The sequence below is a fragment of the Muscardinus avellanarius genome, assembly GCF_963383645.1.
Source record: "Muscardinus avellanarius genome assembly, chromosome: X".
In the NCBI taxonomy this organism is placed as follows: Eukaryota; Metazoa; Chordata; class Mammalia; order Rodentia; family Gliridae; genus Muscardinus; species Muscardinus avellanarius.
Window position 1 is genome coordinate 59,019,558 of NC_137792.1, and position 72,089 is coordinate 59,091,646.

Below are 72,089 nucleotides of genomic sequence, written 5' to 3' on the forward strand. Positions count from 1 at the left end.
AAGTTAAACTAAATGATATTGAACTGGTAAGGCTATCTGCAATCCTAATTCTAAACTTATGTGAAATTCTTGCAATACATTGAATTTAAACATGTAAAACACTTTTCCGAGCTTTTTTGCCTAGGTTAAACTAACACATCTAAGAAGTTAAACTAAAAGTATAGAAGTGCTAATGCTATCTGCAATCCTAATTCTAAACTTATGTGAAACTCTTGCAATACACTGAAATTGAACAACGTTCACATGTAAAACACTTTTCCGAGCATTTGCGCCTAGGTTAAACTAACGCATCTAAGAAGTTAAACTAAATGATATTGAACTGGTAACGCTATCTGCAATCCTAATTCTAAACTTATGTGAAACTCTTGCAATACACTGAAATTGAACAACTTTCACATATATATGACATGTAAAACACTTTTCGGAGCTTTTGCGGCTAGGTTAAACTAACGCATCTAAGAAGTTAAACTAAATGATATTAAACTGGTAACGCTATCTGCAATCCTAATTCTAAACTTATGTGAAACTCCTGCAATCCACTGAAATTGAACAACGTTCACATATATATGACATGTAAAACACTTTTCCGAGCTTTTTTGCCTAGGTGAAACTAACACATCAAGGAAGTTAAACTAAATTGTATAGAAGTTCTAATGCTATCAGCAATCCTAATTCTTAACTTATGTGAAACTCTTGCAATACACTGAAATTGAACAACGTTCACATATATATATCATGTAAAACACTTTTTCGAGCTTCTGCTCTAGGTTGAACTAACGCATCTAAGAAGTTAAACTAAATGATATTGAACTGCTTACGCTATCTGCAATCCTTATTCTAAACTTATGTGAAACTCTTGCAATACACTGAAATTGAACATCGTTCACATATATATGACATGTAAAACACTTTTCCGAGCTTTTGCACCTAGGTCAAACTAATGCATCTAGAAGTTAAACTAAATGATATTGAACTGGTAACGCTATCTGCAATCCTAATTCTAAACTTATGTAATACTCTTGCAATACACTGAAATTGAACTACGTTCACATATATATGACATGTAAATCACTTTTCTGAGCTTTTGTGCCTAGGTTAAACTAGCACATCTAAGAAATTAAACTAAATGATATAGAAGTGCTAACGCTATCTGCAATCCTAATTCTAAACTTATGTGAAACTCTTGCAATACACTGAAATTGAACAACGTTCACATATATATGACATGTAAATCACTTTTCCGAGCTTTTGCGCCTAGGTTAAACTAACACATCTAAGAAGTTAAACTAAATGATATTGAACTGGTAACGCTATCTGCAATCCTAATTCTAAACTTATGTGAAACTCTTGCAATACACTGAATTTAAACAACGTTCACATATATATGACATGTAAAACACTTTTCCGAGCTTTTTCGCCTAGGTTAAACTAACGCATCAAGAAGTTACTGAATTATGTAGAAGTGCTTACGCTATCTGCAATCCTAATTCTAAACTTATGTGAAATTCTTGCAATACACTGAATTTAAACAACGTTCACATATATATGACATGTAAATCACTTTTCCGAGCTTTTGCACCTAGGTTAAACTAACACATCTAAGAAGTTAAACTAAATGTTATTGAACGGGTAAGACTATCTGCAATCCTAATTCTAAACTTATGTGAAACTCTTGCAATACACTGAAATTGAACAACTTTCACATATATATGACATGTAAAACACTTTTACGAGCTTCTGCCCCTGGGTTAAAATAACGCATCTAAGAAGTTAAGCTAAATGATATTGAACTTGTAATGCTATCTGTAATCCTAATTCTAAACTTATGTGAAACTCTTGCAATACACGGAAATTGAACAACGTTCACATATATATGACATGTAAAACATTTTCCGAGCTTTTGCGCCTAGGTTAAACTAACGCATCTAAGAAGTTAAACTAAATGATATAGAACTGCTAATGCTATCAGCAATCCTAATTCTAAACTTATGTGAAACTCTTGCAATACACTGAAATTGAACTACGATCACATATATAAGACATGTAAATCACTTTTCCGAGCTTTTGTGCCTAGGTTAAACTAACACATCTAAGAAGTTAAACTAAATGATATTGAACTGGTAAGGCTACCTGCAATACTAATTTTAAATTCATGTGAAACTCTTGCAATACACTGAAATTGAACAACGTTCACATATATAGGACAGGTAAAACACTTTTATGAGCTTCTGCACCTGGGTTAAACTAACGCATCTAAGAAGTTAAACTAAATGTATAGAAGTGCTAATGCTATCGGAAATCCTAATTCTAAACTTATGTAAAAATCTTGCAATACACTGAAATTGAACAACATTCACATATATATGACATGTAAAACACTATTCGGAGCTTTTGCGGCTAGGTTAAACTAACGCATCTAAGAAGTTAAACTAAATGATATTAAAACTGGTAACGCTATCTGCAATCCTAATTTTAAACTTATGTGAAATTCTTGCAATACACTGAATTTAAACATGTAAAACACTTTTCCGAGCTTTTTTGCCTAGGTTAAACTAACACATCTAAGAAGTTAAAATAAATGTATAGAAGTGCTAATGCTATCAGCAATCCTAATTTTAAACTTATGTGAAACTCTTGCAATACACTGAAATTGAACAACGTTCACATGTAAAACACTTTTCCGAGCATTTGCGCCTAGGTTAAACTAACGCATCTAAGAAGTTCAACTAAATGATATTGAACTGGTAACGCTATCTGCAATCCTAATTCTAAACTTATGTGAAACTCTTGCAATACACTGAAATTGAACCAATTTGCACATATATATGACATGTAAAACACTTTTCCGAGCTTTTGCACCTAGGTTAAACTAACACATCTAAGAAGTTAAACTAAATGTATAGAACTTCTAATGCTATCAGCAATCCTAATTTTTAACTTATGTGAAACTCTTGAAATACACTGAAATTGAACAACGTTCACATATATATATCATGTAAAACACTTTTTCGAGCTTCTGCTCTAGGTTGAACTAACGCATCTAAGAAGTTAAACTAAATGATATTGAACTGCTTACGCTATCTGCAATCCTTATTCTAAACTTATGTGAAACTCTTGCAATACACTGAAATTGAACATCGTTCACATATATATGACATGTAAAACACTTTTCCGAGCTTTTGCACCTAGGTTAAACTAACGCATCTAAGAAGTTAAACTTAATGATATTGAACTGGTTAGGCTATTTGCAATCCTAATTCTAAACTTATGTGAAATTCTTGCAATACCCTGAATTTAAACATGTAAAACACTTTTCCGAGCTTTTTTCCTAGGTTAAACTAACACATCTAAGAAGTTAAACTAAATGTATAGAAGTGCTAATGCTATCAGCAATCCTAATTTTAAACTTATGTGAAACTCTTGCAATACACTGAAATTGAACAACGTTCATTGTAAAACACTTTTCCGAGCATTTGCGCCTAGGTTAAACTAACGCATCTAAGAAGTTAAACTAAATGATATTGAACTGGTAACGCTATCTGCAATCCTAATTCTAAACTAATGTGAAACTCTTGCAATACACTGAAATTGAACAACTGTCACATATATATGGCATGTAAAACACTTTTCGGGGCTTTTGCGGATAGGTTAAACTAACGCATCTAAGAAGTTAAATTAATGATATTAAACTGGTAACGCTATCTGCAATCCTAATTCTAAACTTATGTGAAACTCCTGCAATAGACTGAAATTGAACAACGTTCACATATATATGACATGTAAAACACTTTTCCGAGCTTTTTTGCCTAGGTGAAACTAACACATCTAAGAACTTAAACTAAATGTATAGAAGTGCTAATGCTATCAGCAATCCTAATTCTAAACTTATGTGAAACTCTTGCAATACACTGAAATTGAACAACGTTCACATGTAAAACACTTTTCCGAGCATTTGCGCCTAGGTTAAACTAACGCATCTAAGAAGTTAAACTAAATGATATTGAACTGCTTACGCTATCTGCAATCCTTATTCTAAACTTATGTGAAACTCTTGCAATACACTGAAATTGAACATGGTTCACATATATATGACATGTAAAACACTTTTCCGAGCTTTTGCACCTAGGTTAAACTAACGCATCTAAGAAGTTAAACTAAATGATATTGAACTGCTTACGCTATCTTCAATCCTTATTCTAAACTTATGTGAAACTCTTGCAATACACTGAAATTGAACAACGTTCACATATATATGACATGTAAAACACTTTTCCGAGCTTTTGCACCTAGGTCAAACTAACGCATCTAGAAATTAAACTAAATGATATTGAACTGGTAAGGCTATCTGCAATCCTAATTCTAAACTTATGTGAAATTCTTGCAATACACTGAATTTAAACATGTAAAACACTTTTCCGAGCTTTTTTGCCTAGGTTAAACTAACACATCTAAGAAGTTAAACTAAATGTATAGAAGTGCTAATGCTGTCTGCAATCCTAATTCTAAACTTATGTGAAACTCTTGCAATACACTGAAATTGAACAACGTACACATATATATGACATTTAAAACACTTTCCCGAGCTTCTGCGCCAAGGTTAAACTAAGGCATGTAAGAAGTTAAACTAAATGATACTTACCTGGTAACGCTAGCTGCAATCCTAATTCTAAACTTATGTGAGACTCTTGCAATACACTGAAATTGAACAACGTTCACATATATATGACATGTAAAACACTTTTCTGAGATTTTACGCAAAGGCAAAACTAACACATCTAAGAAGTTAAACTAAATGATAAAGAAGTGCTAACGCTATCGGAAATCCTAATTCTAAACTTATGTGAAACTCTTGCAATACACTGAAATTAAACATGTAAAACACTTTTCCGAGCTTTTGCGGCTAGGTTAAACTTACGCATCTAAGAGTTAAACTAAATGATATTGAACTGGTAACGCTATCTGCAATCCTAATTCTAAACTTATGTGAAACTCTTGCATTACAGTGAAATTGAACAACTTTCACATATATATGACATGTAAAACACTTTTCAGAGCTTTTGCGGCTAGGTTAAACTAACGCATCTAAGAAGTTAAACTAAATGATATTGAACTGGTAAGGCTATCTGCAATCCTAATTCTAAACTTATGTGAAATTCTTGCAATACACTGAATTTAAACATGTAAAACACTTTTCCGAGCTTTTTTGCCTAGGTTAAACTAACACATCTAAGAAGTTAAACTAAATGTATAGAAGTGCTAATGCTATCTGCAATCCTAATTCTAAACTTATGTGAAACTCTTGCAGTACACTGAAATTGAACAACTTTGACATATATATGACATGTAAAACACTTTTCCGAGATTTTACGCAAAGGGAAAACTAACGCATCTAAGAAGTTAAACTAAATGATATAGAAGTGCTAACGCTATCGGAAATCCTAATTCTAAACTTATGTGAAACTCTAGCAATACACTGAAATTGAACAACGTTCACATATATATGACATGTAAATCTTTTCTGAGCTTTTGCGCCTAGTTTAAACTAACACATCTAAGAAGTTAAACTAAATGATATTGAACTGGTAACGCTATCTGCAATCCTAATTCTAAACTAATGTGAAACTCTTGCAATACACTGAAATTGAACAACTGTCACATATATATGACATGTAAAACACTTTTCGGAGCTTTTGCGGATAGGTTAAACTAAAGCATCTAAGAATTTAAACTAAATGATATAGAAGTGCTAATGCTATCTGCAATCCTAATTCTAAACTTACGTGAAACTCTTGCAATACACTGAAATTGAACATCGTTTACATATATAGGACATGTAAAACAATTTTCGATCTTTTGCGCCGAGGTTAAACTAACGCATCTAAGAAGTTAAACTAAATGATTTTGATCTGGTAACGTTATCAGCAATCCTAATTCTAAACTTATGTGAAATTCTTGCAATACACTGAATTTAAACAACGTTCACATATATATGACATGTAAAACACTTCTCTGAGCTGTCTTGCCTAGGTTAAACTAACACATCTAAGAAGTTAAACTAAATGAAATAGAAGTGCTAACGCTATCGGAAATCCTAATTCTAAATTTATGTGAAATTCTTGCAATACACTGAAATTGAACAACGTTCACATATATATGACATGTAAATCACTTTTCCGAGCTTTTGTGCCTAGGTTAAACTAACACATCTAAGAAATTAAACTAAATGATATTGAACTCGTAAGACTATCTACAATACTAATTCTAAACTTCTGTGAAACTCTTGCAATACACTGAAATTGAACAACTCTAACATATATATGACATGTAAAACACTTTTCCGAGCTTCTGCGCCTGGGTTAAACTAACGCATCTAAGAAGTTAAGCTAAATGATATTGAACTGGTAATGCTATCTGAAATCCTAATTCTAAACTTATGTGAAACTCCTGCCGTACACTGAAATTGAACAACTTTCACACATATATGACATGTAAAACACTTTTCCGAGCATTTGCCCCTATGTTAAACTAACGCATCTAAGATTTTAAACTAAATGATATTGAACTGGTAACGCTATCTGCAATCCTAATTCTAAACTTATGTAATACTCTTGCAATACAGTGAAATTGAACAACGTTCACATATATAAGACATGTAAAACACTTTTCCGAGCTTTTACGCCTAGGTTAAATTAACGCATCTAAGAAGTTAAACTAAATGATATTGAACTGGTAAGGCTGTCTGCAATACTAATGTTAACTTTTGTGAAATTCTTGCAATACACTGAATTTAAACAACGTTCACATATAAATGACATGTAAAACACTTTTCCGAGCTTTTTTGCCTAGGTTAAACTAACACATCTAAGAAGTTAAACTAAATGATATAGAACTGCTAATGCTATCAAAAATCCTAATTCTAAACTTATGTGAAACTCTTGCAATACACTGAAATTGAACAACGTACACATATATATGACATTTAAAACACTTTCCCGAGCTTCTGCGGCAAGGTTAAACTAACGCATGTAAGAAGTTAAACTAAATGATACTTACCTGGTAACGCTAGCTGCAATCCTAATTCTAAACTTATGTGAGACTCTTGCAATACACTGAAATTGAACAACGTTCACATATATATGACATGTAAAACACTTTTCCGAGATTTTACGCAAAGGCAAAACTAACGCATCTAAAAGGTAAACTACATGATATAGAAGTGCTAACGCTATCAGAAATCCTAATTCTAAATTTATGTGAAACTCTTGCAATACACTGAAATTAAACATGTAAAACACTTTTCCGAGCTTTTTTGCCTAGGTTAAACTAACACATCTAAGAAGTTAATCTAAATGTATAGAAGTGCTAATGCTATCAGCAATCCTAATTCTAAACTTATGTGAAACTCTTGCAATACAGTGAAATTGAACAACTTTCACATATATATGACATGTAAAACTCTTTTCAGAGCTTTTGCGGCTAGGTTAAACTAACGCATCTAAGAAGTTAAACTAAATGATATTGAACTGGTAAGGCTATCTGCAATCCTAATTCTAAACTTATGTGAAATTCTTGCAATACATTGAATTTAAACATGTAAAACACTTTTCCGAGCTTTTTTGCCTAGGTTAAACTAACACATCTAAGAAGTTAAACTAAATGTATAGAAGTGCTAATGCTATCTGCAATCCTAATTCTAAACTTATGTGAAACTCTTGCAATACACTGAAATTGAACAACGTTCACATGTAAAACACTTTTCCGAGCATTTGCGCCTAGGTTAAACTAACGCATCTAAGAAGTTAAACTAAATGATATTGAACTGGTAACGCTATCTGCAATCCTAATTCTAAACTTATGTGAAACTCTTGCAATACACTGAAATTGAACAACTTTCACATATATATGACATGTAAAACACTTTTCGGAGCTTTTGCGGCTAGGTTAAACTAACGCATCTAAGAAGTTAAATTAATGATATTAAACTGGTAACGCTATCTGCAATCCTAATTCTAAACTTATGTGAAACTCCTGCAATAGACTGAAATTGAACAACGTTCACATATATATGACATGTAAAACACTTTTCCGAGCTTTTTTGCCTAGGTGAAACTAACACATCTAAGAACTTAAACTAAATGTATAGAAGTGCTAATGCTATCAGCAATCCTAATTCTAAACTTATGTGAAACTCTTGCAATACACTGAAATTGAACAACGTTCACATGTAAAACACTTTTCCGAGCATTTGCGCCTAGGTTAAACTAACGCATCTAAGAAGTTAAACTAAATGATATTGAACTGCTTACGCTATCTGCAATCCTTATTCTAAACTTATGTGAAACTCTTGCAATACACTGAAATTGAACATCGTTCACATATATATGACATGTAAAACACTTTTCCGAGCTTTTGCACCTAGGTTAAACTAACGCATCTAAGAAGTTAAACTAAATGATATTGAACTGCTTACGCTATCTTCAATCCTTATTCTAAACTTATGTGAAACTCTTGCAATACACTGAAATTGAACAACGTTCACATATATATGACATGTAAAACACTTTTCGGAGCTTTTGCGGCTAGGTTAAACTAACGCATCTAAGAAGTTAAACTAAATGATATTGAACTGGTAACGCTATCTGCAATCCTAATTCTAAACTTATGTGAAACTCTTGCAATACACTGAAATTGAACAACGTTCACATATATATGACATGTAAAACACTTTTCCGAGATTTTACGCAAAGGCAAAACTAACGCATCTAAAAGGTAAACTACATGATATAGAAGTGCTAACGCTATCAGAAATCCTAATTCTAAACTTATGTGAAACTCTTGCAATACACTGAAATTAAACATGTAAAACACTTTTCCGAGCTTTTTTGCCTAGGTTAAACTAACACATCTAAGAAGTTAATCTAAATGTATAGAAGTGCTAATGCTATCAGCAATCCTAATTCTAAACTTATGTGAAACTCTTGCAATACAGTGAAATTGAACAACTTTCACATATATATGACATGTAAAACTCTTTTCAGAGCTTTTGCGGCTAGGTTAAACTAACGCATCTAAGAAGTTAAACTAAATGATATTGAACTGGTAAGGCTATCTGCAATCCTAATTCTAAACTTATGTGAAATTCTTGCAATACATTGAATTTAAACATGTAAAACACTTTTCCGAGCTTTTTTGCCTAGGTTAAACTAACACATCTAAGAAGTTAAACTAAAAGTATAGAAGTGCTAATGCTATCTGCAATCCTAATTCTAAACTTATGTGAAACTCTTGCAATACACTGAAATTGAACAACGTTCACATGTAAAACACTTTTCCGAGCATTTGCGCCTAGGTTAAACTAACGCATCTAAGAAGTTAAACTAAATGATATTGAACTGGTAACGCTATCTGCAATCCTAATTCTAAACTTATGTGAAACTCTTGCAATACACTGAAATTGAACAACTTTCACATATATATGACATGTAAAACACTTTTCGGAGCTTTTGCGGCTAGGTTAAACTAACGCATCTAAGAAGTTAAACTAAATGATATTAAACTGGTAACGCTATCTGCAATCCTAATTCTAAACTTATGTGAAACTCCTGCAATCCACTGAAATTGAACAACGTTCACATATATATGACATGTAAAACACTTTTCCGAGCTTTTTTGCCTAGGTGAAACTAACACATCAAGGAAGTTAAACTAAATTGTATAGAAGTTCTAATGCTATCAGCAATCCTAATTCTTAACTTATGTGAAACTCTTGCAATACACTGAAATTGAACAACGTTCACATATATATATCATGTAAAACACTTTTTCGAGCTTCTGCTCTAGGTTGAACTAACGCATCTAAGAAGTTAAACTAAATGATATTGAACTGCTTACGCTATCTGCAATCCTTATTCTAAACTTATGTGAAACTCTTGCAATACACTGAAATTGAACATCGTTCACATATATATGACATGTAAAACACTTTTCCGAGCTTTTGCACCTAGGTCAAACTAACGCATCTAGAAGTTAAACTAAATGATATTGAACTGGTAACGCTATCTGCAATCCTAATTCTAAACTTATGTAATACTCTTGCAATACACTGAAATTGAACTACGTTCACATATATATGACATGTAAATCACTTTTCTGAGCTTTTGTGCCTAGGTTAAACTAGCACATCTAAGAAATTAAACTAAATGATATAGAAGTGCTAACGCTATCTGCAATCCTAATTCTAAACTTATGTGAAACTCTTGCAATACACTGAAATTGAACAACGTTCACATATATATGACATGTAAATCACTTTTCCGAGCTTTTGCGCCTAGGTTAAACTAACACATCTAAGAAGTTAAACTAAATGATATTGAACTGGTAACGCTATCTGCAATCCTAATTCTAAACTTATGTGAAACTCTTGCAATACACTGAATTTAAACAACGTTCACATATATATGACATGTAAAACACTTTTCCGAGCTTTTTCGCCTAGGTTAAACTAACGCATCAAGAAGTTACTGAATTATGTAGAAGTGCTTACGCTATCTGCAATCCTAATTCTAAACTTATGTGAAATTCTTGCAATACACTGAATTTAAACAACGTTCACATATATATGACATGTAAATCACTTTTCCGAGCTTTTGCACCTAGGTTAAACTAACACATCTAAGAAGTTAAACTAAATGTTATTGAACGGGTAAGACTATCTGCAATCCTAATTCTAAACTTATGTGAAACTCTTGCAATACACTGAAATTGAACAACTTTCACATATATATGACATGTAAAACACTTTTACGAGCTTCTGCCCCTGGGTTAAAATAACGCATCTAAGAAGTTAAGCTAAATGATATTGAACTTGTAATGCTATCTGTAATCCTAATTCTAAACTTATGTGAAACTCTTGCAATACACGGAAATTGAACAACGTTCACATATATATGACATGTAAAACATTTTCCGAGCTTTTGCGCCTAGGTTAAACTAACGCATCTAAGAAGTTAAACTAAATGATATAGAACTGCTAATGCTATCAGCAATCCTAATTCTAAACTTATGTGAAACTCTTGCAATACACTGAAATTGAACTACGATCACATATATAAGACATGTAAATCACTTTTCCGAGCTTTTGTGCCTAGGTTAAACTAACACATCTAAGAAGTTAAACTAAATGATATTGAACTGGTAAGGCTACCTGCAATACTAATTTTAAATTCATGTGAAACTCTTGCAATACACTGAAATTGAACAACGTTCACATATATAGGACAGGTAAAACACTTTTATGAGCTTCTGCACCTGGGTTAAACTAACGCATCTAAGAAGTTAAACTGAATGTATAGAAGTGCTAATGCTATCGGAAATCCTAATTCTAAACTTATGTAAAAATCTTGCAATACACTGAAATTGAACAACATTCACATATATATGACATGTAAAACACTATTCGGAGCTTTTGCGGCTAGGTTAAACTAACGCATCTAAGAAGTTAAACTAAATGATATTAAAACTGGTAACGCTATCTGCAATCCTAATTTTAAACTTATGTGAAATTCTTGCAATACACTGAATTTAAACATGTAAAACACTTCCGAGCTTTTTTGCCTAGGTTAAACTAACACATCTAAGAAGTTAAAATAAATGTATAGAAGTGCTAATGCTATCAGCAATCCTAATTTTAAACTTATGTGAAACTCTTGCAATACACTGAAATTGAACAACGTTCACATGTAAAACACTTTTCCGAGCATTTGCGCCTAGGTTAAACTAACGCATCTAAGAAGTTCAACTAAATGATATTGAACTGGTAACGCTATCTGCAATCCTAATTCTAAACTTATGTGAAACTCTTGCAATACACTGAAATTGAACCAATTTGCACATATATATGACATGTAAAACACTTTTCCGAGCTTTTGCACCTAGGTTAAACTAACACATCTAAGAAGTTAAACTAAATGTATAGAACTTCTAATGCTATCAGCAATCCTAATTTTTAACTTATGTGAAACTCTTGAAATACACTGAAATTGAACAACGTTCACATATATATATCATGTAAAACACTTTTTCGAGCTTCTGCTCTAGGTTGAACTAACGCATCTAAGAAGTTAAACTAAATGATATTGAACTGCTTACGCTATCTGCAATCCTTATTCTAAACTTATGTGAAACTCTTGCAATACACTGAAATTGAACATCGTTCACATATATATGACATGTAAAACACTTTTCCGAGCTTTTGCACCTAGGTTAAACTAACGCATCTAAGAAGTTAAACTTAATGATATTGAACTGGTTAGGCTATTTGCAATCCTAATTCTAAACTTATGTGAAATTCTTGCAATACCCTGAATTTAAACATGTAAAACACTTTTCCGAGCTTTTTTCCTAGGTTAAACTAACACATCTAAGAAGTTAAACTAAATGTATAGAAGTGCTAATGCTATCAGCAATCCTAATTTTAAACTTATGTGAAACTCTTGCAATACACTGAAATTGAACAACGTTCATTGTAAAACACTTTTCCGAGCATTTGCGCCTAGGTTAAACTAACGCATCTAAGAAGTTAAACTAAATGATATTGAACTGGTAACGCTATCTGCAATCCTAATTCTAAACTAATGTGAAACTCTTGCAATACACTGAAATTGAACAACTGTCACATATATATGGCATGTAAAACACTTTTCGGGGCTTTTGCGGATAGGTTAAACTAACGCATCTAAGAAGTTAAATTAATGATATTAAACTGGTAACGCTATCTGCAATCCTAATTCTAAACTTATGTGAAACTCCTGCAATAGACTGAAATTGAACAACGTTCACATATATATGACATGTAAAACACTTTTCCGAGCTTTTTTGCCTAGGTGAAACTAACACATCTAAGAACTTAAACTAAATGTATAGAAGTGCTAATGCTATCAGCAATCCTAATTCTAAACTTATGTGAAACTCTTGCAATACACTGAAATTGAACAACGTTCACATGTAAAACACTTTTCCGAGCATTTGCGCCTAGGTTAAACTAACGCATCTAAGAAGTTAAACTAAATGATATTGAACTGCTTACGCTATCTGCAATCCTTATTCTAAACTTATGTGAAACTCTTGCAATACACTGAAATTGAACATCGTTCACATATATATGACATGTAAAACACTTTTCCGAGCTTTTGCACCTAGGTTAAACTAACGCATCTAAGAAGTTAAACTAAATGATATTGAACTGCTTACGCTATCTTCAATCCTTATTCTAAACTTATGTGAAACTCTTGCAATACACTGAAATTGAACAACGTTCACATATATATGACATGTAAAACACTTTTCCGAGCTTTTGCACCTAGGTCAAACTAACGCATCTAGAAATTAAACTAAATGATATTGAACTGGTAAGGCTATCTGCAATCCTAATTCTAAACTTATGTGAAATTCTTGCAATACACTGAATTTAAACATGTAAAACACTTTTCCGAGCTTTTTTGCCTAGGTTAAACTAACACATCTAAGAAGTTAAACTAAATGTATAGAAGTGCTAATGCTGTCTGCAATCCTAATTCTAAACTTATGTGAAACTCTTGCAATACACTGAAATTGAACAACGTACACATATATATGACATTTAAAACACTTTCCCGAGCTTCTGCGCCAAGGTTAAACTAAGGCATGTAAGAAGTTAAACTAAATGATACTTACCTGGTAACGCTAGCTGCAATCCTAATTCTAAACTTATGTGAGACTCTTGCAATACACTGAAATTGAACAACGTTCACATATATATGACATGTAAAACACTTTTCTGAGATTTTACGCAAAGGCAAAACTAACACATCTAAGAAGTTAAACTAAATGATAAAGAAGTGCTAACGCTATCGGAAATCCTAATTCTAAACTTATGTGAAACTCTTGCAATACACTGAAATTAAACATGTAAAACACTTTTCCGAGCTTTTGCGGCTAGGTTAAACTTACGCATCTAAGAGTTAAACTAAATGATATTGAACTGGTAACGCTATCTGCAATCCTAATTCTAAACTTATGTGAAACTCTTGCATTACAGTGAAATTGAACAACTTTCACATATATATGACATGTAAAACACTTTTCAGAGCTTTTGCGGCTAGGTTAAACTAACGCATCTAAGAAGTTAAACTAAATGATATTGAACTGGTAAGGCTATCTGCAATCCTAATTCTAAACTTATGTGAAATTCTTGCAATACACTGAATTTAAACATGTAAAACACTTTTCCGAGCTTTTTTGCCTAGGTTAAACTAACACATCTAAGAAGTTAAACTAAATGTATAGAAGTGCTAATGCTATCTGCAATCCTAATTCTAAACTTATGTGAAACTCTTGCAGTACACTGAAATTGAACAACTTTGACATATATATGACATGTAAAACACTTTTCCGAGATTTTACGCAAAGGGAAAACTAACGCATCTAAGAAGTTAAACTAAATGATATAGAAGTGCTAACGCTATCGGAAATCCTAATTCTAAACTTATGTGAAACTCTAGCAATACACTGAAATTGAACAACGTTCACATATATATGACATGTAAATCTTTTCTGAGCTTTTGCGCCTAGTTTAAACTAACACATCTAAGAAGTTAAACTAAATGATATTGAACTGGTAAGGCTATCTGCAATCCGAATTCTAAACTTATGTGAAACTCTTGCAAAACACTGAAATTGAACAACTTTCACATATATATGACATGTAAAACACTTCTCTGAGCTGTCTTGCCTAGGTTAAACTAACACATCTAAGAAGTTAAACTAAATGAAATAGAAGTGCTAACGCTATCGGAAATCCTAATTCTAAATTTATGTGAAATTCTTGCAATACACTGAAATTGAACAACGTTCACATATATATGACATGTAAATCACTTTTCCGAGCTTTTGTGCCTAGGTTAAACTAACACATCTAAGAAATTAAACTAAATGATATTGAACTCGTAAGACTATCTACAATACTAATTCTAAACTTCTGTGAAACTCTTGCAATACACTGAAATTGAACAACTCTAACATATATATGACATGTAAAACACTTTTCCGAGCTTCTGCGCCTGGGTTAAACTAACGCATCTAAGAAGTTAAGCTAAATGATATTGAACTGGTAATGCTATCTGAAATCCTAATTCTAAACTTATGTGAAACTCCTGCCGTACACTGAAATTGAACAACTTTCACACATATATGACATGTAAAACACTTTTCCGAGCATTTGCCCCTATGTTAAACTAACGCATCTAAGATTTTAAACTAAATGATATTGAACTGGTAACGCTATCTGCAATCCTAATTCTAAACTTATGTAATACTCTTGCAATACAGTGAAATTGAACAACGTTCACATATATAAGACATGTAAAACACTTTTCCGAGCTTTTACGCCTAGGTTAAATTAACGCATCTAAGAAGTTAAACTAAATGATATTGAACTGGTAAGGCTGTCTGCAATACTAATGTTAACTTTTGTGAAATTCTTGCAATACACTGAATTTAAACAACGTTCACATATAAATGACATGTAAAACACTTTTCCGAGCTTTTTTGCCTAGGTTAAACTAACACATCTAAGAAGTTAAACTAAATGATATAGAACTGCTAATGCTATCAAAAATCCTAATTCTAAACTTATGTGAAACTCTTGCAATACACTGAAATTGAACAACGTACACATATATATGACATTTAAAACACTTTCCCGAGCTTCTGCGGCAAGGTTAAACTAACGCATGTAAGAAGTTAAACTAAATGATACTTACCTGGTAACGCTAGCTGCAATCCTAATTCTAAACTTATGTGAGACTCTTGCAATACACTGAAATTGAACAACGTTCACATATATATGACATGTAAAACACTTTTCCGAGATTTTACGCAAAGGCAAAACTAACGCATCTAAAAGGTAAACTACATGATATAGAAGTGCTAACGCTATCAGAAATCCTAATTCTAAATTTATGTGAAACTCTTGCAATACACTGAAATTAAACATGTAAAACACTTTTCCGAGCTTTTTTGCCTAGGTTAAACTAACACATCTAAGAAGTTAATCTAAATGTATAGAAGTGCTAATGCTATCAGCAATCCTAATTCTAAACTTATGTGAAACTCTTGCAATACAGTGAAATTGAACAACTTTCACATATATATGACATGTAAAACTCTTTTCAGAGCTTTTGCGGCTAGGTTAAACTAACGCATCTAAGAAGTTAAACTAAATGATATTGAACTGGTAAGGCTATCTGCAATCCTAATTCTAAACTTATGTGAAATTCTTGCAATACATTGAATTTAAACATGTAAAACACTTTTCCGAGCTTTTTTGCCTAGGTTAAACTAACACATCTAAGAAGTTAAACTAAATGTATAGAAGTGCTAATGCTATCTGCAATCCTAATTCTAAACTTATGTGAAACTCTTGCAATACACTGAAATTGAACAACGTTCACATGTAAAACACTTTTCCGAGCATTTGCGCCTAGGTTAAACTAACGCATCTAAGAAGTTAAACTAAATGATATTGAACTGGTAACGCTATCTGCAATCCTAATTCTAAACTTATGTGAAACTCTTGCAATACACTGAAATTGAACAACTTTCACATATATATGACATGTAAAACACTTTTCGGAGCTTTTGCGGCTAGGTTAAACTAACGCATCTAAGAAGTTAAATTAATGATATTAAACTGGTAACGCTATCTGCAATCCTAATTCTAAACTTATGTGAAACTCCTGCAATAGACTGAAATTGAACAACGTTCACATATATATGACATGTAAAACACTTTTCCGAGCTTTTTTGCCTAGGTGAAACTAACACATCTAAGAACTTAAACTAAATGTATAGAAGTGCTAATGCTATCAGCAATCCTAATTCTAAACTTATGTGAAACTCTTGCAATACACTGAAATTGAACAACGTTCACATGTAAAACACTTTTCCGAGCATTTGCGCCTAGGTTAAACTAACGCATCTAAGAAGTTAAACTAAATGATATTGAACTGCTTACGCTATCTGCAATCCTTATTCTAAACTTATGTGAAACTCTTGCAATACACTGAAATTGAACATCGTTCACATATATATGACATGTAAAACACTTTTCCGAGCTTTTGCACCTAGGTTAAACTAACGCATCTAAGAAGTTAAACTAAATGATATTGAACTGCTTACGCTATCTTCAATCCTTATTCTAAACTTATGTGAAACTCTTGCAATACACTGAAATTGAACAACGTTCACATATATATGACATGTAAAACACTTTTCGGAGCTTTTGCGGCTAGGTTAAACTAACGCATCTAAGAAGTTAAACTAAATGATATTGAACTGGTAACGCTATCTGCAATCCTAATTCTAAACTTATGTGAAACTCTTGCAATACACTGAAATTGAACAACTTTCACATATATATGACATGTAAAACACTTTTCGGAGCTTTTGCGGCTAGGTTAAACTAACGCATCTAAGAAGTTAAACTAAATGATATTAAACTGGTAACGCTATCTGCAATCCTAATTCTAAACTTATGTGAAACTCCTGCAATCCACTGAAATTGAACAACGTTCACATATATATGACATGTAAAACACTTTTCCGAGCTTTTTTGCCTAGGTGAAACTAACACATCAAGGAAGTTAAACTAAATTGTATAGAAGTTCTAATGCTATCAGCAATCCTAATTCTTAACTTATGTGAAACTCTTGCAATACACTGAAATTGAACAACGTTCACATATATATATCATGTAAAACACTTTTTCGAGCTTCTGCTCTAGGTTGAACTAACGCATCTAAGAAGTTAAACTAAATGATATTGAACTGCTTACGCTATCTGCAATCCTTATTCTAAACTTATGTGAAACTCTTGCAATACACTGAAATTGAACATCGTTCACATATATATGACATGTAAAACACTTTTCCGAGCTTTTGCACCTAGGTCAAACTAACGCATCTAGAAGTTAAACTAAATGATATTGAACTGGTAACGCTATCTGCAATCCTAATTCTAAACTTATGTAATACTCTTGCAATACACTGAAATTGAACTACGTTCACATATATATGACATGTAAATCACTTTTCTGAGCTTTTGTGCCTAGGTTAAACTAGCACATCTAAGAAATTAAACTAAATGATATAGAAGTGCTAACGCTATCTGCAATCCTAATTCTAAACTTATGTGAAACTCTTGCAATACACTGAAATTGAACAACGTTCACATATATATGACATGTAAATCACTTTTCCGAGCTTTTGCGCCTAGGTTAAACTAACACATCTAAGAAGTTAAACTAAATGATATTGAACTGGTAACGCTATCTGCAATCCTAATTCTAAACTTATGTGAAACTCTTGCAATACACTGAATTTAAACAACGTTCACATATATATGACATGTAAAACACTTTTCCGAGCTTTTTCGCCTAGGTTAAACTAACGCATCAAGAAGTTACTGAATTATGTAGAAGTGCTTACGCTATCTGCAATCCTAATTCTAAACTTATGTGAAATTCTTGCAATACACTGAATTTAAACAACGTTCACATATATATGACATGTAAATCACTTTTCCGAGCTTTTGCACCTAGGTTAAACTAACACATCTAAGAAGTTAAACTAAATGTTATTGAACGGGTAAGACTATCTGCAATCCTAATTCTAAACTTATGTGAAACTCTTGCAATACACTGAAATTGAACAACTCTCACATATATATGACATGTAAAACACTTTTACGAGCTTCTGCCCCTGGGTTAAAATAACGCATCTAAGAAGTTAAGCTAAATGATATTGAACTTGTAATGCTATCTGTAATCCTAATTCTAAACTTATGTGAAACTCTTGCAATACACGGAAATTGAACAACGTTCACATATATATGACATGTAAAACATTTTCCGAGCTTTTGCGCCTAGGTTAAACTAACGCATCTAAGAAGTTAAACTAAATGATATAGAACTGCTAATGCTATCAGCAATCCTAATTCTAAACTTATGTGAAACTCTTGCAATACACTGAAATTGAACTACGATCACATATATAAGACATGTAAATCACTTTTCCGAGCTTTTGTGCCTAGGTTAAACTAACACATCTAAGAAGTTAAACTAAATGATATTGAACTGGTAAGGCTACCTGCAATACTAATTTTAAATTCATGTGAAACTCTTGCAATACACTGAAATTGAACAACGTTCACATATATAGGACAGGTAAAACACTTTTATGAGCTTCTGCACCTGGGTTAAACTAACGCATCTAAGAAGTTAAACTAAATGTATAGAAGTGCTAATGCTATCGGAAATCCTAATTCTAAACTTATGTAAAAATCTTGCAATACACTGAAATTGAACAACATTCACATATATATGACATGTAAAACACTATTCGGAGCTTTTGCGGCTAGGTTAAACTAACGCATCTAAGAAGTTAAACTAAATGATATTAAAACTGGTAACGCTATCTGCAATCCTAATTTTAAACTTATGTGAAATTCTTGCAATACACTGAATTTAAACATGTAAAACACTTTTCCGAGCTTTTTTGCCTAGGTTAAACTAACACATCTAAGAAGTTAAAATAAATGTATAGAAGTGCTAATGCTATCAGCAATCCTAATTTTAAACTTATGTGAAACTCTTGCAATACACTGAAATTGAACAACGTTCACATGTAAAACACTTTTCCGAGCATTTGCGCCTAGGTTAAACTAACGCATCTAAGAAGTTCAACTAAATGATATTGAACTGGTAACGCTATCTGCAATCCTAATTCTAAACTTATGTGAAACTCTTGCAATACACTGAAATTGAACCAATTTGCACATATATATGACATGTAAAACACTTTTCCGAGCTTTTGCACCTAGGTTAAACTAACACATCTAAGAAGTTAAACTAAATGTATAGAACTTCTAATGCTATCAGCAATCCTAATTTTTAACTTATGTGAAACTCTTGAAATACACTGAAATTGAACAACGTTCACATATATATATCATGTAAAACACTTTTTCGAGCTTCTGCTCTAGGTTGAACTAACGCATCTAAGAAGTTAAACTAAATGATATTGAACTGCTTACGCTATCTGCAATCCTTATTCTAAACTTATGTGAAACTCTTGCAATACACTGAAATTGAACATCGTTCACATATATATGACATGTAAAACACTTTTCCGAGCTTTTGCACCTAGGTTAAACTAACGCATCTAAGAAGTTAAACTTAATGATATTGAACTGGTTAGGCTATTTGCAATCCTAATTCTAAACTTATGTGAAATTCTTGCAATACCCTGAATTTAAACATGTAAAACACTTTTCCGAGCTTTTTTCCTAGGTTAAACTAACACATCTAAGAAGTTAAACTAAATGTATAGAAGTGCTAATGCTATCAGCAATCCTAATTTTAAACTTATGTGAAACTCTTGCAATACACTGAAATTGAACAACGTTCATTGTAAAACACTTTTCCGAGCATTTGCGCCTAGGTTAAACTAACGCATCTAAGAGGTTAAACTAAATGATATTGAACTGGTAACGCTATCTGCAATCCTAATTCTAAACTAATGTGAAACTCTTGCAATACACTGAAATTGAACAACTGTCACATATATATGGCATGTAAAACACTTTTCGGGGCTTTTGCGGATAGGTTAAACTAACGCATCTAAGAAGTTAAATTAATGATATTAAACTGGTAACGCTATCTGCAATCCTAATTCTAAACTTATGTGAAACTCCTGCAATAGACTGAAATTGAACAACGTTCACATATATATGACATGTAAAACACTTTTCCGAGCTTTTGCACCTAGGTTAAACTAACGCATCTAAGAAGTTAAACTAAATGATATTGAACTGCTTACGCTATCTTCAATCCTTATTCTAAACTTTTGTGAAACTCTTGCAATACACTGAAATTGAACAACGTTCATTGTAAAACACTTTTCCGAGCATTTGCGCCTAGGTTAAACTAACGCATCTAAGAAGTTAAACTAAATGATATTGAACTGCTTACGCTATCTGCAATCCTTATTCTAAACTTATGTGAAACTCTTGCAATACACTGAAATTGAACATCGTTCACATATATATGACATGTAAAACACTTTTCCGAGCTTTTGCACCTAGGTTAAACTAACGCATCTAAGAAGTTAAACTAAATGATATTGAACTGCTTACGCTATCTTCAATCCTTATTCTAAACTTATGTGAAACTCTTGCAATACACTGAAATTGAACAACGTTCACATATATATGACATGTAAAACACTTTTCGGAGCTTTTGCGGCTAGGTTAAACTAACGCATCTAAGAAGTTAAACTAAATGATATTGAACTGGTAACGCTATCTGCAATCCTAATTCTAAACTTATGTGAAACTCTTGCAATACACTGAAATTGAACAACTTTCACATATATATGACATGTAAAACACTTTTCGGAGCTTTTGCGGCTAGGTTAAACTAACGCATCTAAGAAGTTAAACTAAATGATATTAAACTGGTAACGCTATCTGCAATCCTAATTCTAAACTTATGTGAAACTCCTGCAATCCACTGAAATTGAACAACGTTCACATATATATGACATGTAAAACACTTTTCCGAGCTTGTTTGCCTAGGTGAAACTAACACATCAAGGAAGTTAAACTAAATTGTATAGAAGTTCTAATGCTATCAGCAATCCTAATTCTTAACTTATGTGAAACTCTTGCAATACACTGAAATTGAACAACGTTCACATATATATATCATGTAAAACACTTTTTCGAGCTTCTGCTCTAGGTTGAACTAACGCATCTAAGAAGTTAAACTAAATGATATTGAACTGCTTACGCTATCTGCAATCCTTATTCTAAACTTATGTGAAACTCTTGCAATACACTGAAATTGAACATCGTTCACATATATATGACATGTAAAACACTTTTCCGAGCTTTTGCACCTAGGTCAAACTAACGCATCTAGAAGTTAAACTAAATGATATTGAACTGGTAACGCTATCTGCAATCCTAATTCTAAACTTATGTAATACTCTTGCAATACACTGAAATTGAACTACGTTCACATATATATGACATGTAAAACACTTTTCTGAGCTTTTGTGCCTAGGTTAAACTAGCACATCTAAGAAATTAAACTAAATGATATAGAAGTGCTAACGCTATCTGCAATCCTAATTCTAAACTTATGTGAAACTCTTGCAATACACTGAAATTGAACAACGTTCACATATATATGACATGTAAATCACTTTTCCGAGCTTTTTCGCCTAGGTTAAACTAACGCATCAAGAAGTTACTGAATTATGTAGAAGTGCTTACGCTATCTGCAATCCTAATTCTAAACTTATGTGAAATTCTTGCAATACACTGAATTTAAACAACGTTCACATATATATGACATGTAAATCACTTTTCCGAGCTTTTGCACCTAGGTTAAACTAACACATCTAAGAAGTTAAACTAAATGTTATTGAACGGGTAAGACTATCTGCAATCCTAATTCTAAACTTATGTGAAACTCTTGCAATACACTGAAATTGAACAACTTTCACATATATATGACATGTAAAACACTTTTACGAGCTTCTGCCCCTGGGTTAAAATAACGCATCTAAGAAGTTAAGCTAAATGATATTGAACTTGTAATGCTATCTGTAATCCTAATTCTAAACTTATGTGAAACTCTTGCAATACACGGAAATTGAACAACGTTCACATATATATGACATGTAAAACATTTTCCGAGCTTTTGCGCCTAGGTTAAACTAACGCATCTAAGAAGTTAAACTAAATGATATAGAACTGCTAATGCTATCAGCAATCCTAATTCTAAACTTATGTGAAACTCTTGCAATACACTGAAATTGAACTACGATCACATATATAAGACATGTAAATCACTTTTCCGAGCTTTTGTGCCTAGGTTAAACTAACACATCTAAGAAGTTAAACTAAATGATATTGAACTGGTAAGGCTACCTGCAATACTAATTTTAAATTCATGTGAAACTCTTGCAATACACTGAAATTGAACAACGTACACATATATAGGACAGGTAAAACACTTTTATGAGCTTCTGCACCTGGGTTAAACTAACGCATCTAAGAAGTTAAACTAAATGTATAGAAGTGCTAATGCTATCGGAAATCCTAATTCTAAACTTATGTAAAAATCTTGCAATACACTGAAATTGAACAACATTCACATATATATGACATGTAAAACACTATTCGGAGCTTTTGCGGCTAGGTTAAACTAACGCATCTAAGAAGTTAAACTAAATGATATTAAAACTGGTAACGCTATCTGCAATCCTAATTTTAAACTTATGTGAAATTCTTGCAATACACTGAATTTAAACATGTAAAACACTTTTCCGAGCTTTTTTGCCTAGGTTAAACTAACACATCTAAGAAGTTAAAATAAATGTATAGAAGTGCTAATGCTATCAGCAATCCTAATTTTAAACTTATGTGAAACTCTTGCAATACACTGAAATTGAACAACGTTCACATGTAAAACACTTTTCCGAGCATTTGCGCCTAGGTTAAACTAACGCATCTAAGAAGTTCAACTAAATGATATTGAACTGGTAACGCTATCTGCAATCCTAATTCTAAACTTATGTGAAACTCTTGCAATACACTGAAATTGAACCAATTTGCACATATATATGACATGTAAAACACTTTTCCGAGCTTTTGCACCTAGGTTAAACTAACACATCTAAGAAGTTAAACTAAATGTATAGAACTTCTAATGCTATCAGCAATCCTAATTTTTAACTTATGTGAAACTCTTGAAATACACTGAAATTGAACAACGTTCACATATATATATCATGTAAAACACTTTTTCGAGCTTCTGCTCTAGGTTGAACTAACGCATCTAAGAAGTTAAACTAAATGATATTGAACTGCTTACGCTATCTGCAATCCTTATTCTAAACTTATGTGAAACTCTTGCAATACACTGAAATTGAACATCGTTCACATATATATGACATGTAAAACACTTTTCCGAGCTTTTGCACCTAGGTTAAACTAACGCATCTAAGAAGTTAAACTTAATGATATTGAACTGGTTAGGCTATTTGCAATCCTAATTCTAAACTTATGTGAAATTCTTGCAATACCCTGAATTTAAACATGTAAAACACTTTTCCGAGCTTTTTTCCTAGGTTAAACTAACACATCTAAGAAGTTAAACTAAATGTATAGAAGTGCTAATGCTATCAGCAATCCTAATTTTAAACTTATGTGAAACTCTTGCAATACACTGAAATTGAACAACGTTCATTGTAAAACACTTTTCCGAGCATTTGCGCCTAGGTTAAACTAACGCATCTAAGAAGTTAAACTAAATGATATTGAACTGGTAACGCTATCTGCAATCCTAATTCTAAACTAATGTGAAACTCTTGCAATACACTGAAATTGAACAACTGTCACATATATATGGCATGTAAAACACTTTTCGGGGCTTTTGCGGATAGGTTAAACTAACGCATCTAAGAAGTTAAATTAATGATATTAAACTGGTAACGCTATCTGCAATCCTAATTCTAAACTTATGTGAAACTCCTGCAATAGACTGAAATTGAACAACGTTCACATATATATGACATGTAAAACACTTTTCCGAGCTTTTTTGCCTAGGTGAAACTAACACATCTAAGAACTTAAACTAAATGTATAGAAGTGCTAATGCTATCAGCAATCCTAATTCTAAACTTATGTGAAACTCTTGCAATACACTGAAATTGAACAACGTTCACATGTAAAACACTTTTCCGAGCATTTGCGCCTAGGTTAAACTAACGCATCTAAGAAGTTAAACTAAATGATATTGAACTGCTTACGCTATCTGCAATCCTTATTCTAAACTTATGTGAAACTCTTGCAATACACTGAAATTGAACATCGTTCACATATATATGACATGTAAAACACTTTTCCGAGCTTTTGCACCTAGGTTAAACTAACGCATCTAAGAAGTTAAACTAAATGATATTGAACTGCTTACGCTATCTTCAATCCTTATTCTAAACTTATGTGAAACTCTTGCAATACACTGAAATTGAACAACGTTCACATATATATGACATGTAAAACACTTTTCCGAGCTTTTGCACCTAGGTCAAACTAACGCATCTAGAAATTAAACTAAATGATATTGAACTGGTAAGGCTATCTGCAATCCTAATTCTAAACTTATGTGAAATTCTTGCAATACACTGAATTTAAACATGTAAAACACTTTTCCGAGCTTTTTTGCCTAGGTTAAACTAACACATCTAAGAAGTTAAACTAAATGTATAGAAGTGCTAATGCTGTCTGCAATCCTAATTCTAAACTTATGTGAAACTCTTGCAATACACTGAAATTGAACAACGTACACATATATATGACATTTAAAACACTTTCCCGAGCTTCTGCGCCAAGGTTAAACTAAGGCATGTAAGAAGTTAAACTAAATGATACTTACCTGGTAACGCTAGCTGCAATCCTAATTCTAAACTTATGTGAGACTCTTGCAATACACTGAAATTGAACAACGTTCACATATATATGACATGTAAAACACTTTTCTGAGATTTTACGCAAAGGCAAAACTAACACATCTAAGAAGTTAAACTAAATGATAAAGAAGTGCTAACGCTATCGGAAATCCTAATTCTAAACTTATGTGAAACTCTTGCAATACACTGAAATTAAACATGTAAAACACTTTTCCGAGCTTTTGCGGCTAGGTTAAACTTACGCATCTAAGAGTTAAACTAAATGATATTGAACTGGTAACGCTATCTGCAATCCTAATTCTAAACTTATGTGAAACTCTTGCATTACAGTGAAATTGAACAACTTTCACATATATATGACATGTAAAACACTTTTCAGAGCTTTTGCGGCTAGGTTAAACTAACGCATCTAAGAAGTTAAACTAAATGATATTGAACTGGTAAGGCTATCTGCAATCCTAATTCTAAACTTATGTGAAATTCTTGCAATACACTGAATTTAAACATGTAAAACACTTTTCCGAGCTTTTTTGCCTAGGTTAAACTAACACATCTAAGAAGTTAAACTAAATGTATAGAAGTGCTAATGCTATCTGCAATCCTAATTCTAAACTTATGTGAAACTCTTGCAGTACACTGAAATTGAACAACTTTGACATATATATGACATGTAAAACACTTTTCCGAGATTTTACGCAAAGGGAAAACTAACGCATCTAAGAAGTTAAACTAAATGATATAGAAGTGCTAACGCTATCGGAAATCCTAATTCTAAACTTATGTGAAACTCTAGCAATACACTGAAATTGAACAACGTTCACATATATATGACATGTAAATCTTTTCTGAGCTTTTGCGCCTAGTTTAAACTAACACATCTAAGAAGTTAAACTAAATGATATTGAACTGGTAAGGCTATCTGCAATCCGAATTCTAAACTTATGTGAAACTCTTGCAAAACACTGAAATTGAACAACTTTCACATATATATGACATGTAAAACACTTTTCCGAGCTTTTGGGCCTAGGTTAAACTAAAGCATCTAAGAATTTAAACTAAATGATATAGAAGTGCTAATGCTATCTGCAATCCTAATTCTAAACTTACGTGAAACTCTTGCAATACACTGAAATTGAACATCGTTTACATATATAGGACATGTAAAACAATTTTCGATCTTTTGCGCCGAGGTTAAACTAACGCATCTAAGAAGTTAAACTAAATGATTTTGATCTGGTAACGTTATCAGCAATCCTAATTCTAAACTTATGTGAAATTCTTGCAATACACTGAATTTAAACAACGTTCACATATATATGACATGTAAAACACTTCTCTGAGCTGTCTTGCCTAGGTTAAACTAACACATCTAAGAAGTTAAACTAAATGAAATAGAAGTGCTAACGCTATCGGAAATCCTAATTCTAAATTTATGTGAAATTCTTGCAATACACTGAAATTGAACAACGTTCACATATATATGACATGTAAATCACTTTTCCGAGCTTTTGTGCCTAGGTTAAACTAACACATCTAAGAAATTAAACTAAATGATATTGAACTCGTAAGACTATCTACAATACTAATTCTAAACTTCTGTGAAACTCTTGCAATACACTGAAATTGAACAACTCTAACATATATATGACATGTAAAACACTTTTCCGAGCTTCTGCGCCTGGGTTAAACTAACGCATCTAAGAAGTTAAGCTAAATGATATTGAACTGGTAATGCTATCTGAAATCCTAATTCTAAACTTATGTGAAACTCCTGCCGTACACTGAAATTGAACAACTTTCACACATATATGACATGTAAAACACTTTTCCGAGCATTTGCCCCTATGTTAAACTAACGCATCTAAGATTTTAAACTAAATGATATTGAACTGGTAACGCTATCTGCAATCCTAATTCTAAACTTATGTAATACTCTTGCAATACAGTGAAATTGAACAACGTTCACATATATAAGACATGTAAAACACTTTTCCGAGCTTTTACGCCTAGGTTAAATTAACGCATCTAAGAAGTTAAACTAAATGATATTGAACTGGTAAGGCTGTCTGCAATACTAATGTTAACTTTTGTGAAATTCTTGCAATACACTGAATTTAAACAACGTTCACATATAAATGACATGTAAAACACTTTTCCGAGCTTTTTTGCCTAGGTTAAACTAACACATCTAAGAAGTTAAACTAAATGATATAGAACTGCTAATGCTATCAAAAATCCTAATTCTAAACTTATGTGAAACTCTTGCAATACACTGAAATTGAACAACGTACACATATATATGACATTTAAAACACTTTCCCGAGCTTCTGCGGCAAGGTTAAACTAACGCATGTAAGAAGTTAAACTAAATGATACTTACCTGGTAACGCTAGCTGCAATCCTAATTCTAAACTTATGTGAGACTCTTGCAATACACTGAAATTGAACAACGTTCACATATATATGACATGTAAAACACTTTTCCGAGATTTTACGCAAAGGCAAAACTAACGCATCTAAAAGGTAAACTACATGATATAGAAGTGCTAACGCTATCAGAAATCCTAATTCTAAACTTATGTGAAACTCTTGCAATACACTGAAATTAAACATGTAAAACACTTTTCCGAGCTTTTTTGCCTAGGTTAAACTAACACATCTAAGAAGTTAATCTAAATGTATAGAAGTGCTAATGCTATCAGCAATCCTAATTCTAAACTTATGTGAAACTCTTGCAATACAGTGAAATTGAACAACTTTCACATATATATGACATGTAAAACTCTTTTCAGAGCTTTTGCGGCTAGGTTAAACTAACGCATCTAAGAAGTTAAACTAAATGATATTGAACTGGTAAGGCTATCTGCAATCCTAATTCTAAACTTATGTGAAATTCTTGCAATACATTGAATTTAAACATGTAAAACACTTTTCCGAGCTTTTTTGCCTAGGTTAAACTAACACATCTAAGAAGTTAAACTAAAAGTATAGAAGTGCTAATGCTATCTGCAATCCTAATTCTAAACTTATGTGAAACTCTTGCAATACACTGAAATTGAACAACGTTCACATGTAAAACACTTTTCCGAGCATTTGCGCCTAGGTTAAACTAACGCATCTAAGAAGTTAAACTAAATGATATTGAACTGGTAACGCTATCTGCAATCCTAATTCTAAACTTATGTGAAACTCTTGCAATACACTGAAATTGAACAACTTTCACATATATATGACATGTAAAACACTTTTCGGAGCTTTTGCGGCTAGGTTAAACTAACGCATCTAAGAAGTTAAACTAAATGATATTAAACTGGTAACGCTATCTGCAATCCTAATTCTAAACTTATGTGAAACTCCTGCAATCCACTGAAATTGAACAACGTTCACATATATATGACATGTAAAACACTTTTCCGAGCTTTTTTGCCTAGGTGAAACTAACACATCAAGGAAGTTAAACTAAATTGTATAGAAGTTCTAATGCTATCAGCAATCCTAATTCTTAACTTATGTGAAACTCTTGCAATACACTGAAATTGAACAACGTTCACATATATATATCATGTAAAACACTTTTTCGAGCTTCTGCTCTAGGTTGAACTAACGCATCTAAGAAGTTAAACTAAATGATATTGAACTGCTTACGCTATCTGCAATCCTTATTCTAAACTTATGTGAAACTCTTGCAATACACTGAAATTGAACATCGTTCACATATATATGACATGTAAAACACTTTTCCGAGCTTTTGCACCTAGGTCAAACTAACGCATCTAGAAGTTAAACTAAATGATATTGAACTGGTAACGCTATCTGCAATCCTAATTCTAAACTTATGTAATACTCTTGCAATACACTGAAATTGAACTACGTTCACATATATATGACATGTAAATCACTTTTCTGAGCTTTTGTGCCTAGGTTAAACTAGCACATCTAAGAAATTAAACTAAATGATATAGAAGTGCTAACGCTATCTGCAATCCTAATTCTAAACTTATGTGAAACTCTTGCAATACACTGAAATTGAACAACGTTCACATATATATGACATGTAAATCACTTTTCCGAGCTTTTGCGCCTAGGTTAAACTAACACATCTAAGAAGTTAAACTAAATGATATTGAACTGGTAACGCTATCTGCAATCCTAATTCTAAACTTATGTGAAACTCTTGCAATACACTGAATTTAAACAACGTTCACATATATATGACATGTAAAACACTTTTCCGAGCTTTTTCGCCTAGGTTAAACTAACGCATCAAGAAGTTACTGAATTATGTAGAAGTGCTTACGCTATCTGCAATCCTAATTCTAAACTTATGTGAAATTCTTGCAATACACTGAATTTAAACAACGTTCACATATATATGACATGTAAATCACTTTTCCGAGCTTTTGCACCTAGGTTAAACTAACACATCTAAGAAGTTAAACTAAATGTTATTGAACGGGTAAGACTATCTGCAATCCTAATTCTAAACTTATGTGAAACTCTTGCAATACACTGAAATTGAACAACTCTCACATATATATGACATGTAAAACACTTTTACGAGCTTCTGCCCCTGGGTTAAAATAACGCATCTAAGAAGTTAAGCTAAATGATATTGAACTTGTAATGCTATCTGTAATCCTAATTCTAAACTTATGTGAAACTCTTGCAATACACGGAAATTGAACAACGTTCACATATATATGACATGTAAAACATTTTCCGAGCTTTTGCGCCTAGGTTAAACTAACGCATCTAAGAAGTTAAACTAAATGATATAGAACTGCTAATGCTATCAGCAATCCTAATTCTAAACTTATGTGAAACTCTTGCAATACACTGAAATTGAACTACGATCACATATATATATGACATGTAAATCACTTTTCCGAGCTTTTGTGCCTAGGTTAAACTAACACATCTAAGAAGTTAAACTAAATGATATTGAACTGGTAAGGCTACCTGCAATACTAATTTTAAATTCATGTGAAACTCTTGCAATACACTGAAATTGAACAACGTTCACATATATAGGACAGGTAAAACACTTTTATGAGCTTCTGCACCTGGGTTAAACTAACGCATCTAAGAAGTTAAACTAAATGTATAGAAGTGCTAATGCTATCGGAAATCCTAATTCTAAACTTATGTAAAAATCTTGCAATACACTGAAATTGAACAACATTCACATATATATGACATGTAAAACACTATTCGGAGCTTTTGCGGCTAGGTTAAACTAACGCATCTAAGAAGTTAAACTAAATGATATTAAAACTGGTAACGCTATCTGCAATCCTAATTTTAAACTTATGTGAAATTCTTGCAATACACTGAATTTAAACATGTAAAACACTTTTCCGAGCTTTTTTGCCTAGGTTAAACTAACACATCTAAGAAGTTAAAATAAATGTATAGAAGTGCTAATGCTATCAGCAATCCTAATTTTAAACTTATGTGAAACTCTTGCAATACACTGAAATTGAACAACGTTCACATGTAAAACACTTTTCCGAGCATTTGCGCCTAGGTTAAACTAACGCATCTAAGAAGTTCAACTAAATGATATTGAACTGGTAACGCTATCTGCAATCCTAATTCTAAACTTATGTGAAACTCTTGCAATACACTGAAATTGAACCAATTTGCACATATATATGACATGTAAAACACTTTTCCGAGCTTTGGCGCCTAGGTTAAACTAACGCATATAAGAAATTTAACTAAATTATATAGAAGGGCTAACGCTATCTGCAATTCTAATTTGAAAGTTATGTGAAGCTATTGCCATATACTGAAATTGAACCAATTTGCACATATATATGACATGTAAAACACTGTTCTGAGCTTTGGCTTCTAGGTTAATCTAACACATATAGGAAGTTAAACTAAATGATATAGAAGGGCTAACACTATCTGCAATTCTAATTCTAAAGTTATGTGAAGCTATTGCCATACACTGAAATTGAACCAATTTGCACATATATATGACATGTAAAACACTTTTCGGAGCTTTTGCGGCTAGGTTAAACTAACGCATCTAAGAAGTTAAACTAAATGATATTAAACTGGTAACGCTATCTGCAATCCTAATTCTAAACTTATGTGAAACTCCTGCAATCCACTGAAATTGAACAACGTTCACATATATATGACATGTAAAACACTTTTCCGAGCTTTTGCACCTAGGTTAAACTAACGCATCTAAGAAGTTAAACTAAATGATATTGAACTGCTTACGCTATCTTCAATCCTTATTCTAAACTTTTGTGAAACTCTTGCAATACACTGAAATTGAACAACTTTCACATATATATGACATGTAAAACACTTTTCGGAGCTTTTGCGGCTAGGTGAAACTAACACATCTAAGAAGTTAAACTAAATGATATTGAACTGGTAAGGCTATCTGCAATCCTAATTCTAAACTTATGTGAAACTCCTGCAATCCACTGAAATTGAACAACGTTCACATATATATGACATGTAAAACACTTTTCCGAGCTTTTGCACCTAGGTTAAACTAACGCATCTAAGAAGTTAAACTAAATGATATTGAACTGGTAAGGCTATCTGCAATCCTAATTCTAAACTTATGTGAAATTCTTGCAATACATTGAATTTAAACATGTAAAACACTTTTCCGAGCTTTTTTGCCTAGGTTAAACTAACACATCTAAGAAGTTAAACTAAATGTATAGAAGTGCTAATGCTATCTGCAATCCTAATTCTAAACATATGTGAAACTCTTGCAATACACTGAAATTGAACAACGTTCACATGTAAAACACTTTTCCGAGCATTTGCGCCTAGGTTAAACTAACGCATCTAAGAAGTTCAACTAAATGATATTGAACTGGTAACGCTATCTGCAATCCTAATTCTAAACTTATGTGAAACTCTTGCAATACACTGAAATTGAACCAATTTGCACATATATATGACATGTAAAACACTTTTCCGAGCTTTGGCGCCTAGGTTAAACTAACGCATATAAGAAATTTAACTAAATTATATAGAAGGGCTAACGCTATCTGCAATTCTAATTTGAAAGTTATGTGAAGCTATTGCCATATACTGAAATTGAACCAATTTGCACACATATATGACATGTAAAACACTGTTCTGAGCTTTGGCTTCTAGGTTAATCTAACACATATAGGAAGTTAAACTAAATGATATAGAAGGGCTAACACTATCTGCAATTCTAATTCTAAAGTTATGTGAAGCTATTGCCATACACTGAAATTGAACCAATTTGCACATATATATGACATGTAAAACACTTTTCGGAGCTTTTGCGGCTAGGTTAAACTAACGCATCTAAGAAGTTAAACTAAATGATATTAAACTGGTAACGCTATCTGCAATCCTAATTCTAAACTTATGTGAAACTCCTGCAATCCACTGAAATTGAACAACGTTCACATATATATGACATGTAAAACACTTTTCCGAGCTTTTGCACCTAGGTTAAACTAACGCATCTAAGAAGTTAAACTAAATGATATTGAACTGCTTACGCTATCTTCAATCCTTATTCTAAACTTTTGTGAAACTCTTGCAATACACTGAAATTGAACAACTTTCACATATATATGACATGTAAAACACTTTTCGGAGCTTTTGCGGCTAGGTGAAACTAACACATCTAAGAAGTTAAACTAAATGATATTGAACTGGTAAGGCTATCTGCAATCCTAATTCTAAACTTATGTGAAACTCCTGCAATCCACTGAAATTGAACAACGTTCACATATATATGACATGTAAAACACTTTTCCGAGCTTTTGCACCTAGGTTAAACTAACGCATCTAAGAAGTTAAACTAAATGATATTGAACTGGTAAGGCTATCTGCAATCCTAATTCTAAACTTATGTGAAACTCCTGCAATCCACTGAAATTGAACAACGTTCACATATATATGACATGTAAAACACTTTTCCGAGCTTTTGCACCTAGGTTAAACTAACACATCTAAGAAGTTAAACTAAATGTATAGAACTTCTAATGCTATCAGCAATCCTAATTTTTAACTTATGTGAAACTCTTGAAATACACTGAAATTGAACAACGTTCACATATATATATCATGTAAAACACTTTTTCGAGCTTCTGCTCTAGGTTGAACTAACGCATCTAAGAAGTTAAACTAAATGATATTGAACTGCTTACGCTATCTGCAATCCTTATTCTAAACTTATGTGAAACTCTTGCAATACACTGAAATTGAACATCGTTCACATATATATGACATGTAAAACACTTTTCCGAGCTTTTGCACCTAGGTTAAACTAACGCATCTAAGAAGTTAAACTTAATGATATTGAACTGGTTAGGCTATTTGCAATCCTAATTCTAAACTTATGTGAAATTCTTGCAATACCCTGAATTTAAACATGTAAAACACTTTTCCGAGCTTTTTTCCTAGGTTAAACTAACACATCTAAGAAGTTAAACTAAATGTATAGAAGTGCTAATGCTATCAGCAATCCTAATTTTAAACTTATGTGAAACTCTTGCAATACACTGAAATTGAACAACGTTCATTGTAAAACACTTTTCCGAGCATTTGCGCCTAGGTTAAACTAACGCATCTAAGAGGTTAAACTAAATGATATTGAACTGGTAACGCTATCTGCAATCCTAATTCTAAACTAATGTGAAACTCTTGCAATACACTGAAATTGAACAACTGTCACATATATATGGCATGTAAAACACTTTTCGGGGCTTTTGCGGATAGGTTAAACTAACGCATCTAAGAAGTTAAATTAATGATATTAAACTGGTAACGCTATCTGCAATCCTAATTCTAAACTTATGTGAAACTCCTGCAATAGACTGAAATTGAACAACGTTCACATATATATGACATGTAAAACACTTTTCCGAGCTTTTGCACCTAGGTTAAACTAACGCATCTAAGAAGTTAAACTAAATGATATTGAACTGCTTACGCTATCTTCAATCCTTATTCTAAACTTTTGTGAAACTCTTGCAATACACTGAAATTGAACAACGTTCATTGTAAAACACTTTTCCGAGCATTTGCGCCTAGGTTAAACTAACGCATCTAAGAAGTTAAACTAAATGATATTGAACTGCTTACGCTATCTGCAATCCTTATTCTAAACTTATGTGAAACTCTTGCAATACACTGAAATTGAACATCGTTCACATATATATGACATGTAAAACACTTTTCCGAGCTTTTGCACCTAGGTTAAACTAACGCATCTAAGAAGTTAAACTAAATGATATTGAACTGCTTACGCTATCTTCAATCCTTATTCTAAACTTATGTGAAACTCTTGCAATACACTGAAATTGAACAACGTTCACATATATATGACATGTAAAACACTTTTCGGAGCTTTTGCGGCTAGGTTAAACTAACGCATCTAAGAAGTTAAACTAAATGATATTGAACTGGTAACGCTATCTGCAATCCTAATTCTAAACTTATGTGAAACTCTTGCAATACACTGAAATTGAACAACTTTCACATATATATGACATGTAAAACACTTTTCGGAGCTTTTGCGGCTAGGTTAAACTAACGCATCTAAGAAGTTAAACTAAATGATATTAAACTGGTAACGCTATCTGCAATCCTAATTCTAAACTTATGTGAAACTCCTGCAATCCACTGAAATTGAACAACGTTCACATATATATGACATGTAAAACACTTTTCCGAGCTTTTTTGCCTAGGTGAAACTAACACATCAAGGAAGTTAAACTAAATTGTATAGAAGTTCTAATGCTATCAGCAATCCTAATTCTTAACTTATGTGAAACTCTTGCAATACACTGAAATTGAACAACGTTCACATATATATATCATGTAAAACACTTTTTCGAGCTTCTGCTCTAGGTTGAACTAACGCATCTAAGAAGTTAAACTAAATGATATTGAACTGCTTACGCTATCTGCAATCCTTATTCTAAACTTATGTGAAACTCTTGCAATACACTGAAATTGAACATCGTTCACATATATATGACATGTAAAACACTTTTCCGAGCTTTTGCACCTAGGTCAAACTAACGCATCTAGAAGTTAAACTAAATGATATTGAACTGGTAACGCTATCTGCAATCCTAATTCTAAACTTATGTAATACTCTTGCAATACACTGAAATTGAACTACGTTCACATATATATGACATGTAAAACACTTTTCTGAGCTTTTGTGCCTAGGTTAAACTAGCACATCTAAGAAATTAAACTAAATGATATAGAAGTGCTAACGCTATCTGCAATCCTAATTCTAAACTTATGTGAAACTCTTGCAATACACTGAAATTGAACAACGTTCACATATATATGACATGTAAATCACTTTTCCGAGCTTTTTCGCCTAGGTTAAACTAACGCATCAAGAAGTTACTGAATTATGTAGAAGTGCTTACGCTATCTGCAATCCTAATTCTAAACTTATGTGAAATTCTTGCAATACACTGAATTTAAACAACGTTCACATATATATGACATGTAAATCACTTTTCCGAGCTTTTGCACCTAGGTTAAACTAACACATCTAAGAAGTTAAACTAAATGTTATTGAACGGGTAAGACTATCTGCAATCCTAATTCTAAACTTATGTGAAACTCTTGCAATACACTGAAATTGAACAACTTTCACATATATATGACATGTAAAACACTTTTACGAGCTTCTGCCCCTGGGTTAAAATAACGCATCTAAGAAGTTAAGCTAAATGATATTGAACTTGTAATGCTATCTGTAATCCTAATTCTAAACTTATGTGAAACTCTTGCAATACACGGAAATTGAACAACGTTCACATATATATGACATGTAAAACATTTTCCGAGCTTTTGCGCCTAGGTTAAACTAACGCATCTAAGAAGTTAAACTAAATGATATAGAACTGCTAATGCTATCAGCAATCCTAATTCTAAACTTATGTGAAACTCTTGCAATACACTGAAATTGAACTACGATCACATATATAAGACATGTAAATCACTTTTCCGAGCTTTTGTGCCTAGGTTAAACTAACACATCTAAGAAGTTAAACTAAATGATATTGAACTGGTAAGGCTACCTGCAATACTAATTTTAAATTCATGTGAAACTCTTGCAATACACTGAAATTGAACAACGTACACATATATAGGACAGGTAAAACACTTTTATGAGCTTCTGCACCTGGGTTAAACTAACGCATCTAAGAAGTTAAACTAAATGTATAGAAGTGCTAATGCTATCGGAAATCCTAATTCTAAACTTATGTAAAAATCTTGCAATACACTGAAATTGAACAACATTCACATATATATGACATGTAAAACACTATTCGGAGCTTTTGCGGCTAGGTTAAACTAACGCATCTAAGAAGTTAAACTAAATGATATTAAAACTGGTAACGCTATCTGCAATCCTAATTTTAAACTTATGTGAAATTCTTGCAATACACTGAATTTAAACATGTAAAACACTTTTCCGAGCTTTTTTGCCTAGGTTAAACTAACACATCTAAGAAGTTAAAATAAATGTATAGAAGTGCTAATGCTATCAGCAATCCTAATTTTAAACTTATGTGAAACTCTTGCAATACACTGAAATTGAACAACGTTCACATGTAAAACACTTTTCCGAGCATTTGCGCCTAGGTTAAACTAACGCATCTAAGAAGTTCAACTAAATGATATTGAACTGGTAACGCTATCTGCAATCCTAATTCTAAACTTATGTGAAACTCTTGCAATACACTGAAATTGAACCAATTTGCACATATATATGACATGTAAAACACTTTTCCGAGCTTTTGCACCTAGGTTAAACTAACACATCTAAGAAGTTAAACTAAATGTATAGAACTTCTAATGCTATCAGCAATCCTAATTTTTAACTTATGTGAAACTCTTGAAATACACTGAAATTGAACAACGTTCACATATATATATCATGTAAAACACTTTTTCGAGCTTCTGCTCTAGGTTGAACTAACGCATCTAAGAAGTTAAACTAAATGATATTGAACTGCTTACGCTATCTGCAATCCTTATTCTAAACTTATGTGAAACTCTTGCAATACACTGAAATTGAACATCGTTCACATATATATGACATGTAAAACACTTTTCCGAGCTTTTGCACCTAGGTTAAACTAACGCATCTAAGAAGTTAAACTTAATGATATTGAACTGGTTAGGCTATTTGCAATCCTAATTCTAAACTTATGTGAAATTCTTGCAATACCCTGAATTTAAACATGTAAAACACTTTTCCGAGCTTTTTTCCTAGGTTAAACTAACACATCTAAGAAGTTAAACTAAATGTATAGAAGTGCTAATGCTATCAGCAATCCTAATTTTAAACTTATGTGAAACTCTTGCAATACACTGAAATTGAACAACGTTCATTGTAAAACACTTTTCCGAGCATTTGCGCCTAGGTTAAACTAACGCATCTAAGAAGTTAAACTAAATGATATTGAACTGGTAACGCTATCTGCAATCCTAATTCTAAACTAATGTGAAACTCTTGCAATACACTGAAATTGAACAACTGTCACATATATATGGCATGTAAAACACTTTTCGGGGCTTTTGCGGATAGGTTAAACTAACGCATCTAAGAAGTTAAATTAATGATATTAAACTGGTAACGCTATCTGCAATCCTAATTCTAAACTTATGTGAAACTCCTGCAATAGACTGAAATTGAACAACGTTCACATATATATGACATGTAAAACACTTTTCCGAGCTTTTTTGCCTAGGTGAAACTAACACATCTAAGAACTTAAACTAAATGTATAGAAGTGCTAATGCTATCAGCAATCCTAATTCTAAACTTATGTGAAACTCTTGCAATACACTGAAATTGAACAACGTTCACATGTAAAACACTTTTCCGAGCATTTGCGCCTAGGTTAAACTAACGCATCTAAGAAGTTAAACTAAATGATATTGAACTGCTTACGCTATCTGCAATCCTTATTCTAAACTTATGTGAAACTCTTGCAATACACTGAAATTGAACATCGTTCACATATATATGACATGTAAAACACTTTTCCGAGCTTTTGCACCTAGGTTAAACTAACGCATCTAAGAAGTTAAACTAAATGATATTGAACTGCTTACGCTATCTTCAATCCTTATTCTAAACTTATGTGAAACTCTTGCAATACACTGAAATTGAACAACGTTCACATATATATGACATGTAAAACACTTTTCCGAGCTTTTGCACCTAGGTCAAACTAACGCATCTAGAAATTAAACTAAATGATATTGAACTGGTAAGGCTATCTGCAATCCTAATTCTAAACTTATGTGAAATTCTTGCAATACACTGAATTTAAACATGTAAAACACTTTTCCGAGCTTTTTTGCCTAGGTTAAACTAACACATCTAAGAAGTTAAACTAAATGTATAGAAGTGCTAATGCTGTCTGCAATCCTAATTCTAAACTTATGTGAAACTCTTGCAATACACTGAAATTGAACAACGTACACATATATATGACATTTAAAACACTTTCCCGAGCTTCTGCGCCAAGGTTAAACTAAGGCATGTAAGAAGTTAAACTAAATGATACTTACCTGGTAACGCTAGCTGCAATCCTAATTCTAAACTTATGTGAGACTCTTGCAATACACTGAAATTGAACAACGTTCACATATATATGACATGTAAAACACTTTTCTGAGATTTTACGCAAAGGCAAAACTAACACATCTAAGAAGTTAAACTAAATGATAAAGAAGTGCTAACGCTATCGGAAATCCTAATTCTAAACTTATGTGAAACTCTTGCAATACACTGAAATTAAACATGTAAAACACTTTTCCGAGCTTTTGCGGCTAGGTTAAACTTACGCATCTAAGAGTTAAACTAAATGATATTGAACTGGTAACGCTATCTGCAATCCTAATTCTAAACTTATGTGAAACTCTTGCATTACAGTGAAATTGAACAACTTTCACATATATATGACATGTAAAACACTTTTCAGAGCTTTTGCGGCTAGGTTAAACTAACGCATCTAAGAAGTTAAACTAAATGATATTGAACTGGTAAGGCTATCTGCAATCCTAATTCTAAACTTATGTGAAATTCTTGCAATACACTGAATTTAAACATGTAAAACACTTTTCCGAGCTTTTTTGCCTAGGTTAAACTAACACATCTAAGAAGTTAAACTAAATGTATAGAAGTGCTAATGCTATCTGCAATCCTAATTCTAAACTTATGTGAAACTCTTGCAGTACACTGAAATTGAACAACTTTGACATATATATGACATGTAAAACACTTTTCCGAGATTTTACGCAAAGGGAAAACTAACGCATCTAAGAAGTTAAACTAAATGATATAGAAGTGCTAACGCTATCGGAAATCCTAATTCTAAACTTATGTGAAACTCTAGCAATACACTGAAATTGAACAACGTTCACATATATATGACATGTAAATCTTTTCTGAGCTTTTGCGCCTAGTTTAAACTAACACATCTAAGAAGTTAAACTAAATGATATTGAACTGGTAAGGCTATCTGCAATCCGAATTCTAAACTTATGTGAAACTCTTGCAAAACACTGAAATTGAACAACTTTCACATATATATGACATGTAAAACACTTTTCCGAGCTTTTGGGCCTAGGTTAAACTAAAGCATCTAAGAATTTAAACTAAATGATATAGAAGTGCTAATGCTATCTGCAATCCTAATTCTAAACTTACGTGAAACTCTTGCAATACACTGAAATTGAACATCGTTTACATATATAGGACATGTAAAACAATTTTCGATCTTTTGCGCCGAGGTTAAACTAACGCATCTAAGAAGTTAAACTAAATGATTTTGATCTGGTAACGTTATCAGCAATCCTAATTCTAAACTTATGTGAAATTCTTGCAATACACTGAATTTAAACAACGTTCACATATATATGACATGTAAAACACTTCTCTGAGCTGTCTTGCCTAGGTTAAACTAACACATCTAAGAAGTTAAACTAAATGAAATAGAAGTGCTAACGCTATCGGAAATCCTAATTCTAAATTTATGTGAAATTCTTGCAATACACTGAAATTGAACAACGTTCACATATATATGACATGTAAATCACTTTTCCGAGCTTTTGTGCCTAGGTTAAACTAACACATCTAAGAAATTAAACTAAATGATATTGAACTCGTAAGACTATCTACAATACTAATTCTAAACTTCTGTGAAACTCTTGCAATACACTGAAATTGAACAACTCTAACATATATATGACATGTAAAACACTTTTCCGAGCTTCTGCGCCTGGGTTAAACTAACGCATCTAAGAAGTTAAGCTAAATGATATTGAACTGGTAATGCTATCTGAAATCCTAATTCTAAACTTATGTGAAACTCCTGCCGTACACTGAAATTGAACAACTTTCACACATATATGACATGTAAAACACTTTTCCGAGCATTTGCCCCTATGTTAAACTAACGCATCTAAGATTTTAAACTAAATGATATTGAACTGGTAACGCTATCTGCAATCCTAATTCTAAACTTATGTAATACTCTTGCAATACAGTGAAATTGAACAACGTTCACATATATAAGACATGTAAAACACTTTTCCGAGCTTTTACGCCTAGGTTAAATTAACGCATCTAAGAAGTTAAACTAAATGATATTGAACTGGTAAGGCTGTCTGCAATACTAATGTTAACTTTTGTGAAATTCTTGCAATACACTGAATTTAAACAACGTTCACATATAAATGACATGTAAAACACTTTTCCGAGCTTTTTTGCCTAGGTTAAACTAACACATCTAAGAAGTTAAACTAAATGATATAGAACTGCTAATGCTATCAAAAATCCTAATTCTAAACTTATGTGAAACTCTTGCAATACACTGAAATTGAACAACGTACACATATATATGACATTTAAAACACTTTCCCGAGCTTCTGCGGCAAGGTTAAACTAACGCATGTAAGAAGTTAAACTAAATGATACTTACCTGGTAACGCTAGCTGCAATCCTAATTCTAAACTTATGTGAGACTCTTGCAATACACTGAAATTGAACAACGTTCACATATATATGACATGTAAAACACTTTTCCGAGATTTTACGCAAAGGCAAAACTAACGCATCTAAAAGGTAAACTACATGATATAGAAGTGCTAACGCTATCAGAAATCCTAATTCTAAACTTATGTGAAACTCTTGCAATACACTGAAATTAAACATGTAAAACACTTTTCCGAGCTTTTTTGCCTAGGTTAAACTAACACATCTAAGAAGTTAATCTAAATGTATAGAAGTGCTAATGCTATCAGCAATCCTAATTCTAAACTTATGTGAAACTCTTGCAATACAGTGAAATTGAACAACTTTCACATATATATGACATGTAAAACTCTTTTCAGAGCTTTTGCGGCTAGGTTAAACTAACGCATCTAAGAAGTTAAACTAAATGATATTGAACTGGTAAGGCTATCTGCAATCCTAATTCTAAACTTATGTGAAATTCTTGCAATACATTGAATTTAAACATGTAAAACACTTTTCCGAGCTTTTTTGCCTAGGTTAAACTAACACATCTAAGAAGTTAAACTAAAAGTATAGAAGTGCTAATGCTATCTGCAATCCTAATTCTAAACTTATGTGAAACTCTTGCAATACACTGAAATTGAACAACGTTCACATGTAAAACACTTTTCCGAGCATTTGCGCCTAGGTTAAACTAACGCATCTAAGAAGTTAAACTAAATGATATTGAACTGGTAACGCTATCTGCAATCCTAATTCTAAACTTATGTGAAACTCTTGCAATACACTGAAATTGAACAACTTTCACATATATATGACATGTAAAACACTTTTCGGAGCTTTTGCGGCTAGGTTAAACTAACGCATCTAAGAAGTTAAACTAAATGATATTAAACTGGTAACGCTATCTGCAATCCTAATTCTAAACTTATGTGAAACTCCTGCAATCCACTGAAATTGAACAACGTTCACATATATATGACATGTAAAACACTTTTCCGAGCTTTTTTGCCTAGGTGAAACTAACACATCAAGGAAGTTAAACTAAATTGTATAGAAGTTCTAATGCTATCAGCAATCCTAATTCTTAACTTATGTGAAACTCTTGCAATACACTGAAATTGAACAACGTTCACATATATATATCATGTAAAACACTTTTTCGAGCTTCTGCTCTAGGTTGAACTAACGCATCTAAGAAGTTAAACTAAATGATATTGAACTGCTTACGCTATCTGCAATCCTTATTCTAAACTTATGTGAAACTCTTGCAATACACTGAAATTGAACATCGTTCACATATATATGACATGTAAAACACTTTTCCGAGCTTTTGCACCTAGGTCAAACTAACGCATCTAGAAGTTAAACTAAATGATATTGAACTGGTAACGCTATCTGCAATCCTAATTCTAAACTTATGTAATACTCTTGCAATACACTGAAATTGAACTACGTTCACATATATATGACATGTAAATCACTTTTCTGAGCTTTTGTGCCTAGGTTAAACTAGCACATCTAAGAAATTAAACTAAATGATATAGAAGTGCTAACGCTATCTGCAATCCTAATTCTAAACTTATGTGAAACTCTTGCAATACACTGAAATTGAACAACGTTCACATATATATGACATGTAAATCACTTTTCCGAGCTTTTGCGCCTAGGTTAAACTAACACATCTAAGAAGTTAAACTAAATGATATTGAACTGGTAACGCTATCTGCAATCCTAATTCTAAACTTATGTGAAACTCTTGCAATACACTGAATTTAAACAACGTTCACATATATATGACATGTAAAACACTTTTCCGAGCTTTTTCGCCTAGGTTAAACTAACGCATCAAGAAGTTACTGAATTATGTAGAAGTGCTTACGCTATCTGCAATCCTAATTCTAAACTTATGTGAAATTCTTGCAATACACTGAATTTAAACAACGTTCACATATATATGACATGTAAATCACTTTTCCGAGCTTTTGCACCTAGGTTAAACTAACACATCTAAGAAGTTAAACTAAATGTTATTGAACGGGTAAGACTATCTGCAATCCTAATTCTAAACTTATGTGAAACTCTTGCAATACACTGAAATTGAACAACTCTCACATATATATGACATGTAAAACACTTTTACGAGCTTCTGCCCCTGGGTTAAAATAACGCATCTAAGAAGTTAAGCTAAATGATATTGAACTTGTAATGCTATCTGTAATCCTAATTCTAAACTTATGTGAAACTCTTGCAATACACGGAAATTGAACAACGTTCACATATATATGACATGTAAAACATTTTCCGAGCTTTTGCGCCTAGGTTAAACTAACGCATCTAAGAAGTTAAACTAAATGATATAGAACTGCTAATGCTATCAGCAATCCTAATTCTAAACTTATGTGAAACTCTTGCAATACACTGAAATTGAACTACGATCACATATATATATGACATGTAAATCACTTTTCCGAGCTTTTGTGCCTAGGTTAAACTAACACATCTAAGAAGTTAAACTAAATGATATTGAACTGGTAAGGCTACCTGCAATACTAATTTTAAATTCATGTGAAACTCTTGCAATACACTGAAATTGAACAACGTTCACATATATAGGACAGGTAAAACACTTTTATGAGCTTCTGCACCTGGGTTAAACTAACGCATCTAAGAAGTTAAACTAAATGTATAGAAGTGCTAATGCTATCGGAAATCCTAATTCTAAACTTATGTAAAAATCTTGCAATACACTGAAATTGAACAACATTCACATATATATGACATGTAAAACACTATTCGGAGCTTTTGCGGCTAGGTTAAACTAACGCATCTAAGAAGTTAAACTAAATGATATTAAAACTGGTAACGCTATCTGCAATCCTAATTTTAAACTTATGTGAAATTCTTGCAATACACTGAATTTAAACATGTAAAACACTTTTCCGAGCTTTTTTGCCTAGGTTAAACTAACACATCTAAGAAGTTAAAATAAATGTATAGAAGTGCTAATGCTATCAGCAATCCTAATTTTAAACTTATGTGAAACTCTTGCAATACACTGAAATTGAACAACGTTCACATGTAAAACACTTTTCCGAGCATTTGCGCCTAGGTTAAACTAACGCATCTAAGAAGTTCAACTAAATGATATTGAACTGGTAACGCTATCTGCAATCCTAATTCTAAACTTATGTGAAACTCTTGCAATACACTGAAATTGAACCAATTTGCACATATATATGACATGTAAAACACTTTTCCGAGCTTTGGCGCCTAGGTTAAACTAACGCATATAAGAAATTTAACTAAATTATATAGAAGGGCTAACGCTATCTGCAATTCTAATTTGAAAGTTATGTGAAGCTATTGCCATATACTGAAATTGAACCAATTTGCACATATATATGACATGTAAAACACTGTTCTGAGCTTTGGCTTCTAGGTTAATCTAACACATATAGGAAGTTAAACTAAATGATATAGAAGGGCTAACACTATCTGCAATTCTAATTCTAAAGTTATGTGAAGCTATTGCCATACACTGAAATTGAACCAATTTGCACATATATATGACATGTAAAACACTTTTCGGAGCTTTTGCGGCTAGGTTAAACTAACGCATCTAAGAAGTTAAACTAAATGATATTAAACTGGTAACGCTATCTGCAATCCTAATTCTAAACTTATGTGAAACTCCTGCAATCCACTGAAATTGAACAACGTTCACATATATATGACATGTAAAACACTTTTCCGAGCTTTTGCACCTAGGTTAAACTAACGCATCTAAGAAGTTAAACTAAATGATATTGAACTGCTTACGCTATCTTCAATCCTTATTCTAAACTTTTGTGAAACTCTTGCAATACACTGAAATTGAACAACTTTCACATATATATGACATGTAAAACACTTTTCGGAGCTTTTGCGGCTAGGTGAAACTAACACATCTAAGAAGTTAAACTAAATGATATTGAACTGGTAAGGCTATCTGCAATCCTAATTCTAAACTTATGTGAAACTCCTGCAATCCACTGAAATTGAACAACGTTCACATATATATGACATGTAAAACACTTTTCCGAGCTTTTGCACCTAGGTTAAACTAACGCATCTAAGAAGTTAAACTAAATGATATTGAACTGGTAAGGCTATCTGCAATCCTAATTCTAAACTTATGTGAAATTCTTGCAATACATTGAATTTAAACATGTAAAACACTTTTCCGAGCTTTTTTGCCTAGGTTAAACTAACACATCTAAGAAGTTAAACTAAATGTATAGAAGTGCTAATGCTATCTGCAATCCTAATTCTAAACATATGTGAAACTCTTGCAATACACTGAAATTGAACAACGTTCACATGTAAAACACTTTTCCGAGCATTTGCGCCTAGGTTAAACTAACGCATCTAAGAAGTTCAACTAAATGATATTGAACTGGTAACGCTATCTGCAATCCTAATTCTAAACTTATGTGAAACTCTTGCAATACACTGAAATTGAACCAATTTGCACATATATATGACATGTAAAACACTTTTCCGAGCTTTGGCGCCTAGGTTAAACTAACGCATATAAGAAATTTAACTAAATTATATAGAAGGGCTAACGCTATCTGCAATTCTAATTTGAAAGTTATGTGAAGCTATTGCCATATACTGAAATTGAACCAATTTGCACACATATATGACATGTAAAACACTGTTCTGAGCTTTGGCTTCTAGGTTAATCTAACACATATAGGAAGTTAAACTAAATGATATAGAAGGGCTAACACTATCTGCAATTCTAATTCTAAAGTTATGTGAAGCTATTGCCATACACTGAAATTGAACCAATTTGCACATATATATGACATGTAAAACACTTTTCGGAGCTTTTGCGGCTAGGTTAAACTAACGCATCTAAGAAGTTAAACTAAATGATATTAAACTGGTAACGCTATCTGCAATCCTAATTCTAAACTTATGTGAAACTCCTGCAATCCACTGAAATTGAACAACGTTCACATATATATGACATGTAAAACACTTTTCCGAGCTTTTGCACCTAGGTTAAACTAACGCATCTAAGAAGTTAAACTAAATGATATTGAACTGCTTACGCTATCTTCAATCCTTATTCTAAACTTTTGTGAAACTCTTGCAATACACTGAAATTGAACAACTTTCACATATATATGACATGTAAAACACTTTTCGGAGCTTTTGCGGCTAGGTGAAACTAACACATCTAAGAAGTTAAACTAAATGATATTGAACTGGTAAGGCTATCTGCAATCCTAATTCTAAACTTATGTGAAACTCCTGCAATCCACTGAAATTGAACAACGTTCACATATATATGACATGTAAAACACTTTTCCGAGCTTTTGCACCTAGGTTAAACTAACGCATCTAAGAAGTTAAACTAAATGATATTGAACTGGTAAGGCTATCTGCAATCCTAATTCTAAACTTATGTGAAATTCTTGCAATACATTGAATTTAAACATGTAAAACACTTTTCCGAGCTTTTTTGCCTAGGTTAAACTAACACATCTAAGAAGTTAAACTAAATGTATAGAAGTGCTAATGCTATCTGCAATCCTAATTCTAAACATATGTGAAACTCTTGCAATACACTGAAATTGAACAACGTTCACATGTAAAACACTTTTCCGAGCATTTGCGCCTAGGTTAAACTAACGCATCTAAGAAGTTAAACTAAATGATATTGAACTGGTAACGCTATCTGCAATCCTAATTCTAAACTTTTGTGAAACTCTTGCAATACACTGAAATTGAACAACTTTCACATATATATGACATGTAAAACACTATTCGGAGCTTTTGCGGCTAGGTTAAACTAACGCATCTAAGAAGTTAAACTAAATGATATTAAACTGGTAACGCTATCTGCAATCCTAATTCTAAACTTATGTGAAACTCCTGCAATCCACTGAAATTGAACAACGTTCACATATATATGACATGTAAAACACTTTTCCGAGCTTTTGCACCTAGGTTAAACTAACACATCTAAGAAGTTAAACTAAATGTATAGAACTTCTAATGCTATCAGCAATCCTAATTTTTAACTTATGTGAAACTCTTGAAATACACTGAAATTGAACAACGTTCACATATATATATCATGTAAAACACTTTTTCGAGCTTCTGCTCTAGGTTGAACTAACGCATCTAAGAAGTTAAACTAAATGATATTGAACTGCTTACGCTATCAGCAATCCTTATTCTAAACTTATGTGAAACTCTTGCAATACACTGAAATTGAACAACGTTCACATATATATGACATGTAAAACACTTTTCCGAGCTTTTTTGCCTAGGTGAAACTAACACATCAAGGAAGTTAAACTAAATTGTATAGAAGTTCTAATGCTATCAGCAATCCTAATTCTTAACTTATGTGAAACTCTTGCAATACACTGAAATTGAACAACGTTCACATATATATATCATGTAAAACACTTTTTCGAGCTTCTGCTCTAGGTTGAACTAACGCATCTAAGAAGTTAAACTAAATGATATTGAACTGCTTACGCTATCTGCAATCCTTATTCTAAACTTATGTGAAACTCTTGCAATACACTGAAATTGAACATCGTTCACATATATATGACATGTAAAACACTTTTCCGAGCTTTTGCACCTAGGTCAAACTAACGCATCTAGAAGTTAAACTAAATGATATTGAACTGGTAACGCTATCTGCAATCCTAATTCTAAACTTATGTAATACTCTTGCAATACACTGAAATTGAACTACGTTCACATATATATGACATGTAAATCACTTTTCTGAGCTTTTGTGCCTAGGTTAAACTAGCACATCTAAGAAATTAAACTAAATGATATAGAAGTGCTAACGCTATCTGCAATCCTAATTCTAAACTTATGTGAAACTCTTGCAATACACTGAAATTGAACAACGTTCACATATATATGACATGTAAATCACTTTTCCGAGCTTTTGCGCCTAGGTTAAACTAACACATCTAAGAAGTTAAACTAAATGATATTGAACTGGTAACGCTATCTGCAATCCTAATTCTAAACTTATGTGAAACTCTTGCAATACACTGAATTTAAACAACGTTCACATATATATGACATGTAAAACACTTTTCCGAGCTTTTTCGCCTAGGTTAAACTAACGCATCAAGAAGTTACTGAATTATGTAGAAGTGCTTACGCTATCTGCAATCCTAATTCTAAACTTATGTGAAATTCTTGCAATACACTGAATTTAAACAACGTTCACATATATATGACATGTAAATCACTTTTCCGAGCTTTTGCACCTAGGTTAAACTAACACATCTAAGAAGTTAAACTAAATGTTATTGAACGGGTAAGACTATCTGCAATCCTAATTCTAAACATATGTGAAACTCTTGCAATACACTGAAATTGAACAACGTTCACATGTAAAACACTTTTCCGAGCATTTGCGCCTAGGTTAAACTAACGCATCTAAGAAGTTAAACTAAATGATATTGAACTGGTAACGCTATCTGCAATCCTAATTCTAAACTTTTGTGAAACTCTTGCAATACACTGAAATTGAACAACTTTCACATATATATGACATGTAAAACACTATTCGGAGCTTTTGCGGCTAGGTTAAACTAACGCATCTAAGAAGTTAAACTAAATGATATTAAACTGGTAACGCTATCTGCAATCCTAATTCTAAACTTATGTGAAACTCCTGCAATCCACTGAAATTGAACAACGTTCACATATATATGACATGTAAAACACTTTTCCGAGCTTTTGCACCTAGGTTAAACTAACACATCTAAGAAGTTAAACTAAATGTATAGAACTTCTAATGCTATCAGCAATCCTAATTTTTAACTTATGTGAAACTCTTGAAATACACTGAAATTGAACAACGTTCACATATATATATCATGTAAAACACTTTTTCGAGCTTCTGCTCTAGGTTGAACTAACGCATCTAAGAAGTTAAACTAAATGATATTGAACTGCTTACGCTATCTGCAATCCTTATTCTAAACTTATGTGAAACTCTTGCAATACACTGAAATTGAACAACGTTCACATATATATGACATGTAAAACACTTTTCGGAGCTTTTGCGGCTAGGTTAAACTAACGCATCTAAGAAGTTAAACTAAATGATATTGAACTGGTAACGCTATCTGCAATCCTAATTCTAAACTTATGTGAAACTCTTGCAATACACTGAAATTGAACAACTTTCACATATATATGACATGTAAAACACTTTTCGGAGCTTTTGCACCTAGGTTAAACTAACGCATCTAAGAAGTTAAACTTAATGATATTGAACTGGTTAGGCTATTTGCAATCCTAATTCTAAACTTATGTGAAATTCTTGCAATACCCTGAATTTAAACATGTAAAACACTTTTCCGAGCTTTTTTCCTAGGTTAAACTAACACATCTAAGAAGTTAAACTAAATGTATAGAAGTGCTAATGCTATCAGCAATCCTAATTTTAAACTTATGTGAAACTCTTGCAATACACTGAAATTGAACAACGTTCATTGTAAAACACTTTTCCGAGCATTTGCGCCTAGGTTAAACTAACGCATCTAAGAAGTTAAACTAAATGATATTGAACTGGTAACGCTATCTGCAATCCTAATTCTAAACTAATGTGAAACTCTTGCAATACACTGAAATTGAACAACTCTCACATATATATGACATGTAAAACACTTTTACGAGCTTCTGCCCCTGGGTTAAAATAACGCATCTAAGAAGTTAAGCTAAATGATATTGAACTTGTAATGCTATCTGTAATCCTAATTCTAAACTTATGTGAAACTCTTGCAATACACGGAAATTGAACAACGTTCACATATATATGACATGTAAAACATTTTCCGAGCTTTTGCGCCTAGGTTAAACTAACGCATCTAAGAAGTTAAACTAAATGATATAGAACTGCTAATGCTATCAGCAATCCTAATTCTAAACTTATGTGAAACTCTTGCAATACACTGAAATTGAACTACGATCACATATATATATGACATGTAAATCACTTTTCCGAGCTTTTGTGCCTAGGTTAAACTAACACATCTAAGAAGTTAAACTAAATGATATTGAACTGGTAAGGCTACCTGCAATACTAATTTTAAATTCATGTGAAACTCTTGCAATACACTGAAATTGAACAACGTTCACATATATAGGACAGGTAAAACACTTTTATGAGCTTCTGCACCTGGGTTAAACTAACGCATCTAAGAAGTTAAACTAAATGTATAGAAGTGCTAATGCTATCGGAAATCCTAATTCTAAACTTATGTAAAAATCTTGCAATACACTGAAATTGAACAACATTCACATATATATGACATGTAAAACACTATTCGGAGCTTTTGCGGCTAGGTTAAACTAACGCATCTAAGAAGTTAAACTAAATGATATTAAAACTGGTAACGCTATCTGCAATCCTAATTTTAAACTTATGTGAAATTCTTGCAATACACTGAATTTAAACATGTAAAACACTTTTCCGAGCTTTTTTGCCTAGGTTAAACTAACACATCTAAGAAGTTAAAATAAATGTATAGAAGTGCTAATGCTATCAGCAATCCTAATTTTAAACTTATGTGAAACTCTTGCAATACACTGAAATTGAACAACGTTCACATGTAAAACACTTTTCCGAGCATTTGCGCCTAGGTTAAACTAACGCATCTAAGAAGTTCAACTAAATGATATTGAACTGGTAACGCTATCTGCAATCCTAATTCTAAACTTATGTGAAACTCTTGCAATACACTGAAATTGAACCAATTTGCACATATATATGACATGTAAAACACTTTTCCGAGCTTTGGCGCCTAGGTTAAACTAACGCATATAAGAAATTTAACTAAATTATATAGAAGGGCTAACGCTATCTGCAATTCTAATTTGAAAGTTATGTGAAGCTATTGCCATATACTGAAATTGAACCAATTTGCACATATATATGACATGTAAAACACTGTTCTGAGCTTTGGCTTCTAGGTTAATCTAACACATATAGGAAGTTAAACTAAATGATATAGAAGGGCTAACACTATCTGCAATTCTAATTCTAAAGTTATGTGAAGCTATTGCCATACACTGAAATTGAACCAATTTGCACATATATATGACATGTAAAACACTTTTCGGAGCTTTTGCGGCTAGGTTAAACTAACGCATCTAAGAAGTTAAACTAAATGATATTAAACTGGTAACGCTATCTGCAATCCTAATTCTAAACTTATGTGAAACTCCTGCAATCCACTGAAATTGAACAACGTTCACATATATATGACATGTAAAACACTTTTCCGAGCTTTTGCACCTAGGTTAAACTAACGCATCTAAGAAGTTAAACTAAATGATATTGAACTGCTTACGCTATCTTCAATCCTTATTCTAAACTTTTGTGAAACTCTTGCAATACACTGAAATTGAACAACTTTCACATATATATGACATGTAAAACACTTTTCGGAGCTTTTGCGGCTAGGTGAAACTAACACATCTAAGAAGTTAAACTAAATGATATTGAACTGGTAAGGCTATCTGCAATCCTAATTCTAAACTTATGTGAAACTCCTGCAATCCACTGAAATTGAACAACGTTCACATATATATGACATGTAAAACACTTTTCCGAGCTTTTGCACCTAGGTTAAACTAACGCATCTAAGAAGTTAAACTAAATGATATTGAACTGGTAAGGCTATCTGCAATCCTAATTCTAAACTTATGTGAAATTCTTGCAATACATTGAATTTAAACATGTAAAACACTTTTCCGAGCTTTTTTGCCTAGGTTAAACTAACACATCTAAGAAGTTAAACTAAATGTATAGAAGTGCTAATGCTATCTGCAATCCTAATTCTAAACATATGTGAAACTCTTGCAATACACTGAAATTGAACAACGTTCACATGTAAAACACTTTTCCGAGCATTTGCGCCTAGGTTAAACTAACGCATCTAAGAAGTTCAACTAAATGATATTGAACTGGTAACGCTATCTGCAATCCTAATTCTAAACTTATGTGAAACTCTTGCAATACACTGAAATTGAACCAATTTGCACATATATATGACATGTAAAACACTTTTCCGAGCTTTGGCGCCTAGGTTAAACTAACGCATATAAGAAATTTAACTAAATTATATAGAAGGGCTAACGCTATCTGCAATTCTAATTTGAAAGTTATGTGAAGCTATTGCCATATACTGAAATTGAACCAATTTGCACACATATATGACATGTAAAACACTGTTCTGAGCTTTGGCTTCTAGGTTAATCTAACACATATAGGAAGTTAAACTAAATGATATAGAAGGGCTAACACTATCTGCAATTCTAATTCTAAAGTTATGTGAAGCTATTGCCATACACTGAAATTGAACCAATTTGCACATATATATGACATGTAAAACACTTTTCGGAGCTTTTGCGGCTAGGTTAAACTAACGCATCTAAGAAGTTAAACTAAATGATATTAAACTGGTAACGCTATCTGCAATCCTAATTCTAAACTTATGTGAAACTCCTGCAATCCACTGAAATTGAACAACGTTCACATATATATGACATGTAAAACACTTTTCCGAGCTTTTGCACCTAGGTTAAACTAACGCATCTAAGAAGTTAAACTAAATGATATTGAACTGCTTACGCTATCTTCAATCCTTATTCTAAACTTTTGTGAAACTCTTGCAATACACTGAAATTGAACAACTTTCACATATATATGACATGTAAAACACTTTTCGGAGCTTTTGCGGCTAGGTGAAACTAACACATCTAAGAAGTTAAACTAAATGATATTGAACTGGTAAGGCTATCTGCAATCCTAATTCTAAACTTATGTGAAACTCCTGCAATCCACTGAAATTGAACAACGTTCACATATATATGACATGTAAAACACTTTTCCGAGCTTTTGCACCTAGGTTAAACTAACGCATCTAAGAAGTTAAACTAAATGATATTGAACTGGTAAGGCTATCTGCAATCCTAATTCTAAACTTATGTGAAATTCTTGCAATACATTGAATTTAAACATGTAAAACACTTTTCCGAGCTTTTTTGCCTAGGTTAAACTAACACATCTAAGAAGTTAAACTAAATGTATAGAAGTGCTAATGCTATCTGCAATCCTAATTCTAAACATATGTGAAACTCTTGCAATACACTGAAATTGAACAACGTTCACATGTAAAACACTTTTCCGAGCATTTGCGCCTAGGTTAAACTAACGCATCTAAGAAGTTAAACTAAATGATATTGAACTGGTAACGCTATCTGCAATCCTAATTCTAAACTTTTGTGAAACTCTTGCAATACACTGAAATTGAACAACTTTCACATATATATGACATGTAAAACACTATTCGGAGCTTTTGCGGCTAGGTTAAACTAACGCATCTAAGAAGTTAAACTAAATGATATTAAACTGGTAACGCTATCTGCAATCCTAATTCTAAACTTATGTGAAACTCCTGCAATCCACTGAAATTGAACAACGTTCACATATATATGACATGTAAAACACTTTTCCGAGCTTTTGCACCTAGGTTAAACTAACACATCTAAGAAGTTAAACTAAATGTATAGAACTTCTAATGCTATCAGCAATCCTAATTTTTAACTTATGTGAAACTCTTGAAATACACTGAAATTGAACAACGTTCACATATATATATCATGTAAAACACTTTTTCGAGCTTCTGCTCTAGGTTGAACTAACGCATCTAAGAAGTTAAACTAAATGATATTGAACTGCTTACGCTATCTGCAATCCTTATTCTAAACTTATGTGAAACTCTTGCAATACACTGAAATTGAACAACGTTCACATATATATGACATGTAAAACACTTTTCGGAGCTTTTGCGGCTAGGTTAAACTAACGCATCTAAGAAGTTAAACTAAATGATATTGAACTGGTAACGCTATCTGCAATCCTAATTCTAAACTTATGTGAAACTCTTGCAATACACTGAAATTGAACAACTTTCACATATATATGACATGTAAAACACTTTTCGGAGCTTTTGCACCTAGGTTAAACTAACGCATCTAAGAAGTTAAACTTAATGATATTGAACTGGTTAGGCTATTTGCAATCCTAATTCTAAACTTATGTGAAATTCTTGCAATACCCTGAATTTAAACATGTAAAACACTTTTCCGAGCTTTTTTCCTAGGTTAAACTAACACATCTAAGAAGTTAAACTAAATGTATAGAAGTGCTAATGCTATCAGCAATCCTAATTTTAAACTTATGTGAAACTCTTGCAATACACTGAAATTGAACAACGTTCATTGTAAAACACTTTTCCGAGCATTTGCGCCTAGGTTAAACTAACGCATCTAAGAAGTTAAACTAAATGATATTGAACTGGTAACGCTATCTGCAATCCTAATTCTAAACTAATGTGAAACTCTTGCAATACACTGAAATTGAACAACTCTCACATATATATGACATGTAAAACACTTTTACGAGCTTCTGCCCCTGGGTTAAAATAACGCATCTAAGAAGTTAAGCTAAATGATATTGAACTTGTAATGCTATCTGTAATCCTAATTCTAAACTTATGTGAAACTCTTGCAATACACGGAAATTGAACAACGTTCACATATATATGACATGTAAAACATTTTCCGAGCTTTTGCGCCTAGGTTAAACTAACGCATCTAAGAAGTTAAACTAAATGATATAGAACTGCTAATGCTATCAGCAATCCTAATTCTAAACTTATGTGAAACTCTTGCAATACACTGAAATTGAACTACGATCACATATATATATGACATGTAAATCACTTTTCCGAGCTTTTGTGCCTAGGTTAAACTAACACATCTAAGAAGTTAAACTAAATGATATTGAACTGGTAAGGCTACCTGCAATACTAATTTTAAATTCATGTGAAACTCTTGCAATACACTGAAATTGAACAACGTTCACATATATAGGACAGGTAAAACACTTTTATGAGCTTCTGCACCTGGGTTAAACTAACGCATCTAAGAAGTTAAACTAAATGTATAGAAGTGCTAATGCTATCGGAAATCCTAATTCTAAACTTATGTAAAAATCTTGCAATACACTGAAATTGAACAACATTCACATATATATGACATGTAAAACACTATTCGGAGCTTTTGCGGCTAGGTTAAACTAACGCATCTAAGAAGTTAAACTAAATGATATTAAAACTGGTAACGCTATCTGCAATCCTAATTTTAAACTTATGTGAAATTCTTGCAATACACTGAATTTAAACATGTAAAACACTTTTCCGAGCTTTTTTGCCTAGGTTAAACTAACACATCTAAGAAGTTAAAATAAATGTATAGAAGTGCTAATGCTATCAGCAATCCTAATTTTAAACTTATGTGAAACTCTTGCAATACACTGAAATTGAACAACGTTCACATGTAAAACACTTTTCCGAGCATTTGCGCCTAGGTTAAACTAACGCATCTAAGAAGTTCAACTAAATGATATTGAACTGGTAACGCTATCTGCAATCCTAATTCTAAACTTATGTGAAACTCTTGCAATACACTGAAATTGAACCAATTTGCACATATATATGACATGTAAAACACTTTTCCGAGCTTTGGCGCCTAGGTTAAACTAACGCATATAAGAAATTTAACTAAATTATATAGAAGGGCTAACGCTATCTGCAATTCTAATTTGAAAGTTATGTGAAGCTATTGCCATATACTGAAATTGAACCAATTTGCACATATATATGACATGTAAAACACTGTTCTGAGCTTTGGCTTCTAGGTTAATCTAACACATATAGGAAGTTAAACTAAATGATATAGAAGGGCTAACACTATCTGCAATTCTAATTCTAAAGTTATGTGAAGCTATTGCCATACACTGAAATTGAACCAATTTGCACATATATATGACATGTAAAACACTTTTCGGAGCTTTTGCGGCTAGGTTAAACTAACGCATCTAAGAAGTTAAACTAAATGATATTAAACTGGTAACGCTATCTGCAATCCTAATTCTAAACTTATGTGAAACTCCTGCAATCCACTGAAATTGAACAACGTTCACATATATATGACATGTAAAACACTTTTCCGAGCTTTTGCACCTAGGTTAAACTAACGCATCTAAGAAGTTAAACTAAATGATATTGAACTGCTTACGCTATCTTCAATCCTTATTCTAAACTTTTGTGAAACTCTTGCAATACACTGAAATTGAACAACTTTCACATATATATGACATGTAAAACACTTTTCGGAGCTTTTGCGGCTAGGTGAAACTAACACATCTAAGAAGTTAAACTAAATGATATTGAACTGGTAAGGCTATCTGCAATCCTAATTCTAAACTTATGTGAAACTCCTGCAATCCACTGAAATTGAACAACGTTCACATATATATGACATGTAAAACACTTTTCCGAGCTTTTGCACCTAGGTTAAACTAACGCATCTAAGAAGTTAAACTAAATGATATTGAACTGGTAAGGCTATCTGCAATCCTAATTCTAAACTTATGTGAAATTCTTGCAATACATTGAATTTAAACATGTAAAACACTTTTCCGAGCTTTTTTGCCTAGGTTAAACTAACACATCTAAGAAGTTAAACTAAATGTATAGAAGTGCTAATGCTATCTGCAATCCTAATTCTAAACATATGTGAAACTCTTGCAATACACTGAAATTGAACAACGTTCACATGTAAAACACTTTTCCGAGCATTTGCGCCTAGGTTAAACTAACGCATCTAAGAAGTTCAACTAAATGATATTGAACTGGTAACGCTATCTGCAATCCTAATTCTAAACTTATGTGAAACTCTTGCAATACACTGAAATTGAACCAATTTGCACATATATATGACATGTAAAACACTTTTCCGAGCTTTGGCGCCTAGGTTAAACTAACGCATATAAGAAATTTAACTAAATTATATAGAAGGGCTAACGCTATCTGCAATTCTAATTTGAAAGTTATGTGAAGCTATTGCCATATACTGAAATTGAACCAATTTGCACACATATATGACATGTAAAACACTGTTCTGAGCTTTGGCTTCTAGGTTAATCTAACACATATAGGAAGTTAAACTAAATGATATAGAAGGGCTAACACTATCTGCAATTCTAATTCTAAAGTTATGTGAAGCTATTGCCATACACTGAAATTGAACCAATTTGCACATATATATGACATGTAAAACACTTTTCGGAGCTTTTGCGGCTAGGTTAAACTAACGCATCTAAGAAGTTAAACTAAATGATATTAAACTGGTAACGCTATCTGCAATCCTAATTCTAAACTTATGTGAAACTCCTGCAATCCACTGAAATTGAACAACGTTCACATATATATGACATGTAAAACACTTTTCCGAGCTTTTGCACCTAGGTTAAACTAACGCATCTAAGAAGTTAAACTAAATGATATTGAACTGCTTACGCTATCTTCAATCCTTATTCTAAACTTTTGTGAAACTCTTGCAATACACTGAAATTGAACAACTTTCACATATATATGACATGTAAAACACTTTTCGGAGCTTTTGCGGCTAGGTGAAACTAACACATCTAAGAAGTTAAACTAAATGATATTGAACTGGTAAGGCTATCTGCAATCCTAATTCTAAACTTATGTGAAACTCCTGCAATCCACTGAAATTGAACAACGTTCACATATATATGACATGTAAAACACTTTTCCGAGCTTTTGCACCTAGGTTAAACTAACGCATCTAAGAAGTTAAACTAAATGATATTGAACTGGTAAGGCTATCTGCAATCCTAATTCTAAACTTATGTGAAATTCTTGCAATACATTGAATTTAAACATGTAAAACACTTTTCCGAGCTTTTTTGCCTAGGTTAAACTAACACATCTAAGAAGTTAAACTAAATGTATAGAAGTGCTAATGCTATCTGCAATCCTAATTCTAAACATATGTGAAACTCTTGCAATACACTGAAATTGAACAACGTTCACATGTAAAACACTTTTCCGAGCATTTGCGCCTAGGTTAAACTAACGCATCTAAGAAGTTAAACTAAATGATATTGAACTGGTAACGCTATCTGCAATCCTAATTCTAAACTTTTGTGAAACTCTTGCAATACACTGAAATTGAACAACTTTCACATATATATGACATGTAAAACACTATTCGGAGCTTTTGCGGCTAGGTTAAACTAACGCATCTAAGAAGTTAAACTAAATGATATTAAACTGGTAACGCTATCTGCAATCCTAATTCTAAACTTATGTGAAACTCCTGCAATCCACTGAAATTGAACAACGTTCACATATATATGACATGTAAAACACTTTTCCGAGCTTTTGCACCTAGGTTAAACTAACACATCTAAGAAGTTAAACTAAATGTATAGAACTTCTAATGCTATCAGCAATCCTAATTTTTAACTTATGTGAAACTCTTGAAATACACTGAAATTGAACAACGTTCACATATATATATCATGTAAAACACTTTTTCGAGCTTCTGCTCTAGGTTGAACTAACGCATCTAAGAAGTTAAACTAAATGATATTGAACTGCTCACGCTATCTGCAATCCTTATTCTAAACTTATGTGAAACTCTTGCAATACACTGAAATTGAACAACGTTCACATATATATGACATGTAAAACACTTTTCGGAGCTTTTGCGGCTAGGTTAAACTAACGCATCTAAGAAGTTAAACTAAATGATATTGAACTGGTAACGCTATCTGCAATCCTAATTCTAAACTTATGTGAAACTCTTGCAATACACTGAAATTGAACAACTTTCACATATATATGACATGTAAAACACTTTTCGGAGCTTTTGCACCTAGGTTAAACTAACGCATCTAAGAAGTTAAACTTAATGATATTGAACTGGTTAGGCTATTTGCAATCCTAATTCTAAACTTATGTGAAATTCTTGCAATACCCTGAATTTAAACATGTAAAACACTTTTCCGAGCTTTTTTCCTAGGTTAAACTAACACATCTAAGAAGTTAAACTAAATGTATAGAAGTGCTAATGCTATCAGCAATCCTAATTTTAAACTTATGTGAAACTCTTGCAATACACTGAAATTGAACAACGTTCATTGTAAAACACTTTTCCGAGCATTTGCGCCTAGGTTAAACTAACGCATCTAAGAAGTTAAACTAAATGATATTGAACTGGTAACGCTATCTGCAATCCTAATTCTAAACTAATGTGAAACTCTTGCAATACACTGAAATTGAACAACTGTCACATATATATGGCATGTAAAACACTTTTCGGGGCTTTTGCGGATAGGTTAAACTAACGCATCTAAGAAGTTAAATTAATGATATTAAACTGGTAACGCTATCTGCAATCCTAATTCTAAACTTATGTGAAACTCCTGCAATAGACTGAAATTGAACAACGTTCACATATATATGACATGTAAAACACTTTTCCGAGCTTTTGCACCTAGGTTAAACTAACGCATCTAAGAAGTTAAACTAAATGATATTGAACTGCTTACGCTATCTTCAATCCTTATTCTAAACTTATGTGAAACTCTTGCAATACACTGAAATTGAACAACGTTCACATATATATGACATGTAAAACACTTTTCCGAGCTTTTGCACCTAGGTTAAACTAACACATCTAAGAAGTTAAACTAAATGTATAGAACTTCTAATGCTATCAGCAATCCTAATTCTTAACTTATGTGAAACTCTTGCAATACACTGAAATTGAACAACGTTCACATATATATGACATGTAAAACACTTTTCCGAGCTTTTGCACCTAGGTCAAACTAACGCATCTAGAAATTAAACTAAATGATATTGAACTGGTAAGGCTATCTGCAATCCTAATTCTAAACTTATGTGAAATTCTTGCAATACACTGAATTTAAACATGTAAAACACTTTTCCGAGCTTTTTTGCCTAGGTTAAACTAACACATCTAAGAAGTTAAACTAAATGTATAGAAGTGCTAATGCTGTCTGCAATCCTAATTCTAAACTTATGTGAAACTCTTGCAATACACTGAAATTGAACAACGTACACATATATATGACATTTAAAACACTTTCCCGAGCTTCTGCGCCAAGGTTAAACTAAGGCATGTAAGAAGTTAAACTAAATGATACTTACCTGGTAACGCTAGCTGCAATCCTAATTCTAAACTTATGTGAGACTCTTGCAATACACTGAAATTGAACAACGTTCACATATATATGACATGTAAAACACTTTTCTGAGATTTTACGCAAAGGCAAAACTAACACATCTAAGAAGTTAAACTAAATGATAAAGAAGTGCTAACGCTATCGGAAATCCTAATTCTAAACTTATGTGAAACTCTTGCAATACACTGAAATTAAACATGTAAAACACTTTTCCGAGCTTTTGCGGCTAGGTTAAACTTACGCATCTAAGAGTTAAACTAAATGATATTGAACTGGTAACGCTATCTGCAATCCTAATTCTAAACTTATGTGAAACTCTTGCATTACAGTGAAATTGAACAACTTTCACATATATATGACATGTAAAACACTTTTCAGAGCTTTTGCGGCTAGGTTAAACTAACGCATCTAAGAAGTTAAACTAAATGATATTGAACTGGTAAGGCTATCTGCAATCCTAATTCTAAACTTATGTGAAATTCTTGCAATACACTGAATTTAAACATGTAAAACACTTTTCCGAGCTTTTTTGCCTAGGTTAAACTAACACATCTAAGAAGTTAAACTAAATGTATAGAAGTGCTAATGCTATCTGCAATCCTAATTCTAAACTTATGTGAAACTCTTGCAGTACACTGAAATTGAACAACTTTGACATATATATGACATGTAAAACACTTTTCCGAGATTTTACGCAAAGGGAAAACTAACGCATCTAAGAAGTTAAACTAAATGATATAGAAGTGCTAACGCTATCGGAAATCCTAATTCTAAACTTATGTGAAACTCTAGCAATGCACTGAAATTGAACAACGTTCACATATATATGACATGTAAATCTTTTCTGAGCTTTTGCGCCTAGTTTAAACTAACACATCTAAGAAGTTAAACTAAATGATATTGAACTGGTAAGGCTATCTGCAATCCGAATTCTAAACTTATGTGAAACTCTTGCAAAACACTGAAATTGAACAACTTTCACATATATATGACATGTAAAACACTTTTCCGAGCTTTTGGGCCTAGGTTAAACTAAAGCATCTAAGAATTTAAACTAAATGATATAGAAGTGCTAATGCTATCTGCAATCCTAATTCTAAACTTACGTGAAACTCTTGCAATACACTGAAATTGAACATCGTTTACATATATAGGACATGTAAAACAATTTTCGATCTTTTGCGCCGAGGTTAAACTAACGCATCTAAGAAGTTAAACTAAATGATTTTGATCTGGTAACGTTATCAGCAATCCTAATTCTAAACTTATGTGAAATTCTTGCAATACACTGAATTTAAACAACGTTCACATATATATGACATGTAAAACACTTCTCTGAGCTGTCTTGCCTAGGTTAAACTAACACATCTAAGAAGTTAAACTAAATGAAATAGAAGTGCTAACGCTATCGGAAATCCTAATTCTAAATTTATGTGAAATTCTTGCAATACACTGAAATTGAACAACGTTCACATATATATGACATGTAAATCACTTTTCCGAGCTTTTGTGCCTAGGTTAAACTAACACATCTAAGAAATTAAACTAAATGATATTGAACTCGTAAGACTATCTACAATACTAATTCTAAACTTCTGTGAAACTCTTGCAATACACTGAAATTGAACAACTCTAACATATATATGACATGTAAAACACTTTTCCGAGCTTCTGCGCCTGGGTTAAACTAACGCATCTAAGAAGTTAAGCTAAATGATATTGAACTGGTAATGCTATCTGAAATCCTAATTCTAAACTTATGTGAAACTCCTGCCGTACACTGAAATTGAACAACTTTCACACATATATGACATGTAAAACACTTTTCCGAGCATTTGCCCCTATGTTAAACTAACGCATCTAAGATTTTAAACTAAATGATATTGAACTGGTAACGCTATCTGCAATCCTAATTCTAAACTTATGTAATACTCTTGCAATACAGTGAAATTGAACAACGTTCACATATATAAGACATGTAAAACACTTTTCCGAGCTTTTACGCCTAGGTTAAATTAACGCATCTAAGAAGTTAAACTAAATGATATTGAACTGGTAAGGCTGTCTGCAATACTAATGTTAACTTTTGTGAAATTCTTGCAATACACTGAATTTAAACAACGTTCACATATAAATGACATGTAAAACACTTTTCCGAGCTTTTTTGCCTAGGTTAAACTAACACATCTAAGAAGTTAAACTAAATGATATAGAACTGCTAATGCTATCAAAAATCCTAATTCTAAACTTATGTGAAACTCTTGCAATACACTGAAATTGAACAACGTACACATATATATGACATTTAAAACACTTTCCCGAGCTTCTGCGGCAAGGTTAAACTAACGCATGTAAGAAGTTAAACTAAATGATACTTACCTGGTAACGCTAGCTGCAATCCTAATTCTAAACTTATGTGAGACTCTTGCAATACACTGAAATTGAACAACGTTCACATATATATGACATGTAAAACACTTTTCCGAGATTTTACGCAAAGGCAAAACTAACGCATCTAAAAGGTAAACTACATGATATAGAAGTGCTAACGCTATCAGAAATCCTAATTCTAAACTTATGTGAAACTCTTGCAATACACTGAATTTAAACATGTAAAACACTTTTCCGAGCTTTTTTGCCTAGGTTAAACTAACACATCTAAGAAGTTAATCTAAATGTATAGAAGTGCTAATGCTATCAGCAATCCTAATTCTAAACTTATGTGAAACTCTTGCAATACAGTGAAATTGAACAACTTTCACATATATATGACATGTAAAACTCTTTTCAGAGCTTTTGCGGCTAGGTTAAACTAACGCATCTAAGAAGTTAAACTAAATGATATTGAACTGGTAAGGCTATCTGCAATCCTAATTCTAAACTTATGTGAAATTCTTGCAATACATTGAATTTAAACATGTAAAACACTTTTCCGAGCTTTTTTGCCTAGGTTAAACTAACACATCTAAGAAGTTAAACTAAATGTATAGAAGTGCTAATGCTATCAGCAATCCTAATTCTAAACTTATGTGAAACTCTTGCAATACACTGAAATTGAACAACGTTCACATGTAAAACACTTTTCCGAGCATTTGCGCCTAGGTTAAACTAACGCATCTAAGAAGTTAAACTAAATGATATTGAACTGGTAACGCTATCTGCAATCCTAATTCTAAACTTTTGTGAAACTCTTGCAATACACTGAAATTGAACAACTTTCACATATATATGACATGTAAAACACTTTTCGGAGCTTTTGCGGCTAGGTTAAACTAACGCATCTAAGAAGTTAAACTAAATGATATTAAACTGGTAACGCTATCTGCAATCCTAATTCTAAACTTATGTGAAACTCCTGCAATCCACTGAAATTGAACAACGTTCACATATATATGACATGTAAAACACTTTTCCGAGGTTTTGCACCTAGGTTAAACTAACACATCTAAGAAGTTAAACTAAATGTATAGAACTTCTAATGCTATCAGCAATCCTAATTTTTAACTTATGTGAAACTCTTGAAATACACTGAAATTGAACAACGTTCACATATATATATCATGTAAAACACTTTTTCGAGCTTCTGCTCTAGGTTGAACTAACGCATCTAAGAAGTTAAACTAAATGATATTGAACTGCTTACGCTATCTGCAATCCTTATTCTAAACTTATGTGAAACTCTTGCAATACACTGAAATTGAACATCGTTCACATATATATGACATGTAAAACACTTTTCCGAGCTTTTGCACCTAGGTTAAACTAACGCATCTAAGAAGTTAAACTTAATGATATTGAACTGGTTAGGCTATTTGCAATCCTAATTCTAAACTTATGTGAAATTCTTGCAATACCCTGAATTTAAACATGTAAAACACTTTTCCGAGCTTTTTTCCTAGGTTAAACTAACACATCTAAGAAGTTAAACTAAATGTATAGAAGTGCTAATGCTATCAGCAATCCTAATTTTAAACTTATGTGAAACTCTTGCAATACACTGAAATTGAACAACGTTCATTGTAAAACACTTTTCCGAGCATTTGCGCCTAGGTTAAACTAACGCATCTAAGAAGTTAAACTAAATGATATTGAACTGGTAACGCTATCTGCAATCCTAATTCTAAACTAATGTGAAACTCTTGCAATACACTGAAATTGAACAACTGTCACATATATATGGCATGTAAAACACTTTTCGGGGCTTTTGCGGATAGGTTAAACTAACGCATCTAAGAAGTTAAATTAATGATATTAAACTGGTAACGCTATCTGCAATCCTAATTCTAAACTTATGTGAAACTCCTGCAATAGACTGAAATTGAACAACGTTCACATATATATGACATGTAAAACACTTTTCCGAGCTTTTTTGCCTAGGTGAAACTAACACATCTAAGAACTTAAACTAAATGTATAGAAGTGCTAATGCTATCAGCAATCCTAATTCTAAACTTATGTGAAACTCTTGCAATACACTGAAATTGAACAACGTTCACATGTAAAACACTTTTCCGAGCATTTGCGCCTAGGTTAAACTAACGCATCTAAGAAGTTAAACTAAATGATATTGAACTGCTTACGCTATCTGCAATCCTTATTCTAAACTTATGTGAAACTCTTGCAATACACTGAAATTGAACATCGTTCACATATATATGACATGTAAAACACTTTTCCGAGCTTTTGCACCTAGGTTAAACTAACGCATCTAAGAAGTTAAACTAAATGATATTGAACTGCTTACGCTATCTTCAATCCTTATTCTAAACTTATGTGAAACTCTTGCAATACACTGAAATTGAACAACGTTCACATATATATGACATGTAAAACACTTTTCCGAGCTTTTGCACCTAGGTTAAACTAACACATCTAAGAAGTTAAACTAAATGTATAGAACTTCTAATGCTATCAGCAATCCTAATTCTTAACTTATGTGAAACTCTTGCAATACACTGAAATTGAACAACGTTCACATATATATGACATGTAAAACACTTTTCCGAGCTTTTGCACCTAGGTCAAACTAACGCATCTAGAAATTAAACTAAATGATATTGAACTGGTAAGGCTATCTGCAATCCTAATTCTAAACTTATGTGAAATTCTTGCAATACACTGAATTTAAACATGTAAAACACTTTTCCGAGCTTTTTTGCCTAGGTTAAACTAACACATCTAAGAAGTTAAACTAAATGTATAGAAGTGCTAATGCTGTCTGCAATCCTAATTCTAAACTTATGTGAAACTCTTGCAATACACTGAAATTGAACAACGTACACATATATATGACATTTAAAACACTTTCCCGAGCTTCTGCGCCAAGGTTAAACTAAGGCATGTAAGAAGTTAAACTAAATGATACTTACCTGGTAACGCTAGCTGCAATCCTAATTCTAAACTTATGTGAGACTCTTGCAATACACTGAAATTGAACAACGTTCACATATATATGACATGTAAAACACTTTTCTGAGATTTTACGCAAAGGCAAAACTAACACATCTAAGAAGTTAAACTAAATGATAAAGAAGTGCTAACGCTATCGGAAATCCTAATTCTAAACTTATGTGAAACTCTTGCAATACACTGAAATTAAACATGTAAAACACTTTTCCGAGCTTTTGCGGCTAGGTTAAACTTACGCATCTAAGAGTTAAACTAAATGATATTGAACTGGTAACGCTATCTGCAATCCTAATTCTAAACTTATGTGAAACTCTAGCAATACACTGAAATTGAACAACGTTCACATATATATGACATGTAAATCTTTTCTGAGCTTTTGCGCCTAGTTTAAACTAACACATCTAAGAAGTTAAACTAAATGATATTGAACTGGTAAGGCTATCTGCAATCCGAATTCTAAACTTATGTGAAACTCTTGCAAAACACTGAAATTGAACAACTTTCACATATATATGACATGTAAAACACTTTTCCGAGCTTTTGGGCCTAGGTTAAACTAAAGCATCTAAGAATTTAAACTAAATGATATAGAAGTGCTAATGCTATCTGCAATCCTAATTCTAAACTTACGTGAAACTCTTGCAATACACTGAAATTGAACATCGTTTACATATATAGGACATGTAAAACAATTTTCGATCTTTTGCGCCGAGGTTAAACTAACGCATCTAAGAAGTTAAACTAAATGATATTGAACTGGTAATGCTATCTGAAATCCTAATTCTAAACTTATGTGAAACTCCTGCCGTACACTGAAATTGAACAACTTTCACACATATATGACATGTAAAACACTTTTCCGAGCATTTGCCCCTATGTTAAACTAACGCATCTAAGATTTTAAACTAAATGATATTGAACTGGTAACGCTATCTGCAATCCTAATTCTAAACTTATGTAATACTCTTGCAATACAGTGAAATTGAACAACGTTCACATATATAAGACATGTAAAACACTTTTCCGAGCTTTTACGCCTAGGTTAAATTAACGCATCTAAGAAGTTAAACTAAATGATATTGAACTGGTAAGGCTGTCTGCAATACTAATGTTAACTTTTGTGAAATTCTTGCAATACACTGAATTTAAACAACGTTCACATATAAATGACATGTAAAACACTTTTCCGAGCTTTTTTGCCTAGGTTAAACTAACACATCTAAGAAGTTAAACTAAATGATATTAAACTGGTAACGCTATCTGCAATCCTAATTCTAAACTTATGTGAAACTCCTGCAATCCACTGAAATTGAACAACGTTCACATATATATGACATGTAAAACACTTTTCCGAGCTTTTTTGCCTAGGTGAAACTAACACATCAAGGAAGTTAAACTAAATTGTATAGAAGTTCTAATGCTATCAGCAATCCTAATTCTTAACTTATGTGAAACTCTTGCAATACACTGAAATTGAACAACGTTCACATATATATATCATGTAAAACACTTTTTCGAGCTTCTGCTCTAGGTTGAACTAACGCATCTAAGAAGTTAAACTAAATGATATTGAACTGCTTACGCTATCTGCAATCCTAATTCTAAACTTATGTAATACTCTTGCAATACACTGAAATTGAACTACGTTCACATATATATGACATGTAAAACACTTTTCTGAGCTTTTGTGCCTAGGTTAAACTAGCACATCTAAGAAATTAAACTAAATGATATAGAAGTGCTAACGCTATCTGCAATCCTAATTCTAAACTTATGTGAAACTCTTGCAATACACTGAAATTGAACAACGTTCACATATATATGACATGTAAATCACTTTTCCGAGCTTTTGCGCCTAGGTTAAACTAACACATCTAAGAAGTTAAACTAAATGATATTGAACTGGTAACGCTATCTGCAATCCTAATTCTAAACTTATGTGAAACTCTTGCAATACACTGAATTTAAACAACGTTCACATATATATGACATGTAAAACACTTTTCCGAGCTTTTTCGCCTAGGTTAAACTAACGCATCAAGAAGTTACTGAATTATGTAGAAGTGCTTACGCTATCTGCAATCCTAATTCTAAACTTATGTGAAATTCTTGCAATACACTGAATTTAAACAACGTTCACATATATATGACATGTAAATCACTTTTCCGAGCTTTTGCACCTAGGTTAAACTAACACATCTAAGAAGTTAAACTAAATGTTATTGAACGGGTAAGACTATCTGCAATCCTAATTCTAAACTTATGTGAAACTCTTGTAATACACTGAAATTGAACAACTCTCACATATATATGACATGTAAAACACTTTTACGAGCTTCTGCCCCTGGGTTAAAATAACGCATCTAAGAAGTTAAGCTAAATGATATTGAACTTGTAATGCTATCTGTAATCCTAATTCTAAACTTATGTGAAACTCTTGCAATACACGGAAATTGAACAACGTTCACATATATATGACATGTAAAACATTTTCCGAGCTTTTGCGCCTAGGTTAAACTAACGCATCTAAGAAGTTAAACTAAATGATATAGAACTGCTAATGCTATCAGCAATCCTAATTCTAAACTTATGTGAAACTCTTGCAATACACTGAAATTGAACTACGATCACATATATAAGACATGTAAATCACTTTTCCGAGCTTTTGTGCCTAGGTTAAACTAACACATCTAAGAAGTTAAACTAAATGATATTGAACTGGTAAGGCTACCTGCAATACTAATTTTAAATTCATGTGAAACTCTTGCAATACACTGAAATTGAACAACGTTCACATATATAGGACAGGTAAAACACTTTTATGAGCTTCTGCACCTGGGTTAAACTAACGCATCTAAGAAGTTAAACTAAATGTATAGAAGTGCTAATGCTATCGGAAATCCTAATTCTAAACTTATGTAAAAATCTTGCAATACACTGAAATTGAACAACATTCACATATATATGACATGTAAAACACTATTCGGAGCTTTTGCGGCTAGGTTAAACTAACGCATCTAAGAAGTTAAACTAAATGATATTAAAACTGGTAACGCTATCTGCAATCCTAATTTTAAACTTATGTGAAATTCTTGCAATACACTGAATTTAAACATGTAAAACACTTTTCCGAGCTTTTTTGCCTAGGTTAAACTAACACATCTAAGAAGTTAAAATAAATGTATAGAAGTGCTAATGCTATCAGCAATCCTAATTTTAAACTTATGTGAAACTCTTGCAATACACTGAAATTGAACAACGTTCACATGTAAAACACTTTTCCGAGCATTTGCGCCTAGGTTAAACTAACGCATCTAAGAAGTTCAACTAAATGATATTGAACTGGTAACGCTATCTGCAATCCTAATTCTAAACTTATGTGAAACTCTTGCAATACACTGAAATTGAACCAATTTGCACATATATATGACATGTAAAACACTTTTCCGAGCTTTGGCGCCTAGGTTAAACTAACGCATATAAGAAATTTAACTAAATTATATAGAAGGGCTAACGCTATCTGCAATTCTAATTCTAAAGTTATTTGAAGCTATTGCCATACACTGAAATTGAACCAATTTGCACAAATATATGACATGTAAAACACTTTTCCGATCTTTGGCGCCTAGGTTATAAAAACGCATATAAGAAGTTATACTAAAAGATATAGGAGTGCTAACGATATCTGCAATCCTTATTCTAAACTAATGTGTAAATATTGCCATACATTGAAATTGAACATTGCACATATATATGAAATTTGAAACACTTTTCCGAGCTTTGGTGCGCAGGTTAAACTAACGCATATAAGAAGTCAAACTAAATGATATAGGAGTGCTAAACCTATCTGCAATCCTTATTCTAAACTAATGTGTAAATATTGCCATACACTGAAATTGAACAACATTGCACATACATATTACATGTAAAACACTTTTCCAAGCTTTGGCGTGTAGGTCAAACTAACACATATAAGAAATTTAACTAAATGATATAGAAGGGCTAACGCTATCTGCAATTCTAATTCTAAAGTTATGTGAATCTACTGCCATACACTGAAATTGAACAATATTCAACATATATATGACATGTAAAACACTTTTCCGAGCTTTGGCGCCTAGGTTAAACTAACGCATATAAGAAATTAAACTAAATGATATAGGGATGCTAACGCTATCTGCAATCCTAATACTAAACTAATGTGTAAATATTGCCATACACTGAAATTAAACAACATTGCACATATATATGACATGTAAAACACTTTTCTGAGCTTTGGCGCCTAGGTTAAACTAACGCATATAAGAAGTTAAACTAGACAGAGGAGACACACGCGCCTGAGGACGCGGCAGCAGCGCCATACTGCCGGCGGCAGCGGCGAACTCAACGGACGGCTACAGCAAGCCAGGTGAGCCGCTGCGGAACAGCCAGGCGGGATCTTTCGGCGCATACAGCATTTAAAGCTCCCAGTGGCTGAGCTCAGCACACGCTGCAGGGATTCAGAGTGGAAATCAAAACCAGAGAAGAAAAAATACGCCAGTCTCATGGCCGAGGGCGTGGCAGAGGCGCCATATTGCCACCGGCGGCGGCAGCAGCAGTGAATTCACCGAGTCCAGTTCAGCTACATCTGCGTACTCAAGAACAGTGAGTCAAATTGCGGGCCACAGAGGAGAAATCACAGTATTGGGCCTCCTGGGACTTGACCCAGTGAGGGAGTGGTGGTGGCAGAGATATCACACCATAGGAGAATGTGCAACCTGGCACCCCCCATAGTTTAAAGCAGCCTCTATCGACTCCCTGGGTCGGAGACTCTGTGATACAACCCAGTAAAGGAGTAGTGGGGTCTGAGATAATACAGACTCGAGATCCAGAGCACCTTAAGTGAAGCCATAGTGACCCAAGGGAAGAACCCAGAGAAGGCACAAACCTCCGAAATCATGGGAAAGAGGAATAACACTGGAGTAATGAATGTGCACAACCCCACAACATCAGAACCTGATAAAACAGAAAATCAGGGATTTCTAGAAGATCAAATCAGGAAAATAACTGTAGAAATAATAGAGGTGCTTCGAAAAGAACTCAGAGAGAGCCAAAAAGAGATAAAGGATGCAATTAATGAAGTAAAGGCCTCAATTCAAAGCACAAACAACCGATTAGACCACATGGAGAACAGAATCTCGCTCTTAGAAGATGAGCAATCCAAAAATGAATGCATAGTTTCTAATCTAGAAAAAAATATCCAACAGCAGGAATCTGACATTGAAGAAATATGGGCCCATCTTAAGAGAGCTAACCTAAGAATAATTGGAATAGAGGAGGGAAAAGAAAGTGATACCAAAGGGATCAACAATCTCTTCAAGGAAGTAATAGCAGAAAATTTTCCAAATATAGAGCAAGAGGTTGATACACAGATCCAGGAAACTTATAGAACTCCCTTTAGACAGGATTGGAGAAGAGGATCCCCACGCCATATAATTGTCAAAATGACCAATGTGGAAGCCAAGCAGAGAATCTTAAAGGCAACAAAAACAAAGGGCCAACTGACATTCAGAGGCAAACCAATTAGAATCACTCCAGACTTCCCAAACCAAGTCATGAGAGCCAGAAGGGCTTGGAGTAACATATTCCAAACTCTGAAAGAAAACAACTTCCAGCCAAAAATTTCCTATCCAGCAAAACTTTCTATCAAATTAGATGGAGAAATAAGAAGCTTCCATGACAAACAGAAACTGAAGGAATTTATGTCTTCAAAACCAGCGCTAGAGAAAATACTCAAAGAGATTAACTACAAAGAAGAAATAGGTAACACTCACCAGAACCAGAGAAACAAGAGTTTCCATCCAACAGACAACTAAGATTGGTTATC